The sequence below is a fragment of the Medicago truncatula genome, chromosome 7, assembly GCF_003473485.1.
Source record: "Medicago truncatula cultivar Jemalong A17 chromosome 7, MtrunA17r5.0-ANR, whole genome shotgun sequence".
NCBI classification, from domain to species: Eukaryota; Viridiplantae; Streptophyta; class Magnoliopsida; order Fabales; family Fabaceae; genus Medicago; species Medicago truncatula.
The window spans coordinates 47296818-47367629 of NC_053048.1; the positions used below are offsets into that span (position 1 = coordinate 47296818).

Below are 70812 nucleotides of genomic sequence, written 5' to 3' on the forward strand. Positions count from 1 at the left end.
AAATGAGTATCTGGTTATAAAAAGCCCACATTGCAGGTTGCAGACATTAAATCCATTAGTTCCCTCAGCAGATTATAGAAAGCAAAAAAGTTTATACCGATGCAAATTTTTGTTGGCACCCCTTCAAATTAAGGGAAGCCGACACGTTAAATTGAATCACTTCATGCATCCCACCACAGCAAAGACCAACCTTCTCAATAGACAATCGTCTGCGATAAGTCTTCTGGTTCAAGGAAAACCTTTATACAACTCCTAAACACATCAACTGTACTCAAAATCGATCATTGATCAATACTGCAGAAATTCAGACACAACACCTAACAAATATGCAGTAAAAGATTTTGTTTTGAATTTGGAGTTTTTGTTCCATCAACATTCATTGATCAATCAAAATCATACATCCAAAAACAAGTAGAAGAATTTATTCGCGAAGAATCTAGAATGACAATCTTCTCAGCATGAGCATAATTCCTTAACTGATGGATTCCTCTCAGTTCCCCCTTCCTATTCATGAACGTTATAATCTTTACAATTTTAGTGAACAGCCGTTGGAAACACGACTTGTTGTATTGCAAGCATATAACTTGCCATGAGCTACCTTAATATACACTTTAGCTTTTCAACTTGAGAAACTTATATATTTCCCTCACCAAAAGCATACTGATAGCAGACCTGGTGAATAGAGAACCGAAGGAACTACTAAATTTGAGCTCAAAGGTACACCTCGAATACAGAATCAGTAAAACCATAACTTGAGTTCCTAGGTAGTCCTCAAATACATAACCAATACAGAAAATGGTGTATATGCCTGAACCTTGTTTTGAATCATTTTGTATGACTAGGCAAGGAGAGCACAGCTAAGGGATTTGCTCCAAGACTGGTAATTGCTACCGATGAGAGGAGGGGAGACAAGAATAGCACCAGGATTTTCACCAGGGTGAAGGTAATACAGAGATGTGACAATGGGACAAGAATCACCATTGTTAGAGTACTGAGAAGTAGTAGAACTCGAAGGATCTTCCATGGAAAAAGGGAAGAAGAATTAGAAGAAGAGAAAAGAAAGAGAAAAAGGAAATTATGATGAATGCTGAAGAACAATGTTCACTGATACCATATAGAGGAAATTACAAGTATAGAGAGAAAATGAATCAACATTGTATTGAATGATTACAAAGGGAAGGATTACAAGTATATATACACAGTGTGTGTGAAGGGGAAGTCTCTAACTAACTGTAACAACCCTTAACCAATCATAACTAACTGCAACCAGAGTTAGTTTATCAGTTAAGTTTGGTTCGAATGTACAAAATACAGCTGGCTTGCATATCAAGTAACTATGTTAAGGCTTGGTATCTAATAACTTTACTACCTTCCAATACAAAAATGGTTCAATAAACTCATCCGGCAACTGGTTTACCGTTGCTAGCAATTGTTTATCACATGAGCCTTATCGAGAATCTTTAATTGTAAATTTTTTAACAATTCATTTTTATGTTTTTAAGTACCAATTTTATCTTCAATACTATACTCTCTCATATTCCCTCTCCCAATTTTGCACTTCCAAATGAATAAAAATAATATTTTATTGTTCTGTCACCAAAAAAAATATCACAACAAAAGATATAACACTTCAATTCATTTTTATTATCTTTAAAAAAAACATTTTTATTATATGTAATTATCTTTGAGTGGGGATACATTTGTCTTTGAAGATGATAATAGTGTCCAAACATTCAAATTTTCAAATCAGTGGGAATAGATGGTTAGTTAACATATAAAGAGGTGTTGAAAAAAATCTCTCTATATAAGTATATCATATCATCCCAATTATTCATTCACAGCATACAAACTCTTCTTTGACTTTCTTGATACCCTACCCTCACTCTTACCATCAACAAATTCCATGGAAAGAAAGAAGAAACAACTCATCAGTGATAACTCAAAGATGATGAACCATGCTGATCATGCTGCACTTTCATGTGATGAAGATGATGCTCCTCCTCATGACATTATCGACGCATCATCGTCTACACTCTCACGACCATCTTCATCACCACCACTCTCTGCTGATACACAAACATTCTTTAATTTAAAGATGATGAAGAAGCATGTGGATCCATCTTGGCTTACACTCTCACAGCCATCTTCATCACCACCACTCCATAAGCCTTTACCATCTGAATACACACCATCATCACCCCCTAGACCTCCACCATTTGAATACACGCCATTAACACCCTCCACACGCCCTATTGATCCTCAAACATTCTTCTATTCCGAACTCATCACTTCTCTTCCTCGTCCTCCTAATTTTGACTCTAACCCTAATAATCTTGCCCTAATTCCCAAATTACCATTCCACTATCATCAAGAACAAGAACAAGATCTTTCTCCTCCTACCAATAAGGTGCTGGGACGACGTCAACGTATTCTACCAAAGCACCAACCTGTGAAAAAGAGACGACTAACTAAGAGCATGGCAGTTCCACCACCATTCCCATGGGCCACTTCGAAACGTGCCATCTTGCACACACTTGACCACATGTTATCCGTAGTGAAACTCAATACTATCTCTGGAACTCTTGAATGCAAAGTCTGTAAGTTTCAACAAGACATTCAGTTTGATTTGGTTGAGAATTTTGAGAAAGTGACAAGGTTCATAGAGGAAAGAAGGAACGAGATGTGTGATCGTGCACCCGTTGAATGGATGAATCCAGTGATACCAAACTGCAAGAGTTGTGGACAAGAGAAAGCAATGCATCCATTGATGACAAAGAAGAGAAATATAAATTGGTTGTTCTTGCTGTTGGGTCAAATGATAGGATGTTGCAATCTTGATCAATTGAAGTATTTCTGCAAACATGCTGATATACACAGAACAGGTGCCAAAAATAGATTGATTTATTCAACTTATTTTGGTTTATGCAAACAGCTCCAACCAAACACGCCCTTCCTTCCATAGAGTACTACAAATTAAATATTTTGTTATTTTTTTGGTTTGATCTTGATAAGTACGGTATCTCTGATATATGTTAGGTTTTATTTGAACGGTTTTTCGTATTTTTTTCCTATGTTAATTAGGTTTTATTTTCGCCATTATGTTCTGACAGATTGTTTAATTTCCTGGTTGTGTTAGTGTGTATTTCAAATTTTAAGTGAACGTTATTACTCTATAATTTTGATGTTGGCATGCAGTACTCAATGTAATTTTGTTTGAAATATCCCAGATACTGAATAGTAGAGGTATGTAATTGCTTATTTCTTCATAATAATTCAATATTGTTCTTTTGTTGGATTGATCTTGATCAGTACAGTATTTCTGATATATGTTAGGTTTTATTTGAAGGGTTTTTCTTAAAAAATTTCAAGTTAATTAGGTTTTATTTTCTCTGTTATGTTTAGACAGATTGTTTAATTTGCTGATTGTGTTAGCGTGTATTTCAAATTCTCAATGAATGTTTTTACTCTATAATTTTGATGTTGACATGTAGTACTCAATATAATTTCTATTTGGAAATATCACAGTGTGAATTGTTGGTATGTACAGAGTTGAACTTGTGACTATCATTCCAACTCCATGTTCTTCCCCCAAACCACTCCAACTCTATCAATTGTTGAATCAATGTTTTACAATTTGAACTGAGCCATACATTTCAATCTGTCGAAATTTGGGGGAAGGAACCGGGCATTTCAATAAATTATTTTGGCAATTCAACAGTGATTTCCAATTGAACGGTTTAAGGCGGTTAAATCATGATTCAGAGGTCTTAATCATTTGATTTCCGATTCAAATATTAAAATATGGGAGCGGAGGGGAGGGAATAACTTAAACTTGATGTGTTTGGTTCAATTTGTAGAAGGGAAGAGAGGGAAGGGGAGCAAATCTCTTTAAAATTTTATTGCATTGTCATACTTATCCTTAAATTAATTTAAAATCTCAATATTAACTTTATAACAACTTTTATTATTATTATTATTAGGTTCTATTATCATTGAAACAACATTATTAAAAAAAATAGTATAAATGACAGCCATCAGATTAAAAAGAAATGGTTGAGATTAAATGCAGTTAATTCACACTCATTGTAGGCAATCAATTATGACCTCCCGCTAGGATCCGTTCACACCAGCTGTAAGTCTTTAATCTCAACCACTAAATTAAGGGGGGTGTATTGGATTAGAATTTTAAAAGACTATTTTAATAAAAAAAAGTCTTTAAGATTTTAAAAGACTGTGAGATTGTATTTGATTCTGTGAGATTTTAAAAGACTTTTTACGTAAAAGATATTATACACTCAAGATTTTAAAGGATTTATCACACTGACTTTTAAGGATTTCAAAGGATTTTATGTGATTTTAAAATTTCAAAAGATTCAATGATTTTTAGGGGAAAAGGAACAAACTTACAAGCGTGAATGATAAAAATAATGAAAAAATAAATTCTAGCGTTTGAATAAAGAAAAATAAAACCAATAAAAAATTCTTTTACTATTGATTTTCAAATTTTATGAATTTTATAAGATTTTAAGGAACTAAAAAACACTCTAATACATTATTCTCAATACACATTTTTTATTTGTTAAAAATGTTATTCCCACAAAATTCAATTGTACATGTTTAAAATTATGCCAGCACTTGCAAATCTTTCAAAAAAAAATATATTGTGTCAGCCATTACAAATCAGTCGAGTTACACGAGTATACTGAGTGTTAACTCAGTCAAACTCGTTAAACCTTCCAATTTTACCAGAAACCGATTTTACCTCAGAGTTAACACGATTTTTGTACCTAAAAGCGTAAACTCGGTAATCTCGAAGAGTTAACACTCGATTTGCGGAACGTTGATTACGACATACTCTCTATCATAATATTCTCAATACAATTTTTTATTTTTTTGAGATAGAGAGAGGGAGAGAGGGGGGATGAGAGATGAGAGAGAGAGAGAGAGAGAATGGAGAGATAGAGAAACGAAGAGAGAAAGGAGAGAGAGAGAGAGAGAGAGAGAGAGAGAGAGAAGAACAAAGAGATAGTAACTTTTAAAAGAAAAACAATCTCAAGAAATCTCATATTTTCATGAAAGATTTTTTCTTGTTAAAATTACACTACAAAATCCATCAAAATCCAATTTATTAAACAATCATTCGAAATTTGAATGATTTTGAATACCACAAGACTTTTTTTAAGTGATGAAAAGTCTTGATTGAATATCTCAAGACTTTTTTAAAATGACAAAGAGTCTTAATTGAATATCACAAGACATTTTTTAAATTGCAAAAAGTCTTGATTAAATACCACAAAACTTTTTCATAATTAAAAAGTCTTTTAAAATCTCATAGCTTAATCTAATGGCTCGCATTTATTAAATTAAAAAACATTTAAAGTGAGACACATACAATTCCCTCCATGTTCTCTACGGGCTAATTAAACAAATTCATAGCTGCTTCCCAAACTTGCTGTGACTCAGTTGGGCTTTCTTTTTTTTTTTCTACCGTAATCATAGCAAAAATTGTAATATTAGAGGGATAGAAAAGTAATTTAATTTTAAAATTCCTACCCTTCCTTTGTGAACCCAAACATATATTTGATTAAAATTCCTCATCTCCCCTTCCCTTCCTTTCCCTCCCATCATTTGAACCAAACATATATTTAATTGAAATATCTCCCCTTCCCTTTCCCCCTTTCCCTCCCCTCCCCTCCCCTTCGTTGAACCAAACCGACCCTCAGTTGAACTTTTTTTTTTTTCCTACCGTAATCATAGCAAAAATTATATAGGTGAACCTTTAATCGATGGGATGAAATTAGGCAATCAACTGGGAATTTGTGGACAAGTTCATCTATACTTTTTTTTTTAAGGGGATCATCCTTGAATCTGAGAAATCACTATTCAGAATCGCAACATATTTGTAAGGATGAAAATCTCAATCATGAACGATGTAGTAATAACCACAAATAGCAAATACGCATACATGCTTTTCGATTAAAAATTTGAATTCATAAAACTAGAATCAATATACCATGATTTCTCATCGATATATAAACAAATTATGAAATTGAGAATTTTATCAAAAACATTGATCATGTGCTATGTGCTGAACAACAGAAGAAGGAGATATGTGAAGCAGTGCATTTGATCTTCGGTGATAATGCAGAGCTACAGTGCAGTGCACGGAAAGGAATTTATTTTTTAATTCATAATATGGACCATAGGATTTATTAATTTTAATGGTTGAGATTTGGTGTATATATATGCACACGATCTGTTGACATCAGGTGTAACTCTTTTGACTTACACCAAATCTCAACCATTAAAATTAATAAATCCTATGAATCCTATAAGGATAATATATATATATATATATATATATATATATATATATATATATTATTCTTATAACAACTTTTATTATTATTAAATATATTATCCTTAATTAATTGATCCATCGGACTGCCTAAGATTTATATTAAGTTAGAGGTAATTTGGTCATCAATTAGGGTTAGTTTACAAAGAAATTTGAATTTAGGTGGGCTAGGGTTTAAGGGCATAGTTGTCATTAGCAAGTTGATGGAGGGAAAGAAAGATTAGGTTAAGTGATTAAGGTTACAAATTGCTCCATCGGACAGCCTAAGATTTATATTAAGTTAGACTAGACCATCGACCCGTGCTAACGCACGGGTCATATGAAAGGTAATATTTGATGGTAATTGGTAATAAAATAGTTTAGATGAATGTCATGATTATCATATAGTATTTCATAATATTAAGAAATATAGACGTTGGTACCCGCGATCATAATATGGAAGGTATTTCATAAAATTCAAGAAGAAATTTTTTGCAAAACCTTCTTGAGAAAAGTCACCCACGATCAACCAGCCTTCAATTGAGCCAAGACACTCATGAGTGCTCTGCCACAGTAGTGTGTTACGGTGATGTACACTTTCTGTACTCAAGTTGTAATAAAACCTTGAATTTTTGGACCGAAGGAAAACTAGTGGCAGTTCAGGTAAATGGCAGTAATGTTTGTTTTCAATGACATTAGAAACAGTTTTCCTGCAAGAACGACATATTGCTCTTAAACCAAGGCAATCTCTAAGGGGCAAACGCTTCAGAATCAACTCAAACACATCGACTGGTAGATTTGTCAATGTGTGTTTTTCCTTCCATCTCATAATTTTTTATTTCATTGAGCTACTGCAGAATCATTGCAACTTGCAAATATTAGTGCAATAAAAAGTATAGGTAGGTTTATTTTGATTGTGATATAAAAGCCTAATTGAAGTGTCTTGACATCACTATATAAGAGAAGGAATTCCAACTATGTCGATACCTCAAAACCTAGTAATCATACAAGTATAAAAAATAATGAATACTATAGTAGTACATGGTTTTGGACCATTCTTTTAACTTTCAACTATACTCTTAAATAAATTTGTCCATAAGAATGTTATATTGGTGGTGTCGTGTTATATAACCCAGAACACCAAGGTCTAGGGAGACGCATGTAAGTAACTTGTCATGTTATATTTTTTGACAAAGTTATATGTTATATAAACTGAATATTTTTGTCTTTTGGCCCAAATTTGACTCAAAACCCTAGCTTAACACTAAGAAGAAGTAAGTGTGAAAAATAACATCCACATCACTTTGCTCACAACAAGAAGTCCTCATCAATTATGAGAGCATCAATATTGTTCAGATTGGAAGTGGAAGGGGTTTTACAACTTAGAATATGTTGATTGATAATTACTTCATAGGGTTAAATCAAATTTGCATAAAGTAAAACCAGAGACGTGTACATAACCATATATAACACTCACACTAAATCAGCAGCGAATAGGCATATGCAAGCATATTTCAAAAATCGGAATGAAAAAACTATGAAAGAAAATAACATAAAATCGGAATGAAAAAACAGTAAACTATAACACATACAAGATTTACGATGTTCCGTCGTAGGTCCACTGTCAATGCAAAATTCTTGATATCGCTGATTATGAGAAACCCTTGTTCTTTCATATGCTTAAAACTTCACACTGTATTTTCTCTTTTATACGTTCATATATTTTTGTTTTTGGGTACAACCTTTTATACACTATAGAAAATAGACCCAATTGTTTTATGTGTGATTTGTGAGTCATACCCCACTTCTTTTATAAACACCCTCTTATAACCTTGGCGCAACCGGTAAAGTTGTTGTCATGTGACTGTAAGGTCACGGGTTCAAGTCATAGAAACAGTCTCTTGTGTAAAAACTGGGTAAGGCTGCGTATAATACACCAAATGGTGGGACCCCTTCTCGGACCCTGCGTATGCGGGAGCTTCAGTGCACCGAGTTGCCCTTTTAATCTTTTTTTTTATACTAAAATATAAAGACAACTTCAAAAATAAATAAATAAATATATCATTTTGGTGACCTGGATGACATGTTGAGATATCTCTTTCAACTTAATTAGATGTTTTGGATTCGAATCCACGGTTATAAAAATATAACGGTGTTTAATCTTTTAATAAAGAGTTGTGCGTAGAGATATCCAATTAAAAAAATATCAATTTTTGTAGAGGTCAACCACACATCTGCTGTAAAAAAAAAAAGCACACACATGTATCTTTTTAAAATTTTAAAATATATAACATTATTATTGAGATTAACATTTATAAAATTTCAAATAAAATTTAATAATATTTGAGAAAACCACAAAATTCCGCGTCGTCTAATTTCATGGGGTACAGTGAGTTGAACTTCATTTTCAAGGATTAGGGTTTGCTGCTGTAGTGAAACAACATAGTTTCACACAGTTTTCAGTTATAGTTATTGGATGGTGTTAGGAAATATCTATCTTATGCATAGTTGACTCTCTTTAATGTGTATATATTTACCTTCTCTAATAGTTAACTCTAGTTATTTTCCTTTCAATACACAGTAAATTAGATCCCACTGATTGAGGATCATGGATGTCATGACTTAGGATTAGCTTAACATACGTCTGTAAATATATTATATATATGGCCTAGAGGTACATACAGTATAAGACATATATACACAAAATTCTATTCCAAATTGTTCTTCTCATATTCTATATGCCATTTTCATACTGTTGTCTTAAGAGATGGTATTAGTGTAACTTTGTCAAACCCATTCAATGGTTGGGATATTAATTGTGTTATTTTTTACGGCACCGATTCCATTTCCCATTTTCAGCATTAGTCCTTATGAATGCGATAGGTTAAAGTCAAATATAGGATGAAGATTCTTGTGGGCCAAGTTGTTGCTATAATAAGTGAACCAAAGGGAACTTACTCAATTGAGGTTACATTGTCAAACAAGCAAGCATTGTCAAAGTCAAATATTGTTGGAACATAGAGTACTGTTCCAACTCTAATCAAATAGCCAAAGGTACAGGTACAGGTACTGCAGAAGAGGATGCTGCAAACCAGTACAAAACACTATGCTTAGGAGTTTCTCTGCCGTGTTGGAACGCCACTTGCAAGAAACACTTGCAAAATTCAATTGGATGGACCTGCCTAACCATGGAACCAACGTTTTGCAGTTTCTATTTTTTGCCATGAATCATCAATTATGAATCAAAAAAATTGCTCTTCAATAAATATTTATAGAAAAAGAGGAAATACCACCTTAGCTCTAAATAGAAATAGGAGCAGTTTTGAACACCAAAACGTAGAACAAAATTCTACAAGGTTTTTTTTTTCCGGAACTATCCATATCCTATGAGCTGAGATAAGATAACACCACAAAAGACCACCCGATATTAACATCTATATAAACCTATATTTTGAAGCATGTTATGACCCCATTAAACAACATATTCGAAATTTTCACCAGAATATTTTATACCCGCCAAACATTTAGCTCTGTGTCATCGCCCCCTCCTGGTTCTAGTAGGAGTACTAGGAGCGAGGCGAGAGTTTTGGACTGTATTGGGATCGTGTTTTTGCAATGCAAGGTAAGACAAAGCCGTGACAACATCAGCTATAACCGGACGCATGTTAGCTTGTTCCTGAACACACATTGCTGCAACAGCAAGGGCCTGGTATAGACCTCTTGAAGGATACTGACCTTGAAGCATAGGATCGGCCATTTGTGAAAATTTCCTTCGATCTTTGAACAACGGTCTAGCCTGCAATTACATCACAATAGTCCACATTCCAAAATTACTACTCAAATAAAGAGCAAAAATCAAACTATATATATCAAACTTCATTGTGAATGAAGTACTTCAATAATTAAAGGCCAATTAAAAATATGCCCCTTGAAAAGTTCACCCATCTTTGAATGCTATCTTTAACCATAATAGTAATTTCTTGAGAAATGAATAAAACATAGAACAGGATGATAAAAAATCCTAATAAAAGAACAGGATTTCTACCACAAATTCTCAAGTTAAAGACTTTCTTACCCATGCTACAAGATTTTGTTCTGCTGCGGATTTCGAATAGTCAATTGCTTTCCTTCCTGTAATTATTTCGAGAAGAACTACGCCAAAGCTATAAACATCTGATTTTAGAGTGAGTTGACCAGTCATCGCATACTCTGGAGCACAATATCCATAGGTTCCCATAACTCTTGTCGATACATGGGTGTTTTCTCCGACCGGGCCTAGTTTGGCCAAACCAAAATCAGATAACTTTGGGTGATACCCTTCACCAAGCAAAATGTTGGAGCACTTCAAATCTCGGTATATGACCGGAGGATTAGCTTTGTCGTGTAGATATTCCAACCCCTTTGCTGCCCCCGCAGCTATTTTCATTCGTGTGTTCCAGTCAAGCCGTTTCTTGGCAGGAGAAATATCTGCAAATCAAACATATATGATCCATAAATAACAACAAGAAGACAACACCGAATTCAAAAAGAGAAAGAGAAAAGGACATTTGCATAGTTGAAATGAAATACCATGCAAGTGATCTTCCAAGCATCCTAATGGCATATATTCATAAACTAAAAGCCTTTGATCTCCATCGGCGCAATAACCAATAAGGTTGACAAGGTTAGGGTGGTGAAGTAGACTTAACATCAATACTTCAACAAGGAATTCCCTATTCCCTTGGAGTCCGTTTCGGTCAAGTTGCTTGATGGCGACAACCTATATCCGATATTAGAAAGTATGAAATACATTACAAACTCAACCTTTCTGATGAGTTCAATGTTGGCAAAATTCAACCTATTATTTTAGCAGTTAAATGATAAAGTATACTCACCTGATTAATACTTTCCAGATGCCCTTTGTATACTCTACCAAAGCCTCCCTCCCCCAAAAGACATTCTGCTCGAAAATTTCTAGTTGCAGTTGCTAACTCACGGAATGAGAAAGTTTGTGCTGCAATGTGTTCAGTGCTCCCATTTTTAGATGTATCTTTGGAATTTGTTGAAGAATTCCTCTTCAACTTTCCTGCACACAAGTGAGACGAACAATGATTTAACGGGGGAGAAGCACACTAAAGCATGGTTATCTTTGACTTCTAAGACCAACACATGATATTGCAATCTTTAGGAACCACTGAAATACTACCATATATGTTTCTCCTTTGAAGCTCCAAAAACAAATAACTAAAGATTATTAGTATAATATGAATCACAAACTGATTTTACAAACATTATGAACCTTTTCAAAATCATCATCTACAGTACATAAATGAAAATTTAAAGGGTCTAATAGAAAGGACAAGAAATTTTTTCAAGAGTGTTACAGGTGATTTAAGAGGACACAACATTAAGAAGACACAACATGATGATTTAAGCCAAGAAAAGTCTCCAATATATTCAGCTTGTTACCTCTTTCATTCTTATATGCAAATTATGGATTGCCTATTCTCCATTCTTATATTATATCACTGAGTAATGTCACAGATTTAATGTATAAGTATAACAATTGTCTAACTTTGAGATTTTGTGACTTTGGTGACTTAAGTGTCCTCTCAACAATAATTCAATTAACCATTCAAGGTTATAAAAGGGTAAAGCTACATATATGTGGGCAGAACACAAGCCTAATACTTTGTAATCATAACATTTTTATGATCTGTATATGGCAAATGTACATGTTCCTCTTGCTGCTAGTTTTGTACAATTTCATACATAAATCGCATCAAATTCCATTTTTGGTCAATCACTAAAAAGATTGGAGCCATTAACCACATCAAATTTCAGCTAAAAAATTTAATCTTTTTGACTTTTTTCAATAAACCCAAATAAAGCAATAGATAAATTTGTACAAGACACATTTAAAAACATATTCATCACGTGAAAGCTCAATTATTTACAATAGGGTAACACAAATCAAAACCATAAACAAATAAAAGAAAAATAACAATACCTGGGGTAGCTTTAATCTGAGGAGCAACACTATCTTGAACTTCCATCTTCACTATCTTCTTCTTAGTTCCTGAATTTCCAGAACATGGAATCCAACCCATTTTTCTCTCTACCCTTTGAAGATTCAACCCGACCCGGAACAAGTTTCTCGGGTTGCAGCAGCTATGGAAACTTGGAAAAGAACCTCTTTTATGTTCTTTGTTATCTCTCTCTATGGCTATGTCATGTGTTCTAGTGTTTATGTTTTTTTGTCTTTAAAATTTGTGTGTATTTTTAGTTTGAGAGTGAGACCATTAATTTAGTCATTGGTTTCTTTTTTTGTCGGGGAAACACCATGATTGGTTCTAATGTGCCTCACTGGATCATCTCTAAAACCAACTTCATTTATAAAATAAGTGCTTTTAAATTAAGTTAATTTATCTAACATGTCATGCCACCCACTACTGTATGCTCCTTACTGTCTCAACCTTAGGAATCTAAAAAAATTAAAATACCTAATGCATTTATTAGAAGAATAAGTCCTAAACTACAAAGAAAAAATATGTTATGTTATGTCCATTTAATTTATATATTAGAGGCCGTGTATAACTCATTGATGTGATCACAATTTTGGCCGCCCTTAAAATTCAACTTTATGACAATAATAACTGAACAACCACAACACAACGTACTAAAACAGCTGTAAATTTTAAAGATGTTCCAATAATTATTACAAGACATGAGATGGGGCTCAATTTATTTTTCTTTCATTTTCACCTTTCTACCGACTAGTTCCGTTACCCAACTGCATTTAGAAAAGAAAAATTAGAGGGGAAAATCAAATTATTAGAACAAAGTTTGAATTAGTTTTTTTATACATAGTCACTTAGGTGAAGAATGTGCAATGTGATATAAGGTTGACTTTGTAGTCGGAAGTGACTACATGAGTCATTTCAGCTCTTGACTTAATTAAAAGTTGCATGTCTCAAAATTTTGTTTTGAATGCTAACCATTTCATAATTTTGTAATTATCCAAAATTATTTGACCTTATGAATTTAGGATTATGGATTACTATGCGACTATATAAAGTTCATATCAGATAAAGAGTAAAGTGATAAAGGTGATTTTAATGATTCTTACAAGTTTTAGTGACATATTAATACTGGTTAAAAAAGTTGAGAGAGGTGTTCAAGTACATTAATAGCATAGAATTCGTTCTATTTATCTATCATTCATTTATTGTCTATTTATCAGAAAGATATACATAAATGAAAGATTAACGAGATTCATTTACTTAACTTTTTTTCTTTCTTTCTTTGAAACATTGTTAAATTAGCTTTTATTGATCTTTTCTTGTCTCTATTTATAAAGACAATAAATAAAGGTTTGTAAATAGGACAAATTCGATCTCCAAAAGAAAAAGAAAGCGAGTTTTGCAATTGCAATCTCACCGTCAAAGTTTTAAATCATGAAAAGAAAAAATAATTAAGACCACATCTGATCCTTAAAAAAATAGTGAAAAAGGATAGAGACTTTTTTTAGGGAAAAAATGGTTAGAGACTTCGTATTTAAGAAAAACTAATTAACTTAAACACTTGCCATTCCATCAACTGATTTGTGCTCGAAAGATCGATCTTAGGAGAGGTTAATGTAATTTTCTCTAATGATCAATGATAATAGCATAAAAGTTATTGAAGGACAATAGTGGCAGTGTTATCAGAATAGTATACGAAGTTACAAACCAACACCAAATTCCAAGACAGACAGACTGCTGTCATCAAATGTTGCAACAGAAAGTAAATAACCCAGTCTCTGTAGTTACTACATTCCAAATTGTCACCATCTATAAGAGGATCCAAAGCATTTAGTCATAATAACTATACTGTTATTGTTAACTAATAAATGAAAATGTAGTGTCAATATGGTTTATCTTTACTTAAGAGAAGTCGTTGAATCTTTTTCAGATGTCATATTTGTTGTGTTCTTGAGTGGCATCTCATGGTTGTGCTTTCCTTCATATGTAGTCACAAATGATTTTGGATCATCTATTGATCTCTCCACATGCTTGCGAACGTTACAGTTGATACTAGTACATCTATAGTAACTTCTGCAAGATAAAAAAAAATACAATTGTCAGAATAAACAAAATTGAGATTAAAGAAAAAGATACTAGGATCACTAGTCATTTGAATAAAAACTCTAACTTATTGATGTGGCGTCCACATAAAATGTGTCGTATCATACTCTCTAACAATTGAACTTAACGGATAAATCTTTTGATTGTCATGTTATAATTTCAGGGACAAAATTGCTAATTTGTAAAAGTTACAGATGGTTACAATTTCAGGTACAAAATTTCCTACATACTCGATATTTTGGGCCGATGCATAGCAGAATTTAGAACCTTGCGTTATAAGTAATCTTGAAACAACTCATTTTAAAAGTTACTTTGAAGAAGAAAAGTATAAACCTGGGATATGGATTTCCCTTCACCACCTTCTGCCCATATTTCCTCCAGCGAAAGCCATCTCCAAGGACTTCAGAATCCACAGAACTTTGCATAACAATGTGTGGCTCTACTAAACCTTCCTCTGATACTGCCACTTCATTTGATTGATTCTCATTTTTCCTAAAGAATGAGAAACTTTTAACATAAGTTATCCTTTAATTAAAAATTTATCATGACAAATTAGTTAGTTACCTCAAAAATTATAATTACTAATATGTTACTGTATAGACAATGCACAAACTTAATTGACTTAATGTGGAAGAAATTATGTCACAAATAACCAATGATTTAAAATAAAAACTCAGACAAGAGATTGAATCAATGAAACATCCGAATCATGGTTGAACTGGATGACACAAATAAATAAAAAGTAAAAAAATAAATAAAATGAAAACTGGTTCAACTCTATTTTAATCTGCTTCAACCTGACTATAGTATAACCGGAATGAAACCAACCAACGAACTGGCTGGTTCACAGTTGAAGCTGTCTTTTTGATCCAGTTTTTAAAACATTGCAAATTATATGAAGTTATATATTGCAAACTCATGAAGCTATTATGTATAAACTTCAGGCTATAGATTTAGTAAAAAAAAAAGAAAGAAAAAAATCACCTTCTTTTACTTCTAGAGTCATCTTCCTCTGCCTCAAATCCTTTGCTTCCTTCCTCACATTCCCCACTTAGACCACAAGAAGTTTCTAGAGCAGAATCATCAGGCAGTGAAGCTTTGACTTGATTCTCTATTCTTCCTTCATTCCTTTCATTCTGATTACTATTATTACTCCATACTTTATCTTGAACCATTCCATCAGAAATCATTCCTGATGTTGCTCCCGAGTTTCGCTTTTGATGTTGTGGCTTTCCATGGTTGTGTTCACCTTTATAAACAATTTCTGCAATCTCACCATCTAATGATCTTTCAACTTTCTTTTTAACTGGACAATTAGGATATGTGCACTTGTAATAACTTCGAGGATACTCGCTTCCTTTTACTTGCTTCTGTCCATATTTTCTCCAGTTATATCCATCATACGAAGGTCTATCAGCATTATTTGTGGATGGTAATGCTTTTTGGTCCTCCTCAATGTTCTGTGGTGCCATCATACAAGATTCTGTGGCCTGATATGTTTCTGTAGGAAGGGTAATGTTCTGATGTAATTTCGAGCTCATGTTAGCTCTAAAGTTGTCATGGTTAAGATGCTGAGGATTGGTCTCCCTTGATTTCTGTGGTTGTTGCTGATTAGTACTGCAAATTCCCTTCTCCAGAAGAAGAGAAAGGGAGGTAAGTATTAGGGAAAATCCAAGTCTCGTTTGAAAAGAGATAAAATCTAAAATTAGTTTTATAAAAAGAGGCACCTCTCACTTTACAAGTTGATTTTGTAAGGTTGAGTAACCCAATAAAAAATTCCAATAGTCACTGACACAAATGTAGCGGATAATTTATTTTGGAAATTTCTGTTAGAATTTGGTTTTGGAGTTAACTCAACCTCCGAAGTTAGCTCACGGAATGAGGGGTTGTCCCCTCACTTATAATCATCGTTTATATCATTGCACTAACCAATGTGCTCACATCCAAAACACGACATCTGGAGCGTAAAGTTTACATGCCTAAACATCTGCAGGTGGTCCAACAAATCTAAGATAGGATTTGATAACATATTTGATTTTTTATTTAGACTTAGCATATAATAAGCGAGTTGCTGTCACTTACAATGTTATTCTTGCTTAATATGACTGTCAACCATCTCAAAACATCTATATTGCTTGATGAATGAAGAGTAAACTTTCTGAATAAACTCATATCATTGATCAATTGGTTGAACAAAAAAGATTACAAATGAAGGATTATATATAGGATGAATAATAAAGTAACAAAATATAACAGAAATAAAACTAACTAAGCTAACTCATATGCATGTGAGAAAGAAGTGTATGATATGTGTGTGTAGATACTGACCATGTTTGCCAACAGAGAGACGGTTGTTTGTGACACAAATTTTGCCATTGGTTTGTAAATGAGAGATTGATTGGTATCAGGTTTGGGATCCATGTCAGAAGAACTGCTAAGTGCACCTCCAGAAATATTAACCTGTAATTGGTAAAAACACAACATACATTAGAAACCAAGAAGCATTTCAAAACAGTATGGCAATGTTTTAAAAACCAAAACGGACATCAATCCGGCATGACCTCTAGGTCATGATTCAACCGTCTTAAACCGCTCGAATCGAGACGAAACCAAAATCGAACTGCCAAAATAACCACACCATAGTAGTGGTCCGTTCAAGGTTCACTCGGTTGGAACTTCCAGTTCAGTTTTTAAAACACTGCATTATGGTATGTTGCACTGAATGTTCACCTGAGAAGGGGGGATATTCATTGCTGGCTTGAACCTCACTGTCTTTGGCCTAATGGCGGATATTGTAGTTTGAGAAGATGCAATTGGAGGAGTGGAATCGATTGCACCTGCTAGAAGTTCTGAGAAAGATTTGTAAGAAGAACAAGTAGGCCTTGAAGCAACTGGTTTGGCAACAACTACTCTTTCTGCTTCTTCAATATCCATCATGAACTGCTATGTTTCGCAATGTATGATTCTGTTTGCAAGACTTTCACCTTCAAAAACTAACAAGGGATTTATACTTATCAATGGTAGGTAGGTATAATTAAATAACATTAAAATTTGCAAATTACATACACAAAGGTTTAATAATGGTTCCTAATGCAACTGTTTGTATTAAAAGTGTCAACAACTCAAAGTTTCAAAGGACAATAATAGTGCAAACATAATCGTAGACTAAAAAAGTTCTAGTGTAGTCCCAGATATAATAGCTTTAAACGATTTAACTAATCCTTCCCATTAAGACATGTGTTAGCATTTTCCTTTTATCATTATCTCACAAATCAATAAATGGTGTTCGTTCCAAAGACATGAAAGGATGAGCCTGAAAAAAGAAAATTCAAGTAAAATTTGAGGCAAAACCATTTTTTAATGGTGAGGTCTTACTATTATTTTAGAATTTTAATCTACTATTGTAGTCCCCACCAAAAAGGGAACTTTTTAGCAGAATGAACAACCTTGAAAGCCTAATAACCAAAGCATAAAAAAAGAGAAGTGGTTATTGATATGCATGTTTGGTATGATTAATTATCTGCTGAAATCATTGCGAGCCACCGTGATATCAAACATGCACGATAATTAGGATCAACAAACTAACCTGCAGAAAGTCAAGAAAAAGCTGTAACTTAACATGCCAAAGAGTGACAGCTTTGATTCTGTGACTTCTAATTTCCCAAATTGCATGGAACTGAGTTAAATTAACTCCTCCTGCATTACAAGAAGGGTCAAAATAAATAAATAAAAGTTCCTACAATATATATGACCATAAAAAATTCAAAAAATGATCCATGAAATCTATAATTGGGCTTGGGAGTTGAGAGAGTGAGAGGGAAACAACTTACGTAAATAAATACTAAATACTATGTACTAGTATTTATTTTATGTGTACATACTAACCATACAGAAAATGAATGTAAGAGGGAGGAGATAAGAGAGGAAGTGTTTTGATTCCAAAAGTGAATAAATAAAGTTGGAACTTGGAACACATGCTTGTTACAATCTACAACTACTAAAACTATATTGGAAATTAAAAAAAGATGAGAAGCATTGTGGATATTAAGGATTGGTTGTTCCAACCCCCCACATTTGTACGGACAACTAACTGTCAATATTTCTATCGTTTGACCAGTTGTTGGGGTTCACTGTCACCAACATAATATAGATAAAATACTAGAAAGAAATAAAAGTGAGATTTTGTTTTGTGTGGAAAAGATTGAGGATGGAAAAATGTAGGGGTGGGTATGGTTCGGTTAACCCAAAAAACCGAATCAAATCGAATCGAAATTTTGAAATGGTTCGGGAAAATCAAACCAAACTGTTTCAGGTTGTGAGCTAACCGAACTGAACCAAAGTTATGGTTTGGTTAACCATTTGCTTACTTATTAACCATACCGAACCGAACCAAAACAAATATTATTTATCCAATGAATAAAATCACTTTTATTATAAAAAATAACAAATTAAAATTAAAAGTTAGAATAGTTTATTTCTTCAAAAACAACTTATCTTATGCAAAACAGTTTATTTTAAAAAGCAGCTTATTCAAAAAAACTTATTTTATGAAAAACAATTTATTATGATCTCTTTTTAAAAATAGCTTATTCAAAACCGCTTATTTTGTGCAAAACATCTTATTTTAAAAAATAGCTTATTCAAAACAGCTTATTTTATGAAAATACCTTATTTAAAAAAAAACAGCTTATTTGATAAACAACTTATTTTCTGAAAAACAACTTATTTTAAAAACAACTTATTCAAAACAGCTTATTTTATGCAAAACACATTATTTTAAAAAACAGCTTATTTTATGAAAAACAACTTATTTTTGAAAACAGCTTATTCAAAACAACTTCTTTTATGAAAAACGGCTTATTCAAAAAAGCTTATTTTATTAAAAATAGCTTGTTACGACCTCTTTTTAAAAACAAATTAATCAAAACAACTTATTTTATGCAAAACAACTTATTCAAAACAACTTATTTTATGCAAAACAACTTATTTTAAAAAATAGCTTATTTAAAATTGCTTATTTTATGCAAAACACCTTATTTTAAAAAACAGCTTATTCAAACAGCTTATTTTATGAAAACAACTTATTTAAAAAAAAAAACAGCTTATTCAAAACAACTTATTTTATTCAAAACATGCTTCTAATAAGTTGTTTTTTGAAAATAAGCTGTTTTGAATAAGTTGTTTTTAAAATAAGGTGTTTTTCATAAAATAAGTTGTTTTTTGAAAATAAGCTGTTTTGAATAAGTTGTTTTTAAAATAAGGTGTTTTTCATAAAATAAGTTGTTTTTTTAAAATAAGTTGTTTTTCAAATAAGCTATTTTCCATAAAATTAGCAGTTTTGAATAAGCTGTTTTTTTTTTAATAAGTTGTTTTCATAAAATAAGATGTTTTTAAAATAAGGTGTTTTGCATAAAATAAGCTATTTTAGATAAGTTGTATTTTTTTGGAAAGATCCATCAAAGAGTTCAAGTGGTTTCCTTAAAAAAAAAAAACAGTTTAAGTGGTTTGGTTCGGTTCGGTTCAAGATGGTTCGGTTATGGTTCAAAAACTATTAATAAATTAACGGTTCGGTTATTTTTGGTTCGGTTCAATTAGGTTCGCGCGGTTCGGTTTGATTCATGGTTCTTTTTGCTCACCCTTAAATAAATGTGTTAGTCCATCCACTTATCCCACATTTTTCAAAGTTTTGAACCCGTCACTAGTAGTTGACTTGGTCCGCTAAGAAAACATATAGGTTGAGGGTGGTTTGGAGTTCAGATATGTTCCATTTAAATAATGTTTCATTTAATCCATTTAAGTTATGATGCACGACATGTGACAAAGAAACATCTAATGGTTCAAATTTAAACAATCCAGTGTGGTCTTGCAGCTGCCATCAAAAACCAGTTTTTAACATCGTTCACCGTCCATTATTATTCTGGTTCCAATTATCCCTTTCCATCTCAATTTGTTCCAACTCAACAAGCCAAACCCATTTGAATTCTCATACTAGAATCTGAAACAAATTTAGGGGAAATTAAGAATGGTGAACAATAATAATGATATAGTTGTAAAATTAAGCAATGAATGGGATTGAAGAATTGGGATTAATGCAAATTTTGTATATTTCTGTGTTGTTTGTTTTTTCTTCTCAAATCGATCAATGTTTCACTATAATTTCGACGGGTGTGGAAGATGAAAAGAGCGATGCTTGGTTGGTTTGTGTCGGCTACGACAAGACAAGGCTGTGATGAAGCGGCAGGTGGAGGTTGATGACAACAGACGGTAATGCAAGGAAGAGGATTCTGATTTATTACTATTATTATTATTTTATTAAACAAACAAATAATTGTTTTTAAGTTTATATCTCGACTCTTAAATATTATTTTGTCATATGTCGTGCATCCATGAACTAAATGGATGGAGCAGACCTAAACTCGGTTCAGCATAGGTCTAAAAAATTTCACTTCTTTTTCATTATAACTTGCAATCTAATTTATATATAATTTCTCCTATTTTGACAGAGAATGAACATTAACTTATTTAATTAAATCACTTTGTTTGATGATTTTAGCCTCTTGTTTACAAGAGTTAATCAGTTGATTAATAATTAACATCTTATTTTGATTGCCTTGTTATTTCCCTTTTAACTCGTTTTTCTATTTTCCTTTTATTGAAATAAGTTATTTCACATCTATTTCGTTTTTTATTTTGTGATTTCGTCGTCTTCGTACAACGTTGGTTGTTCGTCGTCTTTGTGCGACGTTGTTTGTTTTTCTTGTTTCTCTCAGGTATTTGATCACTTCAGATTGTCAGATCAGCTTCGATCAAGTGCAGATCCAATCAATGACTTTGACGTCATCCACGTTGTAGATCCGGAAATATGATTATTCCGGAGATTTAAATATAGTAATATGTGTAGACATTTGTACTTTGCCGTTTTATGTTATTAACATGGATGTTGTTAGTCTATTCACAGATTCATCCTTTTTGTTTTAAGTGAATTTGCATTATATTGATGTTCTCTTTCAATTTGAATGAATGAATATCTTTTATTTTGTCAAAAAAAAAAAATTGATTGCCTTGTTGGCTACAATTCAAATTGAAAAGAAGTCAACATATCTTCACCTCTAGTATAACATAAATTTTTCACCTTTTTCACTTGTCAATATTTTGTCTTGTTTGGAGGGGGTCGAGAAGACATTGTTATCATTTCTCCAAAGCACCGCCAAAAATGCACAACATTAAGATTTTTGACGCTTTCCTACTTTTAATTAATCAAATAACAAAAATATGCATCTCAACACTTCCAAAAGAAAATTAATATGCATCGTGACCCTATGAGATAAAAATAACTATCATGCAAAATTTATGACATTTGCATCATTTGATTTAGGAACATAAAATCCCTAAAGATTTCTCTTTTTTTTTTTTTTTTGTTTGGTTTCCCAAATGTTTTCTAAACGAAGTTAACCTTATTCAAGACACGGTCTATCACTAAAAGTGATATCTCTTCCAATATTGATTTGAACCTTGGTTTGGCAAATATGTTACCCTTCCGTTAGAATCAACTACGGTAGATGAAAATCCCTATAGATATAGCTGTGAACATCATATTAATTTTTAAAATTAAAAAAAAAAAAAAAAAAAAAAAAAAAAAAAAAAAAACACTGATATCTCGAGTTGAAACTGATATAGCTGATAAAATTCAACTTTTTACATACTACACTTCCAATGGAACCAATCACTGATGGCCGCCCCAAACTAATATTGAAAAAACAAATACAACAATAATACAAAAATCCAAATTATACTATTTTTTATACCCATAAAAGAAATTAACCTTTCTTTAATCAATTGCAACAGACTTCAAACTTAATATAAAACAAAAAACAATATCTGGACGACAACTTCAACCACAGAGACAGGACAATAGCTGATTAAGATATGAAGGTCAAGCAAAGAAAAATGTAGAAGGAAAAGGGGCTTAAAGGTGCACAAGGGTGACTAAAAATGAGCAATATAAAATGTAGGGCACAATCTATCTTGCACCAAGAAAACTTATGCAGTCAAGAGCTGGTACAGTGCTCAGTCTTAGTTTAGCAGCAGTTTAAACTTCCTGGTTGGCAAATACTAAAGCCAACCAGCTCGGCCAGCTGCATTGTAATAAAACTCCACCCTATCACAAATTGGATGTGGGAAGAGGATCATTTGAATATTTTTTAAAACCATTTATCAACTAATCTTGAAGACAAATAAAATATAAATTATCCAGACAAGAATCAGACATGTGGAATTCACATCACAGAAAAATAAAAAGAGAATTGCAATAATCTGTACTCACATTGATCCTACAAAAATATGACATTCAAAACAAAGTATAGTATCTTCCTTCAAAAAAAAAAAAAAAAAGTATAGTCAATGAAAAGGAGTCATTGGTGACTATTGTGAAATAAGGTTAGTTAAACAGCAGAGGACATCAATGGCAAAAGCCTTTTGTAAATACCTTGAACATAATATTAGTTCAATATAATTCAGTTACAACTTACAATAAAGTGATTGTGCCAATCCTGTTGGCATTATTGCTGAAACAGTAAACAAACATTTATGTAAAAACTATATCAGAAACTCTGATACCAACATTAAAAAACACTAGTATATAACTGAAATAAAAAAAAATTAAAGAAACAAAAAGAAAATCCAAATAGGATATAAGTTTGATCAGATTATGACACTTCCTTATAACATTATTTATCAAAATAATACCAATTCGAGAAGCCAACCTTCCCTGGTTCTATTTCCTGCAAAATTGTATAGCATGCAGTATACACATGCAAAGAATGAAATACATAATTATACGGTACACTTTTATATCTTATGCTGCAGCAGACTGCTTCTCTTCATCATCTAGATTAAGAGCATGCAACAACTTTGGCCAAGATTCCGGGATCCCTCCAGGAAGCTCAAACTCCATTAGTTTTCCTCTGCTACGGTAAAATCCCTCCACAGGTTGACTCTACAATCATGATGTTGATAAAATCATAAAACAATTAAGAATTGAAAGAGAGAAAAATTACTAATAGAGATTGCAAGAAACAGTAAATTAGACAAATATTTTATCAACTTCACTCTCAGAACTATCAATGCCCACATAATTAAGATGCCATAGGTTTACGTCCCCTTAACCAATAATAATAACAACAGTAACAGTAAGAGGAGGAAAGTACCAATTCATTGTATATACGAAGCCTTTCTTTGACTACTGGTTCAGTATCATCAGAACGAGTGATGAGCTTGGACATGCAATGCTCAGGAGGAAGCAGGGGATCCATACTAATTCCAGGGCACCCATTCTCACCCTTGATGTTAATGGAGGCAACATTAAAATTTCCTCCACACTGACTGCAAGTTCTCCTACCAAGGCATTTTGCAAGCAGTGCTTCTTCTCGGATCTTCAGATTGACCACCAAGTCAATGTCTGTCACCCCTTCCAATATTTCCTGATTCATGGAAAAGTAATACAAATTTCCTTGTGTCATTTTTCAATGGAAATTTTGTTTTGAAAGTAAGAACCTGCTATTAATATAAAAAGTCCTTAAAAACTAGGACAGGGGTAAACAACGATTAAGTACAAAGATACTCACTGCTTGCTTTATTGTTCGAGGAAAACCATCAAGAATGAAACCTGATTCACCTTTGGCTTGTCCTTCAGCCAGTCTCTTAGACAACAAGCTCATAATAATTTCATCTGACACTAATTGGCCTTGATTTACGATTTCTGATAGCTGCAAATGAGACAGAAAAAATGAAAATCACAAACCAAAGAGATGCATTTTTATGCAAATATAGTATTCTCTTATAATTGCTTCCAAAAACCATGTTATCTTCAATTCACACTCACAAGAATTCAGGCAAGCTATGTTATTATTTATCAACACTGAAATACCATTGCTATCTAGGGCTGGTAATGAACTGATACAACTCGAATAAAGTTCGGAACTCGAGTCGGTAATTAGTTCGTTGAACTTGGTTCATGAACCAAAACGAGCCGAACTTGAGCTAAAGATTAAGTTCGTTAACTAAATGAGTTGAACTTGAGTTATATATAGTTCGACTCGTTTGGTTCACGAACTGACTCGATTATATATAGACACACACAAAGCTAGGTAATAGTATTTAACTAATAGTAAAATATAATAGAAGCAATATAAAACAACAATGGTAACAGAGTGGACTTGGATAGTTTTTAGGAATGAAAAAATTAATAATATTAAAACTTTCAGTGGCTTGTACACTTTAAATTGCAATAATAAAATTGAGAAGCTATCACTATAATACAACAAAAATATGCTCCGTCACCATCAAACAGCAGAATGCAAGATCATCAACAATCATATTGTTTAAGGAACTTAAAATCAATAAAATCTGAAGTTAATATACATATTGTCAAGAAAAATATTAATAACCAACAACAAGTGACAAAAGACATGCCATAGAGTGTCAATCGTCATTTAACAATCAGAAATGTTAAAGGAACTCAGATCCATCAAATCAGTGGAACCACGAATCTAAAATCAGAGATTTAAACCAACACTGCTGATGCTGATGAGTGACAAGTAGCAATTTTTTATCCATAATTACTGCTTATTACATGCAACAGTTCTAAAATTTAAAACTACCATGATTTCTTACATAACCAGGTTTAACAAATGAGCCCAAAGTATTGAAGGCACATAAATCCAAAACATGGCCAGTCGAAAAAGCACAAATTTTTACGAGTATTTATTTCATAAGAATGACGCAAATCATACAGATGGGTTCATGATTTTGAAGGTTTGAATGCATTAAAAGACAAATCACAAGCCATAGAATAACCCCTTTTACGCTATCAATATAGTGAATCTACTACTACTTGATTTGAGTTCTATGCTTCATATCACATCAAAAAATAAAAAGGAAACATTAAAAGGTAACATTTTTTTCATTTTGAATAAAAAAAAGGAAAAAATGGAACCTGGGAAGAAAGGGGGCCATTGGAGGAAAGCTCATGGCGAACAAGATCTCCGGTAGCGATGTGAGGAACACCGAGGAGGTTACAGAGGCGGCTGGCGTAGGTGCCTTTACCAACGCCGGGACAGCCTAAGAAAACCCACTGAATATTCCTGTTTTCACGCGGTGACGCGTGAGAATATGAGGAGGAGGAGAATCCACGCGCTAAGGGATAAAAGGAAGTGGTGCGTTTAACGAGGCGGGTTATGGCCGCCATCGGAATCGCAGCTGTAATCTCAGAGGAGCGAAGGAATAGCAAAAGGGAGATGCTGATGGAGGCAGACAAGCAGTGTTGTGTTGCTATGTCTATACCTAATTTCTCGTTGTTGTTTTTTTAATTAATAAATCATAAATCACGTTTTTGTTTTCTTTCTTTCTGTCATGGTCATGGCTTTTCATTTTTAATAAGAGTTTAATTCATTTTTTTCTTGCGATTAATAAGAGTTAAATTTATCAATCCCTCAAAAAAAAAAAAAAAAGTTAAATTTATCAATGGAGACTATATTGGTGAACCAAAATTTGAATCTGAATTAGTAGAAATAATAAATGGATACAATACTTATAAAAATGATTATAACAAACGGATTCTCAATCTAATAATATCGTTGTGTTAGATGTACAACAAAAAAATAAGAATTTATAACTGATACATTGTTATGAGTATTTTTTTTTTTACAGAATTATATCACTTTTTACAACAAGAAACAATGTCATTTTTTTTAAGTGAAGTCTAAATTAATTTAGAGATTTAGAATTGTTGATAATTTATTCAATATTTTATGAAAACAAACCTGCTGAATAATTTTGTATATGGCTTCACAAGCTTATTTTTACTTAATTTATATGATTAATCAATTTAATTGATTGATTGTTTGATAAATTCGAAAGTAATTTAGAAGTATATACTTTTCATTTATGCTTAGTAATAGCTTGAAAGAATTTTTATGCCACAGAATATGCCACGACCTTTGTTGATTCTCGTGGTTCCAAACTCTTCTGCTGCGTAACACATCTGATTTGTCGTTTTCTCAAGCTATACCAGTGTGATGATAATCAGGTAAACAAAAGTTTCACAACAAAGTTTGTAGTTGAGCTTCCTAAGACCACTTTCCATGGCGTGCTCTACAACGCTTTTGTCGAATTCTTTTCACCTTAACCAACTTACAAATAAATGTAAGCTACATGTATATCCCACACTTTCACTTAATCAAAACTTTCCAATATATTCTAATAATCCACTCAAACTGCATCCTGTATCCACCACTATACCCTTTGCTTCTGGTTCTGCAGGCAAGTTTTTTCTCACTCTTTTGCTCTTTTCCCCTTGTATTCTCAACCACTTGTCTATTTTTATTGCACTAGAATTGTTTGTGAGTTCATTTTCAAAGTATTATAAATAGAGATGATAAGCATGGTACATGTCATCCAAGAGTCTTGCACAACTTACATACCACCTATGAAGCACTAACATAAACACATAATACCGATAATAATTTAAGAAAATACAAGTGATTAAATTTGTGGATATTGGTGTTGGACACTAATACGTATGAGACACGTCTTCACTCTAAAGTCTCGGTGCTATCAATAATATTAGTTAGATGATTAGATGGGAAGTTATCTTTTGTAACTTAGTTGCACAAGAATTATCCTATTTTACTTTCTTTTTCTTTACATGTTCACTCTCTGCTTCTCTACATTTCTGTATAATAATGAAAATGAAACCTGATCTGTTTAACACTTGCCTTTTTGAGAGCCAACAATTGTTTCATTTCAATGTGAATATGACCAGGAGTTAAGTCTCCAGTGCTGGGTGATGATACCTCAAGTTCACTCGAATTGGTGAAAGTCTTTGATTTGGAAGGAAATGGGATTCCAATATCTGACTTGTGGAAAGATAGGAAAGCAGTTGTTGCATTTGCTCGTCACTTTGGGTGATTTTCTCTTATTAGATTCAAAGATCAAGCTACCCTTTTGTTAGATGTGTGCATGTTTAGATTAACAGTGAATAGGGAATAATCACGGTGAGCCACAACACTTTCGGCAAAAATTATACTTTGAAGCTTCAATGAAATCATGGTGTCACCGTGATTTGACAAAATTCACTATCAATCCAAACATGCACTTAGCTCCTGAAATTGAGTTGTGTAACAAACTAACAATTGCATATGTTGCAGGTGTGTGCTTTGCCGCAAAAGAGCTGATTATCTTGCATCCAAGAAGGTATTGTTTTCTGCTCTTCTTATACTGTCTTCTGAAATTTCATTTGATTCTTGCTAGCTTCTAACTCATATTAAGATTGCTGTTTTTCTTGGAAAAACATTTGAACGTTGCTTTCAGTACTTAAAGTCTTCTTAGGAGACGATTTTGATTCTGGAATTCTGCTTGTTAAGAGTTTATAGTATCAACAAGATATGCATCTCTATTCAAAATGTGGGACCAAACATGACTCATGGTTTTTGTCCCTTTTTGTTTAGTATTTGTTTTGCTTCCTTATGTTGTAAGCTGCACTTTACGTTCTCTTGTTTTGATTTTGCTCTACCAACAGGATATAATGGACGCATCTGGTGTAGCACTTGTATTGATTGGACCTGGCAACATTGATCAGGTACGCGGAATTTTCTGCATTCTCCTAACATCTTAGAATGCTGGAATTTTCGTAGCTAATACCTATATTTAATACAGGCCAAAGCCTTTGCTGAGCAAACAAAATTTAAAGGAGGTACTCTACAGCTGACCTAATACCTGTGCTAGTTTCTGTAATGTATTCATCTTATATCAGCACTTTAACAGAACCTGGTTACCTGTTCTAGAAATCTATGCAGACCCTGCTCAATCGTCATATGAGGCCTTAAAATTTGTTTCTGGAGTTTTAACCACATTTACCCCCAAAGTAAGAGAAACAGCTTAATTTTTTATTCATATAAAACACATGTGGCTGAGTAATGTGTTCATTTATAAGTTGAAGTTTTTGTTAAATATACGTAATATATAAAACACATGTGGCTGAGTAATGTGTTCGTTTATAAGTTGAAGTTTTTGTTAAATATACAAAGGATCCCGTGTTAATTTTAGCTGTTGCACTACAGGCAGGTCTTAAAATAATAGAATTGTATATGGAAGGTTATCGACAAGATTGGAAGCTTTCATTTGAAAAGGATACTGTTAGCAGAGGAGGCTGGTATGTAAATTTGTCCTACAAGAAGTCTTACACTATCACATTATATGATTATCCATACCACTCTTAAAGGATCTTCTGTGATGTCTTCTTTATCATTTTTGGTTTGCGAAAAAAATCTCAAAGATATGTGTCTACATTGACACTTGAATGTATCATGCTCTTCATTCTGTGCTTGGCAGAACTTCTAATAATTTTTTTAATATTATAAAATTGGCACTGTGGCAGGCAACAAGGAGGAATTATAGTTGCAGGTCCTGGTAAAGGTAACATCTCCTACATTCACAAGGTATGTATGTCAAACCCTATACTCAAATTTTTATAGAATATATCTTGGAATATTCATGGTATACATGTTTAACATTTTTATGTTATCATTATGTCAAATGTGCTCACATGAGTAGGACAAAGAAGCAGGAGATGACCCAGAAATTGAAGATATCTTAAAAGCATGTTGCTCGTGAAGAAAGAAGAGATGGAGCCTCTCATCGTAAAGCATGTACATCATCATATTTAGCTGAACAGTAGCTTTTTCTTGAGGTTTAGTTATGAAGAGATTAATTTATAAATTATAACCAGCCATTTGCCAAATGGCAAGCTCACATCACAATATAGAAGTTATTCTATAGTTTGTTATAAAATCTTGTATATAATAATATTTTTCAATCTGCAGTGGAATGTGTTGGACTTCTAAAGAAAAATTGGTTCAAAAAGTTATGCTCTGCGTCTATATCTGTTTAGACCTTCTTTTTTAAATTGGTGTTGTCTTCGTCTTTATATTGTTTATTCTTGTTTCGGGGGAAAGAGTGCTTTTAATTTGCTTGAGTTAAACTTGTAATTAAGAATAAGCACAACCGAGACAAAAAAATATTGAAAAGTAAATACGGAAGAAAACAAATGATTTTATCCCATTCTGTGAAAGTTATATTTTGGATACAAAATGCATTTGCAGCTATACCATATGATTATATACACATCGAAGCAGCTGCTTTTTTTTTACTCATCGACGCAACTGCTTTTTTTTAGTCATTAAAGCAGCTGGTGGCAGGGAAAAAATTAGCTTATCTAACATTTTTACATAACTCCTATGAGTTCTTATCATATATAAACAATGAAGAGATCAACTCTGTAAAAAAATATGAAGAACAATGAAGAGATCATCAACTCTGTAAAAAAAATATGAAGAGGTCATCAAATACTATTTTACGTTTGACTTCCTCTGCAACCAACGGTGTAATGATTTTTTGGTGACCTTCAATCTTTGTAGAACTGCAGGTCTCCTTGTGTGAAACCCCATTGATGTGGGTAATGCATTCTCTCCTGGGAGTGCTTCTATGGTGAGATTAGAAAATTCGGGGTTTTGTAACTTTGGTGTGTGACTAGGTGCGAATCTGGTTGTGGCTGGAAGAGCCTCGAGCCCCAGTTCATTCGTAAGAAGTTTTACCATAGCCTCTTGCACAACTAATATCTCTTTGGATGGATTTTCATCTGCTTTGGTAGCTCCTATGATGATCAAGATGTCATCCTTCACTGAATGCCCTGTATTCAGAACGGTCAACAGCATATTTAGTTGCACGTTTTTCTGTGGTCTCAACTTGCTTACTTTGTTGGTTCATGAGTTATGACTATGAATGCTTATGTAAACAAAAGGCTATGTAAAATTGAGCATGCAATGAAGTCGTTGTAGTCCAGCATTACATACCAATAGCGTAGTTCTCTTTGATCATTCGAAGAACAGCGAGAATCACCAGGCGGGCTTCAACCTATTGACACAGAATGGTTGATGACAAAAATTAAGAATAAAGACTTCATAAAGATTAAATATTGCATACAAGCTATTGTTTTATTTTCTAAATTAAGAGTTGCGACTGAAACCCAGAGAAGATATGGAAACAAATGAAGTGCTTTTTAAGAAACGTTATCAACAAAAATTGTACTTTTGAGTCATGCCTGTGACAGATTTATGCAAAATAATAGCCGAGAAATTTATTCACACCTTTGTGAGCCCTTGAACATCAATTGCCAGGATGTCAGCTACCCTCTTTAACAGGTGTGACGCAATTTTTTCAAGAAGTAAACTTTGAGGTCTCTCTATTTCAGATTTCTTGCTGGAAGAAAATTCTTCTCCTTCGTACTCTTCGTTGTCTTGTATTACTCCTTCACACCACTCCTCAATCAGCTCCTCAAGATAGTAGTCATTTGATTTGTACCTATAAGATATATGTTATTTAGTTTAAAACCGAAGCAGTGTCCGTGTCAAAGGATATTCTGGCCATTTTTTTAAAGATTCATTGCAGACAGCTGCACTTGTATGCATATATAGGTTGAAACCGTTAATCGGCTATACCTTTTCATGAAACCATTAAACATGGACCAAACATGGTACACGTGACATTTTTCAGGTATGCACCGAAAAGATAATTAGTACAGGTCAGTTGTAGAGAAAATAAGCCAACATACCCCGCCTTTCGCATATCTTGATATATAGCTAGGCCCTGTTGCACTTCACGTAAGGATCCGTATTTACTGCGTGCCCTTAGAAGTGTATTATATGTCACCTGAGAAGATAATTAACAAATTTACAAAACTAAAAGAGATTAACTTGATTAAGCATATTCTCTGTTTTTTCTCCGATCCAAGAAATTTGTGATTTCCATTTACTATATGCATTGTCTGATTTCTTTTCTAACCTTGAAAACTGTGAGCAACCTAGAGAAAATGGAATGAAGGTATGATAGAAAGAATACGAAAAAATAGAAATGCATTAGTATTGAAAACTTAAACAGAAAATGGGGAACAAAATTCTCCCTAAAGGTGTCCCCTTCACAACGGATCTCTCATTTCACTTAAAAACTTTCAAATGCACTGATTGCATCTCCCTAGTATTTATCTAATCAATTATATTGTATCCCTCCATTGTAATCCGTTCTAACTACTTAATCTAACGATACATCCTAACAGAAACGCTGAGTAGATATATCAACCATGATTTTAATGGAGGAGGAATCTTAGAGCAGAAGCATCCATATTGCATTGAGTTAGTAGATAGATCTAAGTTTATGATTTTGGGAAAAATAGAACCATAACATGATAACAACTCACTCACCAAATTTGGATGCGTCCCATAGCTTTTCATTTCTCTATATAAGGTTAATGCCTGCGTAAAATTCTTACTTTCGACACAAACCTGTAAAGCAAAAGGAAATATTCCTATATGTCAAAATCCAAGTAATTTTGAGATTATGAAGAAATGCACCCTTCAAGTGTGCAAATAATTTTATAAAATGAAATGACTCATTTAACAGGACTTTGGACCTTAATGGCTGTTGTATATGAAATAACATCCGGTTTAATTCCAGCATCAACCATGGTTCTCAAAATCTGCAAGCGGGCATGGTCATCCCATCAGAGAGCTGATTTCATATTATCATGACATGATAAAATTAAGCAAAGGATAATAGTTTGTACTCTATGCATACAAGTATTCAGAGACATTATTTCTTAGTTATTATTAGGGAATATGGTTTTCTTTCAAATATGACTTCATGTTAAGGTTTTCGAATTGAAGAATGGTAAGATGCCTTTAATTTTTTTTGACAGCTGCAATGTAAACATGACAGGTCACAATGACTTTTTCATGCAGCTACAGTTTTGCACATAGTAAATCATTTACTTTTCACCATCTTGGAAGGATTTTCCTATTCATCTATTCCATCCCTCCACGGTCTAAACCAATAGTCATTTTTCTAATTATTGATCAAGGTATCAAATTATACATTCAATCAATAACAAACAAAAGTTGAACATATTGCACAATTTATGAGTAACAAATACTTTTAATTGCTCTCACTTTTTGTGGTGTTACTAAATAGTTCAAGGGACGGCCCCAGACATGTATTGCTATTTGGGCCTTGGCCTTCACTACTTTCGGAAGCAAAATAAAAAATATATATGATATTTTTTTTATTTTGCTTCCAAAAGTAGTGAAGTATGACTAAGTCATTAAGGCCCACACTATAAATTATAAAATAGATATATTCAATTAATAATTGCTAGGTTGGATGCGTGATCTAGGTTCGAACTTGGGATCTTCTACTTATGTGTGTGACTTTTCAAATGGTTATTGTCACTTCGTCTATCTACCAAAAAAAAATGAATAATACTTAATCACCAAATCAACAAATTGCAGAACTAGAACCCCAATTCCAGACAAAAAAATAGAAATGAGAAACCCTAATTCAAGAGAGAAGCAATAACCACACCGTCTTACAGGAACTTGGAGCTTTGATTTCCTTCTCAATTCATTAATTTTCATTGACATTGTAAATGAGAAAATCATCGCCTGTGTGTGTGTGTGTGTTGCCTACACTGTTTAAAATTCCTGGGTCTGTCCCCGAGTTCAATTGGTACATAAAAAATGTCAAATATGATTAGAAACCAATAATTTCCCTGTAGAAAAGTTATCATAACACCAATTCAAACACAACTTCACCAACAATATTTCCAAAATATCATGCAAAATCGAAGAAAATACATTGTATTCTAATTATTTAATTTTTTTTTACCTCAATGACACCATCCACATTTTCTGATGCGCCGCATATATTTATCAAAATTGACCAGCTTATTTGATTCGGGGAAAGACCCACTGTTCTCATCTCGTTGATTAACGCTTTTGCATGATAGTAATTAGTACCACAGGCCTTCAGTAAAATATTGTATGTTGTTGTAGTGGGTGTGAAAGGGAACCTCTCAGTAAAGCTCAAGATATGTGAACTAGAAATGCCGGTTGGCACTGTGGTAACATTATGCATGCCTCCCTGCTCTGAATTGCTATTGCAGCTTTCATCTAAGGGCACTAACATCTTACTTCCCTTCCATGAGTGGAAAAGGCGAAAAGCCCTGTCATACTGGCAACCTTCAACACATGCATGTAAAATTATGTTGAAACACTGTGTATTTGGTTCACAGCCAGCCAAAAGCATTTCTTCAAATAACTGAATTGCCTGCTCAACAAGCCCTGCATGTGCACAGGCATTGATTAATGATGACCACGCAATAGTATTAAGAGAAACGCCAGCAGACAGCATGTCGCGCTTGATTTTTAGAGCCATTTGCCACAATTTTGCATCTGCAAAGACCTGATATCGGCACCAGTCAGGACATGCCAAATAGCTTGTACAATAATGTATTACATATTCCATCAAGAAGAAGGTTCTAGTAGGTAGCACGTAAAATCAATGAAACTATGGCAATTCTACTGATCTACCGTAATATACCTTTATAATTGTGCTGTAGGTGAAAACATCTAATTTCAGCTGTCCCACTGATTCCAAATGCTTAAGATCCCTATACATGTCTTGAGCCACGTCAACTCTTCCAGCAACACAGCAAGCTTTCAGTAGGATGTTATAGGATGCCATATCGGGTTTCAGGCCTAGCTTCTGGGTTTGTAGAAAGAATTCAACAAATATTCAGCATTTGCTCAGGCAAGAACGGTAAAAAAACAAGTGATGCTTGAAGCAAGTTTTCAGAATCACAATTAAACCATATCTGTTCTAGAATTCTTTTCTTTTCATGATTCGAATTTGTATGTATATATGTAATATGTATATATGCCACAATAATATTTTCAAGTTTTCAGAGTCACCTGCATATTCTGATATAGATTTAACGAGTAGCTGAGATCATGGGCATTCACATTCATGAGACTGTTGAACACATATATATTTGGAGTGATTTTCTGATTAAGCAAATCCTGCAACAGCAAATGTGCAAAATCAAATGCATACACAACTGAGAAGTGAATAAACAGTACAAGACTTTAACAGAACAATAAAGTTTAAAGTTTAAACTTCATATTTTGAAAATCTAACACAACACTTTAGGAAACATGCAAATGCCAGGCCAAATCACAGAATAAGTTAAAAAATTGTTAAAATTTAATTACTACTTCTATGCCCCTATCTATGCTGAGGAATAATCTCTTTCTTGTAGTTGCCTTTTACTGCTTTAAATTCAACTAAACCACGGTGATCAAAATGATTACATATTTATTATGAGTAAGTAGCAATAAAACAATCCTGGTAGTGTAAAGCAGTATTGCTAAAATTTTACTATTTTATCTTTCTTGTAATTTAACAATCAATTGGCTGCATACATAATTATTTTTTTTTATTGAAAATGCCATTTGATCCATATCAATATTTCTCTTAATTAAAAATAACTCCATGTCTCATCTATGAATGTTCAGTAAAGTGATAAGGGGCAAGAGCAAAAAAATGAATTAACATGTGGGGTAACTGGTAAGTAAAGGGTGTTTGCATCATCATAGCTACATCTTGGAATGTAAAGTACTAAAATAAAACCCAGAATTCTTTAATAGGCCCTCTGATGTAAGTCTTTGTATACAAGTTTAAGTAAGAAAATATAAACTGATTGAAAAATACCTCATATATGTACCTAGATTTCATGAAATCGCCACAGAGACCACAAGCGTCAATTATTGCCCGGTATATGTACATATTGGGACCTTTCAAGTTCTTTTTCAATGCATCGTAAGCTTTTAGAGCAGAAACCAAATCCCTCCTTTTGCTAAATTCAGATATGATGCTACAAAATAATACAGGTGCTTGTGGAAGAAGTGACGCATACCTGAAAAATGTGACATTCCGTATAAAACAAAATGATTATATATAGGATACTATATGAACTATTTAGAACTCCCCAGGAAGCAGCAGTTTAGAAAATATAAATTAACTAATGACACAAAAGAAAAACATAACCAGCAGAAGTGTAGAACTACTTATAAGAAATCGAAGACTACAGATTTCAATGGCATCAACATCAATGTGCTTAAGAAATCGAAACAATATAAAATCATACATACCTCACAGCTAAAGTTGGCTTACGACTAAGAATACATCTTTTTATAATGTCAGATGGCTGAACAAGTTTTGCAATTGATAACTGGAAACCTGAAGGAAGAAATCCAAGTATTTTAATTTATCACATCAAAAAAAGTCAATCGCAAAGAAACTAATCCGTTCATAAACATTATAGCTTTGTATGTATGGCAAGGCCAACCAAATAGGTGTATAGCTTCTATCGTGTAATGATTAAAGTAAATTTGTCTTCTCTCACCATGTTGGTATGTTTGGTTCCACTTCTAGAGGTGTCATAATTGAATATGGGGTTGTAGAATTGATTCTAACATGGTTGGTTGCTTTCGAAGATAATTGATTTTGCCTTCAGAATTGACTCTACTTGAAGTTAAGTTTTGTAGCTTTTGATTCTAGAATTGACTTTTACACACAAATTTAAAGTTTAACTCACTTTTACATGAATGTATCCAAAAATAAATCACTTTACCTTCAACTCACTTTTAGTCAAAATCAATTTTACAGAATCAATTCACTCAAAATCAATTCTTGTCACCGCAGAACCAAACATAAGTGCAGCATTTGAACTTATAGTATATCATTTTCTTTCTACTTTTTACCCTCATTATCAAAATTGAAAATATGTCATTTATATTTATTAGTCCGTTCAGCCACTAATTGTACCAAACACTTTGAATTCAATATACATGTTTAACCGATAATATGAACTAACTTATCCGTTATCTATTATCAGCTAATTAATCTTCCATATGTTCTTTTTACTGAATAACACATTCTAGAACTATAATTGATTGCTACTAAAAACAAATAGAATGGAACAAGAAATTGAACAAATAGAGAAATTACGTGAGAGAACCTCCATCAATTCAACAGCTTCTTCAATATGACCACAAGTAACCATATGACAACACTCATTAGCAATGGCAGAGGCATCAAGATGAGTAGAAAGTGAAATCTCAGAAAGTCCCTCAACTTTATTCAAACTGTCAATCACAGTCCGAACATTTCTGTCTTGGATGCCAATGAGAACCGCATTGGCCAAGAGCTCAACATCCACATCGGAATCAAGCTCGCCGTGTAGGACAGTTTCAAATTCTTTGAGAATGAGAGGGGTTTGAAGAAGGGAAGTAGAATTGTTCCGTGGAGAGAGGTTTGGAAGAGAGGATTTGTGGGATTTGATTATGGTGTGGCGGTGTTGTGGAGTGGAAGATGAGGATGAGGATGAACGTGGAGTGATGATGGATGAACCGAGGATCACAAAATCTCTCATTCTTTGCGAACCGTTTGTTTATTTTGGTTGAAATTGTGTTGAAGGATGTGATATGGGTTTATATCGGCTTTGGATTAGATTTCTTAGGAATATTTAGTTTTTTTGTATGGATGGAAATGATGGTGTCCTTAGGAATATTATCATACCAACAATATGTGAGATTAATTGGAAAGATATTTTCTTGTAACAAAAAATTGTGAAAAATATCTTACTTTTTAGTGGGTGAAAAAATTAGGGGTTTTCCTTTGGTGAATAAAATTAGGGCTTTCACAAAACTATATGCACCACTACCATCACCTTAAAATCATACAGAAATTAACACTAAATTCTTACTTTCAGTTACAGCAGATTTACAAATAGTAATTTTATTTTATTTATTCAACTCGATTCCCCAACACAAGATGAGTGTGGATTTTGTTTCTGTGCGGTTCCAAGATACCATTACACCACCTAGGATATGCACAATATTCTCGGTACATCACTTGATATGCACAACACAAGATATTTATTTTTTTCAACAACTTTTTTTTTAAACATTACTCTTTTACACTTTAAATGATTCATTTACTTTAAGCCACACACTTTAATTGATTAATTGGCAAATTGCATTCACCTCCCTTGAGGTTTCATTGAATATCACATACACCCCCTCTAGTTTTAAACTCAACCTTACATCCCTTGAGGTTACCACCATTATCAACATCGTTAACAAAAATCCAAATCAACCAAAGAAGCTTCACAAGTCATAGGCCAGGACGCTTCATCAAAAGAATCAAAGAAAAGCAGTTTTGCAATAGATTTCTATCGTTGTGGTTCCGATCGATTCATTATCTTTGATGGAGAAAATGAAGCATGTCACTTTATTTTGTATTCAGTGCGCTTCAAAAAGAATGTTAAAGATACAATTTGAATAATAATTGCACAAGAAATTGGAAATTGGAACCAAATGTTTACAATGCTAGTGACAGAGGAAGTAAGAAAATGAATAATCCAAGTGGAATGTCAATATATCGAATTTAAAGCAAAGATAGGAAAATGTAACAATCGAAAATTCAATTACAAAAGGCATTGAAATCAGAGAAATGTAACATGAAGATGATAAACATCAACTATTTCAATCTCAAAACATTTATAAGCTTGAACCAACTGCCAAGGAAATATTTAATTGGGAGGTATTATAATGTGAGTGATATTGTTTTTTAACAGAGTGCAAGCGCCGTTAGAAAAGAGGGGGTATGTGTCAATTGAAAAATTAATTAAGGGAGGTAAGTGTTGAGTTTAAAATCAGAGGGGGTGTATGTGATATTCAATGAAACTTTAAAGGAGGTGAGTGCAATTTTCTCTTACTTTAAACCACACACTCGTTTCCAAATATGGCTAAGTCTTATTATAGTTCTTTTAAAAATGTTTTGCTATTTACATACTATTGTTATTCCTTCACCAGTTCTCTTTTCTTTCCCCATGTATTCCATTCACCGAATTAAATTTCGTAAGTTTCATAAACATTTTACACCACCACCACCCTAAAATCAGATGGAAACTAATACTAAATTTTTACTTTCAATTGCAGCAGCTTTACAAGCTACAGTCTTCTTTTATTTATTCAATTAAATCTCCAATGGTACGGAAATGATGAGTCATGGATCATTTTGCAAGTTCGATTTTAATTTTAATTATATTATTTGTTATTTGAACCTTAAATTCTTTTTACCTTTAGATTCATATTAATCTAATTCGATGTCGGTTGTTCTAAATATATTAAGATAAATAGTGTGTAATTAAAGTTTGTAAAAGTAAAAAATTAATTTATATTTGAATCATTTCAATATTATTTTGTTATTTTAAGATCCGTAATAATTGATAAATAAACTTGTCAAAAAAAATTAAAAAATAATTTATATATTAAATATTATTTTCAACACGCACGCGCACACATGCACACATATAACACACACACACACACACACATATATATATATATATATATATATATATATATTTCAATTTAGTTATTTTAAGATCTATAATAATTGGTAAATGAGGGCATGATCTGTTGACATCAGGTGTAAGTATTTACACCAAATATCAACCGCTAATTCTAATTAATGAAGTGGCTAATAATACGGCTGATATTCAATTAAAAAAAAACCCAAAATCGGTGGCACGTGTGATCCTTCATCTCTTTCAGGGTGACAATCATTGATCAATGTCGCCATTCCCTTCTTCAATTTTCTGTTATCATTTGATAGTTTTTCTTTCCATGCTATTTTTCCAAAGATCCTCTACCCAAATTCATTAATTTTAACAATCAAAGGTATTTTTCCAAAAGTACCTCTGCTGGGATAATCGATACATTTCATTTTATTTACAATCAAATTAAAATACCTTTGATTGTAAATCAATTTTTATTCTTCTGGAATTTAATCGCAAAAAGACCTTTGATTGTTCAACTGGGTTGATGAATTCAATCAACTGGATTTGTGATGAAAAATAGAACGCAGTAATGACCTATACTATCATGATCATGGAAAGAAAACACAAAAAGGGCATCTAAAAGAGAAATCTAAAATTATTTATAAAATTGATTCAATCTCATGAGAATATATTTAAATCGATGAGCTAAACTCAGTTGGTATATCAAAGGTATGATTCATCATGGGAGATTGAACAAATGGACAAAGCAAGATTAGAGAATATGGCTCGTATATTGCACAAATACCAAATTAATTAACAAAGAAAACGAGAAAAAGGCTAAGAGTGTGTTTGGATGGGGAAATGTCGAGGGAATTCAAATACTTTGATGTGAATTCTATTGTTTGGATAATAATTTGAAGAATTTTCAAAATGATGGAAATTTATGAAGTATTTTGTTCAAGTTAAATTTAAAGAATTTCAAATGACACCTAAAAGTTAAGAATTTCAAAATTCTTCATTGTTATAAATTTTCAAATTTTGCAATTTGGTCCTCAAACTTTCCAAAATTTTCAATTTGACCCCTATAAATTTATAAAAATTGCAAATTGACCCCTCAAATTTTCCAAAAAATATATGTTGACCCCTAATTTCATTTTTCAAATTTGACCCAAAAAAATTAAAATTTATAAAAGTTGCCCAAAAATATGACAATAATTTTTTTTTATTACTTCATCCAAACAATAACATTTAAGAATGAAAACAATTGAATTGAATCATTTGAATTCCCTATAATTCTAAATTCTTCAAAATTTCTCAATTACCTCATCCAAACACACTCTAGGAAAATGTTTTGAGGGAATTCAAATATTTTGGGGTGAATTCCATTGTTTGGATAATAATTTGAAGCATTTTTAAAATGATGGAAATTTATGAAGTATTTTGTTCAAGTTAAATTTAGAGAATTTCAAATGACACCTAAAAGCTAAGAATTTTAAATTTCTTCATTGTTGTTATTTTTCATATTTTTCATTTTGGTCCTCATATTTTCCAAAAATTTCAAATTGACCCCAAAAAATTTCCAAAAAATTGCAAATTGGTCCCTCAATTTTTTTCAAAAATTATAATTTGACCCCTCAAAATTTTAAAATTTACATTTTGACCCCTAATTTCAATTTTCAAATTTGACCCAAAAAAATTAAAATTTATAAAAGTTCTCCAAAAATGATGACAATGAATTTTTTTATTACTTCATCCAAACAAAAGAATTGAGAAATGAAAGTAATTTAATTGAATCATTTAAATTGCCTAGAATTATAAATTCTTTAAAATTTCTTAATTACCTCATCCAAACATACTCTAAGGGCGGTGGTGTAAGTAATGTGCATTTTCTACCGACGAGGGTGGGGGGTGGAACAAAGAGCTCGGGTACATTGAGCTAGTATGTGGATTAATTTAGTATAATATTAATCGTATGATTAATTTAATTTAACGGTTCTGATTTGGTGTAAGTCTTTTGACTTACACCTGATGTCAACGGATCCTGCCTTTTGGTAAATTATGTCTATATTAAATATTATTTTCAACACGCACGCTCCCACTTACGTGCGAGCGCGCACGCGCGCGCGCGCACTTGCAATTTTGTTATTTTAAGATCTATAATAATTGGTAAATAATGTCCATATTAAATATTATTTTCGAAACGGGCATACTCACGTGGACATTTGCGCGCGCATATATATATATTGCAATTTTGTTATTTTAAGATCTATAACAATTTCTTTCAAAAAAAAAAAAAGATCTATAATAATTGATAAATAATGTCTATAATGAGTATTATTTTTAACACGCTCCCACGCACATGCTGTTGTGGTAGTAGCCATTTTGTTGTTCTTATGTTTAAGAGCAAGAAATATAAGCGAAGATTCTGAAAGTAAGTTGAAGTATTCATATATCATTATTTAATTTAGAGTAATTCCTTCTATTAATTAAATATTACCTTGCCATGTAAAAACTCCAATTTACAAGTAGAATAAAAATTATTTTTTCATTCTGCAACTGAAAGTATGATTACTTGTAATTATAGAAATTTATAATTTAACTTTTTCCTATTTGTAGATGGGGCATAAAGAATTTACAGAAGAAACTGAAATGCACGAAATTGAATCGGTTCAGCACTTTAAACTAGACTTTAAAATGGTTGAAGAAGTAACCAACAACTTTTCGAATATACTTGGAGAGGGTGGATTTGGCAAAGTTTTTAAAGTAAGATTCTTTACACGTTTTTGCTAATTTTTCTTTTTGTTGTATATGTGGACCGATGGTGCGATCTACAACGTTTCTGCATAAGACATACATACATTACATACTTACCAATAGAATTCTGTATGTGACTTGTATCCAAAAACAAAAAAAAAAGAATTATGTATGTGACTTTCATCATGCATTTATACAATTGAGTTGTGCTTAAATAGTTTTTTTGCCCTAAATAGTCTCTACTAGTATAGAATATACTAATGATTTATATAATGAATATGTTATATTCTAACACATAAATACCATAGGCTGACTACTTACTCGAGATCTTACATTTCAAGTCACCGTTCCTGTAAAATATTCAATGAGTTCAAAATTGATAAGCCTTTTATTCTTCAAATGTAGTTACATAATTTTAGTTATTACCATTTCCATTTTAATCAACTGTATAAATATTTCATAAATTTCTCTCATTTCATTGGCTTTCCAGATTTTACCAACTGATCTTGGTAACTTTTTACAAGTTAAAAACCACGAATATCTCAGAGTATGTGGACCGGCTAACACCATCACAATCTGTAAATTGCTATTCAAAAAATGATCCACAAACATATGACACAACTGTTATAATTGAAAGTGGATGGAGAACATTCTACTCATGCAATCACATTGTTCATAGGACTCATCTAGAATTAAAGTGTGACCCTGTCATCGCAAAAAACATCGTTATTGTATTTAGATTATCTAGACGATACTAAAAAATCCACAATTCTTATTACTATATTTCTTCTACATCTACGTCTATGAAATATTTTTCTATGTATTCCTTAAAATTAATTAATATTGCCTTTTCTTTTAAAGTTTCACTTACTATCAAATCTATACAACTAATTACACTTACATCAAATAATTACTGCTGATCAATAAATATTAATAGTATGATTTAAATACATTTTATTTTTTTACTGCGAACAAAATTAAATTCACTTTTCCAACGCACGTGTGCCAATACGCGCGGCGAAGCCACGCTACCCGTGTTGTAGCACGAGTATCTCAACTAGTGTACAAGATAACATTTCCAGTACACAATAATAGATGCTAATGCCATTTATCTTTCAATTTGAATTGGAAAAATAGTGAGTGAAAAAAAATAAGTTGAGGGTATTTTTATAATTTCCATATAGAAAAAGAAAAAGGAAATTGGGGGTGGGTCGTGGCCCACCCTGAGAAAAACATTTTTTTTAGCAATAAAGCCTTCTCTTGTGTTGTTCTCTGCTACTTTAACTAAGAGTAACTTTTATTTGTTCACACTGCAATTCTATATTTACTAGTCTTCTTTACCTTATTAGTTCACAACACACATTTAGCAATGGCTATCTTTGTTGGGTTCCAACAGAGGCAGACACAATGATACACGCATTATCTTTGGATTCAAACATAGGCCTTAACCTGTATATTTCTATTATAAATATACCCTATAGGCAAGGGTGTGAATTTTGTTTTTGTGCGGTTTCAGGATACCATTACACTACCTGGTTAGCCACATGTACCCTATAGACAATATTATGGGTACATCCCACTTGATATGCACAACACCAGATATTTGTTTTTCTATTTTATGGAGGATGAGTCAGACTCAGCTTCCAAACCTGTGGTTCTGTGGTTGAATGGAATACTTGGTTGCTCCTCTCTTCTAGAAGCTTTTAGGTCGAATGGACCCTTCACACTAACAAAGAAGGGTCTTCTGAAAATTCTCACAGTTGGAACCAAGTGGCAAATATGATATACTTGGAACCAAGTGGCTTCATATATTCACTTAAGTCCTCCGACCAGTTGGTGAATGATGAGAGGACAACAAGGGATAATCTTGCTTTCCTTAAAAATTGGTTAAAGAAATTTTTAACGCTAAGGAAATAATTCCTTTTTTATTGTCTGGGAGGGTTATGTGGAACATTTTGCACCCGAGCCTGCAAATTTGATGCTTCAAACAAAAAAAACATATAAATTTGTAGAGGATTGCTATTGCCAATTCTCTTCTTGATTTTAACACAACCTATAATTCCGTAGCAGGGTTTTATTGGTCCCATGGTGTTATATCCGAGCAGACCTTTGACCTTTTAACGAAGGTTTGCAATTATTCCCAAATTAAAATAGAACAGATTTATGGTGGAGTTTGTGGCATTTGCAAGCAAGTGTATCCAACTTGTACACGAGATTGGTGATTTTAGGGGTTACACTGATGTCCTTGATAATATCTGCTACTCTTTGAGGTTGGATTTCGTGATCCTTGATTGTGTTAATGATCCAACTTTCACATATCTGAACTTAAGAGATGTGTAGGATGCTCTGCTTGTCGGGCTCTTGTGGAAAAAGTATTGGTCATCTTGCACATTTCATGATGATTATGACCTTCGTGATTATAAGATTCTGATGATCTCAAAGCTAGGAACCCTTGTTAAAGCAGGTTTATGGGTCCTAACTTATAGGTAATATTCTTTTATTTTTCTTCCAACTCCAAACACATCGAAATGACAAAATATCTCCTAATTTTTCTTTTCTCTTTTGCCATGCAGTGGGGAGTTGTACTTTGATCTCTCATATATAAGGACACATTCCATGGTAAAAAAAAACTAGCTGAAGATATTGGGTTGAACTTAACCCTGCCCCATAGAGCTTGGGGGAAATGATATTAGGTATTTTGATTTTTCTAGATTTATTATTTTTGCCTAAGAACATCTTATCTGCTTCTTTTAAAACTAAACTGTTTTATAATTGATTTTGTAGACTGTTGAATGGATATATAGAAGGATATGGGGACGGCATATTATCTTTTGCCATGATCAAAGGAACAGGGCATGCTGCACATTCTCATCCTGATCGAGAGGAGTCTTATACACCTCAAAGCCTTGAAGGAAAGCAGGCTCCAACACTTTCATATTTTTGAATAGTGGTTATGCTCCTTTTTGATATGTAGTTATTTTTGCTTGGCTTCTAGTTTTCTCTCATTAGTGCGGGTTTTAGGGATCGTTATGAGTTAGCTTCATTTTGGTGTGTTGTTTTGGGTGTGAAGTATTACTTGATTGTGAATCTATCGTTTATTCATTTTGCCTTGGTTATATATATATATATATATATATATATATATATATTGCTTTTGTTTCTAAAAAAAACGTTATACCGACCAAGAAACCAAGGCCAGCCCAAGGGAGCTGCCACCAAAGCAAGGGCTTTAGGCCCCCAAGTTTTTTAGGCTTCGTATTCGGCCTCATATTTTTGACTTTGAAAATATTTTACGTTAAATTTTGTAAACACGTTCATTCGAAGTTCAAGTGGTATGTAAACGAGGAGTCATACTTCATGTTGCAAGTTCGATTTCAATTCTAGCTATATTATTGATTATTTGAACCTTTAATTTTTTGTTTTGCATTCAGATTCCTATCAATCTAATTCGATGTCGGTTGTTTGAAATATATTAAGACAAGTAACATGTAATCAAAGTTTGTAAAAGTAAAAAATTAATTTATATTTATATCATTTCAATATTATTTTGTTATTTTAAGATCTATAACAATTGGTAAATAATGTCTATGTTAAATATTATTTTCAACATGCACGCACGCGCACACTTACACACACGCGCGCGCGCGCATATATATATATATATATATATATATATATATATATATATATATTAAAAAGGTCACGTACTAACGGAGTTGATAATAGCGAAAGATGATATACTCTTACAATGTGACAAACTAAAGTTTGATTTCTAGTTGACAAAATACTCATGTTTAATTAGTGTATGACATACATCATATAAAATTATTTTCGATTAAGGAAACTTATGAATTTTTTCTTTTTTAATTTTGTCTTATTCTCTCTAAACACACTTAAATATTGACCTCTATTTAAATTATGCTTTATGCCTGAAAATAAATTGGGTCGGTCCTGCAAGAAACAAATAGTGCAGGCGGTACCTAAATATTGCATTGTGTGTGTATATTACTATCAATCAAATCCAATATATGATTACAATTTATTTTCTATTGTTAATAGTAAGGCTTAATACATGCTTTGGTCCCTTAACTTATTTTTGAATTTCATTTTGGTCCCTTAATTTTAAACCGTCTCAATTTGGTCCCATAACTTTACCTCCGTTTACCTAAGTGGTCCCTATTAGGGACCACTTAGGTAAACGGAGGTAAAGTTATGGGACCAAATTGAGACGGTTTAAAATTAAGGGACCAAAATGAAATTCAAAAATAAGTTAGGGACCACTTAGGTAAACGGAGGTAAAGTTATGGGACCAAATTGAGACGGTTTAAAATTAAGGGACCAAAATGAAATTCAAAAATAAGTTAAGGGACTAAAGCATGTATTAAGCCTGATAGTAACTAGTGTAGTACCTGTTGTCTTATTAATTAAAAGTATAAAAATACGATTGTACCAAATTTAGGACAAACACCGAGCTGATCAAGGAGCATTGTATTCCAGACAAATTTTCATGGCATATATTAAAAATGATTATGAATTTGTGCTTTCAACCTGTGTCACGAGACCAAGTGTGTGTAGTACAAACTTAAATTCAGGATAACAATGTACGAATAGCTATTCACACACAATCATATTGGCTTTCTCAACACTTCACTCAACATTGATTTGTAGTCCAACATATGCCAAAAATAAAAATGCTTCAATTATTTAGTTCAACCTCACTTCAATCTATGTCAAACTTACCTAAGAAGTGGTAAGGAAGAGATATTATAGATAGACATACTTCAAGGCATCTTTTTGACCAAAACACCTAGTATTTGCTATCAACTCCTACTCCTGCTATTTTTTATCTTCAAGTGTTCAACCTACACATAAGGTTGTATCACTTCAAATCACCGATTCAGTCATGCTACTGCCGCATTTTTAAACTTGATTGATTCCTTTTAACCCCAATCAAAGTGAAGGAAATAGAAATGAAAAATGATTTAATTGAGCCCACTCGAAATATGATCATAGAAAGACATCAAATAGAAGAAAACCTTTTTTTTTTTTTTTTTGACAAAGCAGAAAAACATTAGTGGAGATTGAACCTGCAAAATAAAACTGAAACCATGTATAAATTAGGAACAACTTATAATCAACATCTTAAACAGAGAGAGCTTTTGGAAAAGAAAAAAGTAGATTCATCAAGAAATGTTGCTTTCAATTAAAAATATAATCAATTAAACAATCAAATCATCACATAAAGTAAAACAATTTATCACTATTTAGAGAGGTATGTCTTGTAGATTGTTAGGAACATATCATGGAAATTATAAGCAAATCACGATCTATATTAAAGATGCAGCCTGGCATATCACTATTTAATTGAAGCAATTGTTGCAAATTTTCCATGGCCAGCAGAAGTCTGAGATGAGAAGAAACTGAGCTTTAACAAAGGGTCAAAGACTATATTTATGATCAATTTTTTTTGCCAATATGTTCTTTTTTGTCGCAGAAAATTTGGAAGGTAGTAGTAATCTGGAAAAACTTTAATGATCATTCACTATAAAAGTGCAAGGAGTAGATAACTTCACCATAAAAGTGCTTCACCTTAAAAGTATCTTTGATGCAGCAGCTTCCATTATCCCCTTCGGATGCAGGTTTTTAAGCCTACGAAAAGATAGAAAACAATGAAGTTATCTCATGCACATATTAAAATTAATGATCATTCACTGTTTCAAAGAGAAAACTATACATTGATGCAATATAATTCTACTAATGCACAAAAGAAGATGAACTAACTTGTTGCCTTGAAGTTTATTTTTCTGATAGAGATGGTTGTAATAAACCAAAGTGTTCTTTTTTGATATAAGGATTTTTCACACAAAGATAAGTTGCTATTGCAGGGTTAATTATCAACTAAATTGTATATATAAATAAACATAAAGAGAAAGCAAAAGAAAATGGAAGTGAATATTTTACTTGCAGTTATGCTTACTTCTGTATCAGTGATGGAAGTGATCTGAAAGAGAAAAAAAAAGGAAAACAAAGAGAGAAATTAGATGAGAAGAGAGAAAAAAAATGCTTTAAAAAAAGAGAGAAAAGGATTGAGAAAAGATGAAAAATTAGTACCTGTAATGTTTGGAATGAAAAAATGGAATTAACAACACAAATATATGATGCATTGATACGGGTAAGATAACCGGTACAGATACGGGTACGAGTATGTAATATGACAAACATTAAAAAATGAATTACTACCATTACCATTGTTGTCGTAAAAATATGCTTAGAAAAGAAATCAATTTTCATAAAAAAAAATAGTATAATACTAGACGTATTTTAATCATATAAATTAACCACCAACTCTATTATTAAGTTGCTTCAATATTTACTTTTTTGGACCACTATTTTCATCAAAAACAAGAAAGAGAATTGAAATACAATAAAAAAGTAAAATAATTTTGGTTATTTTTCCGAAGCCCGTATGTTTTTGCCAACTACGACAAATCAACTAAATAAAAATGGGTACGATTTGGCACATACAATTTTTTTTTTAGTACAAAAAAAATGGTTCGGTACATACATTACTAGTAACGTGTGCGTACCCGGTACCACAAATACAGATCCTTCAAAAAAAAATAAAAATGAAAGACAAACAATAACCGGACATTAAAAACATAAGACACAGACAATCACATAAACATTAATCGTCTAATCAGTTAAAGTGTACATACAACGTTATCCCCTTTTCGTTCATGGTGTTGACCTTATCTGTCTTATACAAAAACAGTTTCTATCAACGACAATTATTAAAAGAGTGTCGCAAAAGAGTGCAATACTTACAACAACAATTTCAAAGACATTAAATTCCGCACCCACCCGTTACATGAACAATATGAAAAATTCCATCTTATAAATAAAATAACTTGTTACATGCACTTAACCATATTGTAACAAAGACGTAGCCACACCTTTTTTTTTTCTTCCAAAATTCCGGCACTTGACCATTTTTTAACATAAGTATGACCACAAATCTTCTCATTAAGAATTGATCGTTTAATCAGAAAGTCATCGGATGAACAACCAAAGAGAGACTAAATGATTGGAGGAATGCTTGTGATTTTTTACTAAAAATATAACAATGAGAGGTGAATGTTATGCTGACACAAACCAACTAAAGAATGGCTTAACTTAACTAGAGTTTCCCAAATTAGTATGAATACTTTTTAAGGTGAAAAGACTAAGTACAAGTATACAATGTTTAAGTTATAATATAAAAAGATATCGATCCCACATGGTCTGTGGAGCTATAGCTTCGCATAGCTTTTCAGCAGAAAACTTGTTTGTAAGAAAATAAAATAAAACATTTGTCACAACAATAAAAGTAAAAGGTTAAGTTTTGGGAAAACAGCTGCAGTCTTTAGAAAATCTCAAGATGAAAAGTGTGGTTTAATTAGATCTAGGTTCAGTTATGATAAAACATTACTGCGATTTACAGAGCTATAATTAAGGTATAACTTCCCGTGTCGCTCAGAGTTATAGCTGGTCAAAGCATGTTTAGTCTCTGAGATACACATGGTTGTATTCTTATATAGCTTCTATGCTCACAGAGCTGCAGCCGTTTATTAGCTTCTCGTAACTTTGTGGTTCATAGAGTTGTATCTATTAGTAACCGACTTTCTGGCGAACCAATTGGTCTTAGGAAGTGTTACCTCATCCATCGTGTTAAGGTCGGGACGACACTCATTTTTGGGCTCGATCGCAATGGTCTGTAATTTTTGACACATTCCACAATGAGTATGCTTATTTTTAGCCACTCACGTACAAGAAAGAAATATGTCTTAGCTTCCATTTGAATATCTCATCACTCTGGTCAATGAGAGTGGAGAGTGCTATTCAATCATGTACAATCCTATAATATCATGCAGTTGTAGAAAGTTTGAGACAAACTGAGAAATTCCTCTCAGCTTGTAAACTAAGCTAAAATGTTGGGCCCCAGAAAAGAAAATTGATTAACCTTCAACAAGTTACATGATAGCAATCACCAAGGCCTTTTTATAGCAAGTTGAGAACCACCAAGTACATGTTTGGATTGACGGTGAGATTGACAGAACCATGGTGAGTCAACGTAATTTTAGCAAAAGTTGCACATTGGAGTGGTGAACTACCGTGATTTTATCGATCTAATGGTCTATGTAAACAAACACTAATTATTAGCATAATGTATGAAAAGAGAATAACAAGTCCGAGGACAGAAATTGTGTCAAGGACTCAAGTGGAAGAAGCAATAGAACAGGAATAGAAACAGGAGAAGCCATCAATTACAATAATATGCATTTTGTATGAGACAAATACTTTGACACTTCCAAATTCTATAGTTAAATTACTTGTTGATTGGTGCTTGAAGGGTGTACAACAAAAGAACTATGAGAATAATAAGTGCCCCACCTAAAGTAAAAGTAGGACTAGTCCAGAACTTAAGGTTTGATCTTTCTGTTCTCTTGATAGGATCAACCTCTTCAGAAAGTGGAAAATCTGAACGCCTAGGATTCCAGCTCACATATTTATTTGGAGAAAAATTTGAGAAGAGAGTTTTTTTTCCCTGCTTCTTGAAGTTTGACCATGCCTTGTCCCAATCCGTTGATGATTTATCACCTGAGACATTGAACGAAGAGTTATAGTCAATCGAATGTAATACAAGAATGAAACTCAAACTAATTAACAGGAAGATTACATGTCTGTAGTGCAGATGAGTTGACAACAGTGACTATGCGAATTTTGCAAAATTACAGAGTGTGTCGCTTTGATTTTTGCAAAAGCTACAATTTAGAACTTTGACAAAATCATTGCATCCTCGTCATTATAAACATACTTAATTTAACTAACTACCTCTGTATGAAACATTTGATCGAAATTGGACACAACAAGAAGATTCTTGAAACCGGATTGAAATAGAAACTGAAATTCGCGGAATAAAAGATTGCACAAAGTAGACAGACGAACGTGCATTGATTTATCGAGATTCATAACAATTTGAATCCTACAACCTCTGCACGATGATCATGCAGATTACTTTCTAGGAAGGAAATCACTGTATTTTGTCTCTTGATCAATGATTCTATGAAATGTATCTCACATTATCCTTTTACAAAGTAAGTTATAACTGAATCAACAACTAACTTATGCAACAAGCTAAATAGGCTCATCTAATTAAGTAGGCAGAAGATCCACTGGAACTAACACCCTTCCTATAAATACACTGATATAACTATGACTAACGAACGAAAAACACGTCGCATTTTAGAGGATCTTTGAAAAATAGAGAACTTTAATTACTATAATAATGTTGAACGTATAATTCATATATTTTTGAATAGACTCGTAAAAAATAAAAAGGGATCATATAAAAATGAAGAAATGCTTTTCATATATCATAAATGAAAAAAATGCATGTATCAAGTTCTCTTGTAGTATGCTGGCTGAAGTGAAGAATAAAAACAGTAATTGTAGAAAAATACCATTGTTATCGGCGTTTGTTTGAGATTGATCGTCCCTTTTGGAACATACTACAAATTTGAAGGGGAAATAGGAATGGAAAGAAGAGGATGATAAAGTTTGGGTTGGTGAAGAGAAACGATGGGATATAAAAGTTGTGGGTATTGAAATGTGTGTGTGAATATCCATTTCAAAGCTAATCAAGAAGATTGAAATTTCGTTCTTCCTTCGGCTCAACTGGAACTTCTTCCTTATCCTTTGCGAATCTCAGATTTTCACATACCACATATTATTACACGTGTATCTAGTTCTCTGCCTCAAGGTCAACAATACGATCCCGCGAATGTTTTAATTTAACAATTTGTAGAATTTTAAACCCTTCAAACAATTTTGAAAATTTTAGTATAGTTAAGGTGTGTTTGGTCAAATTAAGTTATTGGCCAGCTGAAAAACTCTTTTATAACTGTTCAAGCTTATAGAAATGATATTTTCAACAATTTTTTGACAATTTTCTCTCTTATACTCATATTATGTTTTTATTCTCTCTCTTCCTTTTCTGTCTTTATTATTTTTTACCAATAGAAATAGAGAAAATTAAAGTTGTCATGGAAGTTGTTATTAATGGTTGTTCATATATCATTGCTCTATATGTTATACACTACATTGGTATACATTTTTAACTAATATATTTATTTTAATAATTTAAATTTATTTTAAAGTATTTTTTATCTTTAAACTGATGAATGTGATGTATGAATTTTAATTGAGATTATCTTTACCAATTTTGTTTAACTTCTTTATATGTATTTTTGTTTTTGATTGTTTTATAAAAAATTATTTCTTTTTATTTAAATTGGAAAATATGTATAGAGAAAAAAATATAAATATGTACATATGAATTTAATACATATCTTTATAAAGAAGACCTTGTAAGTAAATCGCAACCGTAAAAAAAAATTAGCAGGATGTGGGAAGTTTTTATTTTTGAGGGGGTTGTTTTTTTAAAAAATAAATGGAAGAAAATGTGAGAAGTTATAAGCTTAAAATAGCATCTCAAAGGAAACTATAAGCCGGTGAAAGAAACTTGTTACCAAACACATTATATACTTTTAAACAAGCTTATAAACTAGTTTAATATGTTATGAACTAGTTTATTGGCTTTACCAAACATAATCTTATTATCTAAGTAGGGGTGAGAATAGGTCAGGTTAGATCAAACTTTAATAGGTGGGAAAAATTTGTAAGTTTGAGTATAACGTATGGCTTTACATAGGCCTTTTTTTTTGTGAGTGCATGATATGATATTTTTAAAGGTCTGACCTAGCCTAAAAGGCTATTTACAAGCATATTTCACGTTAATGTTTTTTTACCTACTTCTATATATGTTAAATGACTCTTACAAACTATTTAAAAGCTTATTTCAAGCCTGCTGTTTTATGAGTAACCTACAAAAATTTATTTTATTAACAATAAGTGATCGTTTGCTATTATTTGAGAATGAGAAGAAAATATTGAAGAAACGGTTGGAAAGTGTGATTAAGATTAGATTAATCACATATATCTGAAAATCTAGTCATCAAGTAGTTGAATATATGGTTATCATCAAACATTTCATTGATGCATGATGGAATCTTCAAAAAAAGAGTTCGAAGCTTTGTGAAAGTGCGTGCACCAAGGCGTGGTATTGATGTGGCTGATGCTATTTATAAAAGCTTATTTGATCCAATGGTCCCCTAAATAATTTCAAGTTTTCATTTTTGTCCCACAATTAATAAAACGTACGTTTAAGTCCCTCACTTTTTCCTCCGTTAGCCAAATAAATCCTTCGGTGTTAAGTTTAATCCCAAATGTCTATGGTGGATCAATCTTAAGAGTTGTCCACCATAGATTTCATTAATTTTTTAAATTTTAACCGTTTGATATGTTTTTTTAAAAGAATGATCATTGGATTATACACGGTGAGTAAACAACACTTAATTATTTCTCCCTTTTCTTCATCTTCTTCTTCACTCTTCTTCATCATATTCATATCTGTTTAACCAACATTCATAAACAGCAACAAGATGTTGTCTCTACTATAATTTTTATCATTCATCAATAACAATAACAACAAGAACCAACAAAATTACAATTACAACTTTCAGGTTCATTCATTCTTCACCTTCTTCATTTCACAATCACCATAAACAAATTTCTAGAAACAACATCACATGATTTCCAGAAACAAATTTCCAGAAGTGCAACATCAAAAATCAAAACACGAATTCTTTATCCATGAATTTCCAGAATTGTAACATCACATGAATTTCTAGAAATCAAAATCAAAATAAAAAATCAACATCACATGAATTTCCAGAATTGCAACATTCCTCATTCCTTCATCTCAATATTCTTCATCTTCGTTTCTATATTCCTCATTTTGTTTTTTCCATTGAATCCATAGCTTTGAAAAGAACCCACGAAGAGAAGAGCGAGATCTGAAATCCGAAGAGAGGAGGTTGTGGTACTGGGTGGCTTTGCACTGGTTAAGAGAGAAAGAAGTGGAATTCGTAAAACCCATTAACAGGAAGAAGAAATACAAAGTATGGTGGCCGGAAAAGCCCCTTCCCGTGGCGGAGGAAGAAAAAGGTCGGCTAAAAAGTTGTTCCTTTCGTGAAATTAGTTGGACCAATGGAAAACCCTAGTCGAGAGGATAAAGAAAATGGTCTTATTTTTTCCGATCGGTGCACGTGGTCGGCAGAGCGACGTCGTGATGGGGCGGCGACGGTGGAGAGCAGAAGAAGGAAATCTTTTTTTTTTCTTTTGACAAAAGAAGAAGGAAATCTGTGAACCTTTGTTTTTTATTATTTTTTTATATATATAACATGATCCATTTAATCCAATTGTGGCCTCTTTTTAATCCAATGGTTGTTGTTGGAGGATGATTGTTGGATAAAGTAGTCCTTCATAATCTAATGCTAGCTTGTTTTTTAAAAGATCAAACAGTCAAAATTTAAAAAATTAATGAAGTCTATGGTGGACCACTCTTAAGGTTGGTCCACTATAGACATTTGGGGTTAAACTTAACACCGAATGATTTATTTGGTAAACGGAGGAAAAAGTGAGGAACTTAAACGTACGTTTTATTAATTGTGGGACCAAAATGAAAACTTGAAATTATTTAGGGGACCATTGAAACAAATAAGCCATTTATAAATATTTGAAAACTTAAGGGATTTGAATAAAGTGTTTTCCATGTATGTTGACAATGCTTCTTACAATGATTCATGTTTGAAATGTCTTAAAGAGAATGTTTGTCCTAGTTAGAAATTGTTAAGCCTTGATGGCTTTTTAGATCATGTTATGTGTTGTGCTCGTATATTGAATTTGTTAGTGCAAGACGGGCATAGTAAAAGTAAGGGTATCATTTTCAATATTCGTGAAAGTGACAAATATCCTAACCACAATGAATCAATGCTAACAACATATTTGTGATGTGGTTGAATGAGAAAAAGAAGGAGAAGAATTAACAAGTAGTCGAATATCCGTTTATCTTATCCAAATATATCTATTGAGCTATTTGCTCCATGCCTATGCCGAATTTCATCCGTGGATAAGAAGTCTTTTACATCTTTAATCCTCAACAAAATCATATCATAAGCAAAAAATTAAATGGGAATATTAGAAGAGAAGTTTGATGGGATTCCACCAATTCTCTTCTACGTTTTTTATTTGATAGTATGTAATTAAGCACTTCTATCAATAAAAATCATACAATAAATAATACCGTAGCAACAAATACCCTAAACACTTTATTAAACACATATATTTTAAGTTTATGGGAGTTTAACTCAATTGATAAAGATACTTATAAATAATATATATATACGAATCAGAGTTTAAATCTGATATTTTTTTTAAGGAAGAAATCCGATATTTTTAGTCACTGACTGTTTAAAAAAATGTATACCGACTAATACATGGCTATATTTATCTTATTTTTCTGTCATGAACGGTCAAGAAAGAATCCATGGACAAAAGAGGTGTGCCGAGGAACAAAAGGAGGCCAGTATACTGACAAAGTGATATTGTCACCCACAAAGCATAATGTCCAAACAAAATATCAGTTGTAGAGCCCAATTTATCATTCAAAAAACAAAGTTTCGTCTCATCTCAATCCCACTTCACAAGCAAGATTAAATTAATACTCCCACCACATTAACATTAACATTAACAATTACAACAATTTATTACTTTAGTATATACTGTTGCACATTCCCCTTTTGTTACAAAAAAACAAAGTACATCACATTCATGCAAGTTAATTATAACAATGTATATAAATCATTAAATACGTGTATATCACTCTTAAGCCAAGTATTTTTGTTCTTTGTAGGCCCTGAAGCTGACCCTCCCAATAATAAATAGAACCTCAAAAGTGTGAAAAATAAAAAAGGAAACAAAATAAATAATGACATTATATTACTTACTATAAGGTAAGAAGAGGAATAGAAAAGGAATTAAGCTGAGTTCATTCACGAGAACAATGAAGTGAAGCATTTTCATTTTGGATCCTTCTCTCTCTTTCATTCTAACTAACTAAAACTCGCTTTATATATATTTTTCCCTCCAAATCTTCATAACTGAATCGTAACAAACTCAAACCTCACAATGTTGGATCTCAATCTCAACGCTGATTCCTCTCTTCCACTCTCCTCCGTCGTTCAGATGGAAGATTCATCCGGTAGCTTTGATTCCTCCGTCGTCAACGCTGCCGACACTGAAGATTCATGCTCTTACGGCGATGCATACGGTTACAACTTCGCCATACTCAACAACAACGCTTCCGTCGACAACAGTACTATCTCCGGTGAACTTCAACATTCCGGCGCCGGAGAAGCAGGTGTACGGACAATTCAGCTTTTTCCTGCTAACGAATCGGGAATGATCTCGCCATCTGAGAGTAGTGGATGGATGAATTTCTCGTCCGATCATCACGGTGGAGTACCGGAGCAGACTGCTGTTGTTGCTTCACGACCTCAGCAGGTGAAGAAGAGTCGTCGTGGACCGAGGTCACGAAGCTCGCAGTATCGTGGTGTTACTTTCTACCGGAGAACTGGACGTTGGGAATCTCATATTTGGTTCGCATTTCGCAATCGATTATTCTGTTTCTTCGTAGTTCAGTTTACTTTCTGCATTTCATGATAGTGTTGTTTCTGAATCCACTCTGTTTTCGTTTTTCTGCAGGGATTGTGGAAAACAAGTATACTTAGGTGAGAAATCATTACTGATTAAGTGATTATTTGAGACGATTTCGTTTTACTTTACGTTCTTGATCGTTCTTCCTTTTTTAGATTTTGATTTTTGAATTTTGATATTTCAGGTGGATTTGATACCGCGCATGCTGCGGCAAGGTAATTTTCATATTTGATTATTTTTTATATATTAATTATTTTTTAAAATGTTGAATGTTTTTCATGGATTTATTTCTGTTTTCGCTGTATGATTTATTTTCAGAGCATATGATCGAGCTGCGATAAAGTTTCGTGGCGTGGATGCGGATATTAATTTCAATGTCAGTGATTATGATGAAGATATAAAGCAGGTTTGTGAGAATTTGTTATTACTAATGTTGTGTTGATCTTGTTTAAAATCTAATTGTAAGTTAGTATAATTGTAGCTTTAACTTTGATTTTATTGATGTGTAGATGAGTAATTTTTGAGATGATCTATTTTAAAATTTGAATGTTAAGTTTTAATTGTAGCATAAACTTTGATTTTATTGTTGTGTAGATGAATAACTTTACAAAGGAAGAGTTTGTGCATATTCTGCGTAGACAGAGTACTGGTTTCTCAAGGGGAAGTTCTAAATACAGAGGAGTTACTCTGCATAAATGTGGACGATGGGAAGCTCGTATGGGACAGTTTCTTGGGAAGAAGTAAGAAAATCCTTTAGTTTAATTTGATTTATTAGTTGAGCCTAAAATGCTTGATTTGTGATTTATTTAACCATAAACCAGTATTTAGTTCTTAATTATATTGGTCTGGGTTTTTAATTATATTGGTCTGGGTTTATGTAGGTATATATATCTTGGGCTTTTTGATAGCGAGCTAGATGCTGCAAGGTTTTAATTTATCGATCATATATATCAGGATATCTCAAATGAAATGCCTAATTAAATATTTTGGATTATTTACTTTTATATTTTCTTTTCTACATGTTGTGTTATTGACTTAATTGCTGTATTGATGATTCCAGAGCGTATGATAAGGCTGCTATAAAATGCAATGGAAGGGAAGCAGTTACAAATTTTGAGGCTAGTTCTTATGAAGGAGAGTTAACTTCCCAGGCTGATAACGATGGTACTACTTATTTACCATTGAGTTGAGGCTCACCTTTTTTTTTTGGTTTTATAATCAAATTGAATAAACCATCAATTTAGTCCTTATAAACTATCACTCACTCTATAATTTAGTTAGTCCTTAAAATATGTAAATTTAACCTCTACTATTAAGACTGGTGTTAAAGACTAAATTGAAGAATTTTCATATACTTTAGAGACTAAATTGACGGGTTTTATATGCTTTACAAACTGCTTATCATATTTCTTTAGTTTTGACTTTAGCAGAGACTACTTATCATATTTGTATAGTTTAGAGGCTAAATTGAAGAGATAGTAGTTAGGGTCCTACATTTACCGTTTATTCTAATCTAATTGGTGATTTAACTATGAAGTGAAATGTAATAATGTATTTTGTGCTTTATCCAGATATCAAGCAGAATCTGGATCTGAACTTGGGTATAGCTCCTCCTTCTAACTCTGATGTTCAAATGATGAACATGCACCACAATGGAAGTGGTTTGCAAGTTCAGCGTAACTGGGATGATATGCCTGTTGATAAGAGTGTAATGGTAAGGTTAAAAAATTAATCTTTTCTATATTAATTCTGCAATTCCTCATGCCCCTCCGCTCTTTCACATGAATTCAAAGTTTGCATACTTAACTTGCATGGTATATTTTTAATCTGTGTTGATAGTTTGAGGACTCTGGGTCAAGATCACTCAATGTTCAGTCATCTTATGGCTTTCCCATAGCATCTGAGCATCAACCTCCAGTCTGGAGTGGTACTAATTACTTTCCCGTGTGTAAGGTGAATACTAATTTTGCTTCAGTATCTTCTGCTAGCTAGTTATGAATTATGACTATTCAATTTGATTTTGCTTCAATATCTTATGCTGTTTTCTTTTTCTTTTTTAAGAATCTTCTGCTGGTTATGAAATATGAATTATGATTATTTGTGTTCTATTTACAGGAAAGAGCAATAGAGAATAGGATGGAATCTGCTCCCGTTCCAAATTGGGCATGGCAGCTCCAAAGTCCATATAATAATGGGTCAACTTTGATTCTACCTAATTTCTCTGCTGCAGCATCATCAGGATTCCCTTCAACAACAGCTGCGGATAGTCAAATTCATTTTCCAAACATAACATACCTCCACCCTCATTTTCCTACACCAGTGACTAACTCCAGCCCCATACCCTCTTTCTACTGCAGGAGCTGATGAAGCATGGCTCCTAGGGTATAAAGCTACAATTATAAATCTTGAAAGACGTCTAGTCTTTGTATCCAAGGTTTAGGAATATGATCATCAAACTTGTAGGGTATAAAAGTAGGAATTTAATTGCTTGGTTCAAATACTAGCTTTCACCATTTGTCCTTTAAATATTCCTATTTTCTTCCTTGTAAAAAAAAAATCCCTGCCGCAAGGCATGGTAAACTCTAGATGCTTTTGCTTTTATGAGATGATTCTAATGAGGAAACCATTTCCTTCCTTTGTTATCATTTTCACTCTCCATGCATTTCTTACTGAAAATATTTGAGATGATGGTAAGTAAATGTGATCATTTGAAAAATGGATTTCGTACAGTGATACGCATGCTAATTAAATCAAATTCCAATATTATTTGTGGGTTATATGATCATTTTAAGTGCTGTTTGGTTAGAATCCACTCTATGTAAGTTATTGCCGACATATCACTTCACAATATTTGGCATTGACACTCACGGCACATGGTTATTGTTATATTTAAGGCAAACACCAAAGCTGTCTTAGGTCTTTCGTGATGATACCACCCTATGCCAAAAGTTTATACAAACATTTGTGTGTTGTGCGCATGGTAGGATGTCCAAATCACTTTACGTCTTATTCCTACGTTGTTTCTCCCTCGTATAATTCCTTACTTCTTTCACATTTTTCTTTAATTATTTTTACCTCTCACTATCTAAAAGTCAGAAGTTAGTAATGTGCACAAGCATCATTGTCAGAGTTTGGAAACACTGTCCAAGAAGATAATGAAAGAAAGCTTACTTTGCCCACTCTAACTCTAACCGTGTTTAACGATTTCCAATTTTTATATCATAATCACAGCTTCATTTTGTTCATCAGTACTTGGGTCAAACTGCCTGTTGGAGGTGTACTTCCTCAGTTTTAATTTAACATTTTTAAACATTGATTAAGAACGCGGTAAAGTTGTTACAAATAAATACATCACTTTTAGTAAACTGATTTTATGAATTATATTTGATGTATTTTCTTCTATTATTATAAATGTTAGAATATAGTAGTAATGTTTTAGAATTAGTGTATATAACATTAATTAATTAGATGGTAGCTAGAATTTAAAAAATAAATAAGAAATCTACATTGAAAAATAAAAATAAAATTATTTTAAACAAGAATTAAATACGTTAAAGTGACATTCATCGTAACAAAGGAGTATATGATAGATGTAAAAATGTGTATAGAAAACTTAATTGAGCTCATTTTAAGTTGACTTGATGCATCATGTATACGTTGGTAATAGGTATTAAGAGAGAAAGCGAAATATGCATGCATGATGCGTATAAATTGTGCATTTGTGTGCCACATTGCATCTATCAAAATTTAGGATTGGTTGTGCATTTTTACAAATAAAAAGAAGAAAATTGTTAGGAATAGTCTTCATTACTCAAGCCAATTTTATTAAATTTGATTAGGCTCAATTCAAATACGAAGATGGTGTAAAGATGAAAAATAAAAAGCATATAATGAAACACAAAACTAAGGTTTGAAATGGAGTAGTCAGTAGTGTAATGTTTTTGTCCTATTGTATGATGATTAAAGGCCACGTGTAGAACCAGGGGTTCTCTACATTCTGTCCCTTTCCTTGTAGTAAAGCAATTCCGCATTCCTCGGCTTTTATCAGTGGCTTAGGATTTCGTACACCTGCAATATAGCCAAATGTATAAATGACCTTAATAAATAGCAAGACAATGGAATGGGGCCAAAAGGAAAAGAAAAAAAGAAGGGGAAAATGCATCTCTCTCTGTACTCACTTTAATAATATAAACAATAATAATTAATCTGTATCATAAGCAGCAACAAAAGCCTGAACACTGTTATTTTTTAGTTTCTTATATGTGAATAGTAAAAAGTTGATTATTCTAGCAGCCCCAGCCCCACATATAACCCTTTCTCTATAAAATAGCTGACCTATCAAATCCGTACTAAGTTACTGTCTTATCCTATCTCTGTTCTGTTCTGTTCTCTTGTGTAAGTCCAAACTTCAATGTTGCGAATGAATGGGCTAATCTGAGACTGTAACTTTGGTTTAGTATACGTTGTTTGTTTTTCCCATTGTTGGGCTCTATGCTGTATCTATATCCTAATCCTATCCTATGGTGTGCTACATCACTGCAATGCAATGACTATTCAACCACCTCAAAGCCTCATCAAATTGTTCACTCACATCACGATTGGATTTGGAACTGTCCCATATAATATATAGTAACATCATTGTATCCAGAACCATGATTACAACAAATCCTGTTCCGTTGTTTTTTGTTTCCTTATTTTTACTTTACCTAAGCTAAACAACATGACAAAAAGTCAAAAACAAAATTTGGAAGATTCGCTGTGTATAGTTCCTTAATAAGATTTTGGTTGGAACTTGGAACTGAAAGTTAATTGTAGTGTATATATTTAGATTAACTCTGCTTAATTGTTTCTGTTCATTTTAAGAGCCTTAATCGCATCATGTCATAATCAAAGATTCAAAGTGTTTATCATTATTTTTATCAAATTTTACAGCAGCCATTATTTTTTATATAAAGCACTTAACCCCCACTAGAGAGGCATTGTAACCCATCAAACATTCGAACTTGTACACCAATTTGAATAACTTAACACTTTTACATGTAACATTCCATCCCCGCAATGATATAATAAGAATAATGATATTTGTACAATATTTACTGATAACTTTTAGAATAGTTTTCTTTTTATTGGACAAAAATAATATAGAAGAGGGAGAAAGAAAATAAAAACACAAATATCAATTATCTTAAAAGTTGTTTTAAAATAATTGCATAAATATCAGTTCTCATATAATAATATGTGATACAATGCCGTTTAATTACCCCGCTTACGTCAATCAAACTCCCTCTAAAAATAATTTGATTTCTTAGCCAAAGAGTGGATTTTGACGTTGGATGAAACAAACTCTTGGCTGAGATGTATATTTGATTCCACACACCATCACATAAGTGTATACCCTAGTGTGGTACATACTCAGGGACGGATCTATGTAGCCCACGGTGTGGGTGTGTGCCTGCACTGTTTTGAGAAAATTCTTTTGTGCGTGGTATAACATGTTATCCGTTAATATAAATTATTTATCCAACATAATTATGATGTATTTTTATACTTTTAAATATAAAATGGTGTGTGTATATACATTGTTCCTCCACTATTCAAAATTCCTAGATCCGTTCATTTACGTACTTCCTCTTATCCCAGCCAAGGCGTACAAGGAGTACTCGAAATCGAGTAGCACAACAACTTTTTGAGTGTTTGGTGTTAAATTTAGGATTGAATCAATTAACAACTTAGGAGGAGGTTGTGTAACTCGATCGATTTAAGTTAAAAGTTCAAACTTATACGAAAGAATAAATATTATTTTTAACAACTAATTATTAAAATTTGTTATAAAACACTTAACCATATCAACTAATTATAAACCTAAACTCTTTTAAGCTTATTCTTTGAGGGTACAACTACAGTGACTAATCATTCAAATCAAGTAGGATCTCGATAGTCGGTGAAAAAAATCTTCATCAATATATTAAACATTTTCAAGCTCTGGTTTGTTTAATCAGCAAAAACAAATAATAAGTACTAGTTTTAAAGATTCCATAGGAGCCTATAAATATAATACTACCTTCAAGACTTGTTGTGTCTGATCTCGTCACCTGCCTGCTAATACTAAATATCACATTTACTAACGTCTGATCAAATCTCGTGTTTAACCAAGCTAGCTCTGCTGGAAGGAAATTCACCAAAAAGAGTAGTAAAGTTTTTTTTGTTCTCTACTTTTCACTAAATTATCATTAAATTGGTATACCATATAATATATCATTGGAATCCCTATATTATTGGCCTGCGTTCACTGTGGCATACATTGAATGCATCAAAGCGACATGTCTGAGAAATAACACCATACATATTACAATGAGAATGAGTTGCACCAACCTTTATAACAAAAATTGAATTTGGTTGTATTTACTATTTGATCAGAAAATAATTACAAATTGAACTATACACTTCACGAGCACATAATAGCAAAGATCATAGGTTACTTACACGTATAACTTCATCTTGGATCAAATTTTGACATTTTGCAAGGAAGTTCTACAACTAAGGTACAACCTCGGTGGTTTAACTTTGTAAGCCTATATATGTTTGGATTGAGTTTTGGAAAGGAGGGAGAGTTGAGTTTTCTTATTTAAATTACGAATACTATAAGATATATTTTAAAATCAAAGTGTGTTTGCTCGTAAAAAAAATCCTAGCGTGAAATTTGAAATATTTTATGATAATTTACTTTGTTGTTCATTGAATTAATTTAAAATATAAATTTACCCTTCTAAAGTTCTCTCATAGAGAAGGGGAAAAGGAAAGAAAGAAAAAAAAAAACTAAATGACCCTTCATGTACATAGGATTTAGCTAAGTGGTCATGAAGATTTCTTAAACGTTAGTTGTATGTTTTCGAGATATTAAATGTTAGTAGTAGTGGAAAAAATAAGTTTGAATGGTACTACATATTGTATATAAGGCTAAATTACTGTCCCTTAATTAATTTTTCGGTTTTTTTTTAGTAGTCTAATGGTTGGAGCTCACACAATTAAATGTGGAGAAGTGGGGTGTCCGGAGTTCGAATCCCAACCCCTACATATATTATGCAATGTCCCTACCAACTGAGCTAAGTTCACGGGGACGCTAATTTTTTTGTTTTATTTGCGTCTCGCAACTATTAACTCTTATATTTCTCTTTTATCTTCTTCCGTCATAAAAATGGTCCTTATTGTAATATTTTTAAAAATAAATAAATAAAACGTTATGTTGTATGCAAGTGGAGGTGTGCCATTTCCATCCAATTTCAATTTGTAGGCACAATCAAAGAGAGAAGACGAAAGAGAACAAAGGGAGAAAAGAAAAGCATATATCGTGAATTAAATATCAAATTGTGTGGGATCCTGATGGTAAATGCATGAAATTCGATCAAAAAGTATAATTTAGATTGGTTTGTTTGTATTTAAAGACAAAATTTGTCACTAAATGTTATTTTTAGTCTGTAGGCGAAAATCCGAAGACAAACAACTTTGTTGTAGGCAAAACCGCAAAAGTAATGTTTGAACCATTGTTGATATATTTAATTACAACTACTTGTTTTGTTTATCACTATGAGTGATGTTAGATTTTTTTTTATTATTTTAAATGAAAATTGTCAAGATTATAATAGGGTTTATGATTGTCGGGGATGGCCCTGCTTCTTCTTCGCGTTGCTTTATGGTTTTGTACAGTGTTTAGGGTTTTCTATGTAGATTAAGTTTACGGAAAAAAAAATGTTCATATTTAGTGTTGACGCGTTTAGAATATGATGATTAACCTGGGTGAAAATAACCTATGGAAAAACAAAAGCTTCAAATAGTACACTCCATGCGGCTCTAATTCTATTGATCTTTACTATTCATGTAAGAATCTTGTCTACAAACTATTCTCTACTCCTCAAAACAACATGCTAAACACACAAATATACATCCAACCATGCAAACGTAAATGGTAAACCCTTTTGTACCATTAGTAAAATGAAAGTTTCACAATTTAAATTTAACAAATGGAAGAAAAAACATAGGATTAGAAGTGAATTGAAAATTATGTTTGGGGGAAAGGGGGTTGTCCCCTATATTTCCATTGAGGTTGTTATTGGATCTTAGGTATAACCGTGCATGTGTATGTCATATCATGCAAAAATACCTCCTTTTTACTTTACTTAACTTCCGCTTTCTATTTCTCAGTTAGCATCTTGAAGCATTCTATCTTTAATCTCTTTTCTTGTTTTCTCTTCTCTATCCATTTCTGGCCAAACATGGTCGTTGAATTGTCAACACACAATCACCAATATTAGCGCAGCAATAGCAGCATGTATGCATGCATGCAACCTCGCTGCTTCAACTTATCTTTTACGTTTCAACTTTCAGCAGTTGGAGACTTGGTAACACACATTTCACCTTGATTCATTTGTTTAACCATTGGGTTTTTACTCTCTTTGGTTTAAATCATAACGAGTAATTGTAAACACTTGAAGCAATGAATAAAATATAAATAGAGTGTGGTAATATCAGATGTAGTTAAGAAGATAAATAAAACTTGACAAAAAAAAGAAGAAGATAAATAAAAAAGAATATGTTGTAGTAAAATATATAAAACTCTAGGCTATATTTTGGATTGACGAGATGCGACGTCGTGCCAAGTAATTAAGTTCAATTGTTTTGATTCGTAAAAAAAATTAATGGAGTCAAATGAAATATAATTGAACCCATTTCATGAAATCCTTCGATTTTTCTTTCACCCAGATTTAAGGATTATCCAATAGAATAATGAGACTTTATTATTAATAAAGTATTATTATTTTAGTCCTATCTTTATACATTTCCTCCTCTCTATTTTGTTCATCCTCGAAGATAAAGATGTATCTTATTTTTTAAAGGTCAAATACATCTAAAGATCTTTTAAATTTTTCGTTTTTTCCAAAGTGGTCCTTTAAGTTTCGAAAGTCTCAAACAAGTCCTTTTAGTTTTTGAATTGTTTCAAACAAGTCCTTTTAGCTTTTGAATTGTTTCAAACAAGTCCTTTTAGAGGATGATGATGATGATTCAGATGATAGCAACAAAGAGCATTATCCACCATTTGCCATGGCTAAAAAGATGACTGATTTTAAGTGGGTGTTAGGAGCCATATTTGGTACCAAAGATGAGTTCAAGGAAACAAGAGAAATTCTTGTGTAGGAACGAACCTAACTATCATTCTTACAAACAACAAATTAAAATATGACACGTCATAATTTTTTTCTTTTAACCATGATTGGTAGTGGTGAATACTAACCGCAAATAATGGTTGAGAGAGAGGAGGAGCAGTTATTTTCATTTATTAAATTATTTCCTAATTATTTTAAAATAAAACAATGATGTGTCATGTTTTAATTTGTTGTTTGTAAGAATGATATGTTAGGTTCGTTCCTACACAAGAATTTCTCAGGAAACAATTACCAACTATGCTATCTACAAGACTAAAATGACTTGTTTGGAGCTTTTGAAATTTAAAGGACCACTTTAAAAAAATAAAAAACTTAAAAGAATCTTTAAATGTATTTAACCTTTTTTAAACTATCAAGTTTATGATGATTTTCACGGAGTGAAACTGCAGTTTTATTAAGGGAAAAAGATATATAAACACACCAATGTCATACACCCTCTCATACCACTCTTGATGTGGCATCATTTGAGTTGCTGGAAATTGATTTTATTTTAATTTAAAAATAAAAGAAAACAAAAGTAAATTAAAATGAAAAATTAATAAGTCCTTCCCTGCATTCTCTCTTTTCCGTTCTAATTCCAGCCCCCCCTCCCATCATTTCTTTCTCTTTCTCTCTCTCTTCTTTCTTCCACTCACACTTCCGCCACCTCTACTGTCCTCCGACCTTATTCCAACCACCCTCTCTCCACCGTCTCTGTTTTTTTTTGTCATTGTTGTCACCTCTAAAACACCACCATCAAAACCATTGTGGTAGATCTAAGTGTTTTTGAAGGACGACGAGTGACGACGGTGGGCCGTGTTTTGACGTCGAAGTTGGTGTGGTGGAGCATATATGAGTGTTTGATGTCGACGATGGGATGGTGACGCAAATCTGATTGTTTTGACGCCATAAATAGTGAAAAAACGTTGTAACGGGAGAAAGAGAGAGTGGTTGTTATTTGGTTCCGTCCTCGTTGCATCTTCAGCTTCTCCATCATCGAAATCGTCGTCACCGGAAAGTGTCGGTGGAGATGGATGGTGGCGGAGGAGAAGTCAGCAGAGAAGAAAAGGGAGCAGAAGGGAGAAGTGACATGTTTGTGTCTATTACAAAATTACCCCTATTTTCTGTTGTTGACAAAATTGTAACGCCCACTTTCGTTTAATCGTTTATTTAATCGAGTTTAGGTCATTATATTATAATTATATAATATATGCATGATTTTGGTATGTTTGATGATTTGATTGATGACGTGATAAGTTATGAGTTTTGGAGGATTTGATTATGATATGAGATTTATTTTATTGTTAAATAGAATAAAGATTTGAAAATAATATAAAATATTTAGTTGAGGGCTGTTTTGATATTTTAGATAGTATTGGGGGAGGAAGTGAGATAAGATAAGTATTTTTAAGAGGAGATATAAAAGGTTAGACCTAGTTTAGAAAAACAAAAAGTACGTACGACTGTTTTTGGAGAAAAGGAAGAAAAAGCCAAGAGAAGAGGAACCTAGAGTGAGGGCTGCGATTTCTTCATACAAGGTAAGGGTGAGACTAATAATTCAATAATGTTATTTACTGTAATTCTGATGATTAGTTGACAAAGTTAGGATTGATTTAGAGAAGTTTTGGAATTAGGTCAAAACCCTAAAAATTGATGATCAAACGGTAAAACTTGTTAGATTGATGAAAGAACCGTCCTTTAACCTTAGAATATGTTTAGGATGAATTCTGGAATCAAAACCACGCTTTGAACCATGTTGTGTGATGGATTTTTGAGAAAAACCCTAGTCTGCCCGTGCTTCTGTTCATCGCTCGCCACGGCGAGGGATGATCCTCGCCTCGCGAGTGATGAACTTCATCGCTCGCCACGCGAGCCCCTTCCCTTCGCCTCGCGAGTTGTTTGGTACAACTCGCCATGGCGAGCAACCCTTCCTCGCCTCGCGAGCTTAGGCAGAGTGCATGTCATATTTCGTGTTTCGACCTTTTTAGTTGAATCTTGTATGCCTTTGAGTACCTGAACATACCTAGTATTGATTAGGAATGAATGTAGGATCAGAGGGAACCCAGAACAACCTTAGTTTGGGAGTTGAGTGGTACTCGCCATGGCGAGTAAGTACTCTCGCCTCGCGAGTACAACCAGGATGAACTTGTTTATGTGTTTATGCGATCTGTGTCGCACTTGTTGATCAAGAGTGAACCCCTAACTGGTAATGAGACCTAGTGATGTCGTTTAATGCAGACTGTAGAGTTGTTTAAGTTATATTAATATTAATTGAATATGAACTATTGTATTGTATACTCATGCAAGATAAGAAGATGTGATAATGATACAAATTATGTGCTTTGATATAATGATATCATCTTGTTATGTGACCTGTTTATGCTGCTTCCGTTACTTAACTAAGTGCATAATTATATGATGAAGTTTAGCTCCAAATTATTGGATGCATGTTGATAAGTTGATTACGATGTTTTGTTCATATGTGTCCATGCAGAGCATATCATTGAGCTTAGTCCTCACCACGAATATTAGGAGCTTTGTCCTCCGCACGTTTTATAGGAGCTTTGTCCTCCGCACGATTAAAGTATATTAATACTTATGATGACGATTGGTACCACATGCATATAAGGAGTCTAGGAGCATTGTCACATTGTCATGATTAAGATGCCCTGTTGATAATGAACGAATATGTGATTACGTGATAAGTGCTTATTGATTATGTTACGTTGTTCATAATGGATTGGATATATGATTACGTGATAACTGTTTAGCATTTATGCAAAGTTAATAATGGAATGATTATGATGTTAATTTATGATTCGCAATTACATTGATTAATGTTATTTTATTATGAAATCTCACCCCTTCTGCTTGAAAATGTTGCCCTTCGTATGGGTAACTTGCAGGTGATCGTGCTTAGTGTGCAGTTGCCGTCGTGAGTGGCCTTGCCTTCACTGTGTCGTCTAGGTCGCTCTGATACGTAACGGGATGGGGTTTTATGCTATAACATGCTTCATTCTCTTACGTGAACTGCCATGAATATTTACTGTTTTGACTAACTCTTTTGAGATACTTGTTGAGCCTGCGTGCCAAAACGTTTTACGATTATGATTTTCCGCTGCAATGTTTAAGATATTGGTTAAATTATTATTTGACTGTTGGATTATGTTATATGTGATATCCCGTTGTTTTGATGCTTACTCTGATAAATGTTATGTTTTTAATGAAATTTTGATATTGGGAAAACGGGGTGTTACAAAAATTACCCCCAATTTAATTAATAAAAAATGCTACATAAAGGGTGTATAGAAGAGGTGTGCCACATATGTTGGTACGTGTATCATAATTCTTTATTAAGAGAGAAAGAGAGTTGGAATTCAAAGTTAAAAAAATAATAATAAAATAAAATAAAATTGCCATCTGAAAAAGAAAAATCAAATAACCTTGAACACTTGCGCAGTTGTCTAAAGTGGCCTACATGCGTAATATTTGAACTCGATTCTTTATCAAGTTTTCCGGAAAGTCCAACACCATCGTATACAGAGTAAATAGGTAATTACCTTTTAAAATTGTAAGTTTCGTCAATTACCCCTTTGAAATTAACAAAACTTCAATTACCCCTGAAATTGCACAACGTTAATCAATTTATCCTCTCCGTCAAATTTTTCTGTTAGTGAACATGACATTTTGCAAATACCCCCTGAAGTTTTGCACTTGTGTGCAAAATGTCCCCCAAACTTGATTTTTTTTTTATGTGTAATGAGAACTATTGCCCCCTGAACTTTAATCTTCTACAGAGATTGATTGAACATCCATGATTGTTTGTGGGTGAAAAATGGTGAAATTTTAGAGCGATAATGAAATAAATAAAGTGTCTCTATTCGTGTCTTTGCTTCTAAGTTCATGCCTATAACATTAGTTCCAAGAACACAGCTTGCCCAGCAATATACCCTTGGTAAAGATTTCATTGCCAAATCAATTACATTCCAAAACACCGTTGGTCATGAAACTAGCCTATCGGTGGCACTTCACGTGGAATTCATGGTTACCAAGACACATTGTATGTACAAAAACACCGCCAAGAGTTAGGGGCACAAGCAGTGGCACTAAGAGTTGACCAATCTTTTGGCATTATATGGAATATATCATGAATACTATAGCAATTCCAAAGTTACTCAGGAAAGTGTCGCTTGGAAGACCTTGGAGACAATTCATGAATGTATTGATAGTATAATTGGCTAAACAATCATGGATGTTCAATCAATCTCTATAGAAGATTAAAGTTTGGGGGACAATAGTTCTCATTATACATAAAAAAATATAAATTTTCAAGTTCGGGGGGCATTTTGCACATAAGTGTAAAACTTCAGGGGGGGTATTTGCAAAATGTCGTGTTCACTAACAGAAAAATGTGACAGAGGGGGTAAATTGAGTAATTTTGTGCAATTTCAGGGGGTAATTGAAATTTTGTTAATTTCAAAGTGGTAATTGACGAAACTTACAATTTCATGGGGTAATTGCCTATTTACTCTATACAGATATCTTCATAATTATCGGATAAAACGATGTTTCCCAGTCTTTTGCATTGTTGTACTATATATAATTTATCTTAATTGAGTATTTTTTTTGTTCTGTTTTTTAAAGAAATTAGATTTTTAGTAGTATTTTTTATTTTTGCAAAAAAAATAATAGTATAATCTAAATAAGGGTACAAACTGAATTCCAAACAATGGAATGATTTCTTTTTCTTCATAAAATGCTCAAACAATAGAATTAAATCTTTGTTCATGACCTTGTGGCTGAATTTCAATAGCCCTAACTTTTAGAGAAATAAACAATGCACATCTGAAGCGTAGTTGGGTTCATCCTCCTCATGGGTGCCTGAAACTAAATGTCGATGGATCACACTTTTTCAGCAACAGAAGCTCAGCTTGTGGTGGATTGATTTGTTATGGTTGAATTTCAACAACCAAAACCTCCAGAGAACTAAACAATACACATCAAAAGCATAGTTGAGTTCATCCTCCTCCTGGGTGCCTGAAACTCAATGTAGTTGGATCACACTTTTCCAGCAACGAAAGCGCAGCTTTTGGTTTATGCGTAAAATTACCTCTTCAAATACACTTGTAACTGAACAATGGACGATTCCTTATGGCGTTCAGCTTGATCAATCGTAACATTTGCACGTGTGTTAATTCATTGAGGTTTACCAATACTTCTTATTCTCATGTGCTTGCAGACATCCTTAATTACATTCTCTAGAGTCCTAATATAAACCTTGATTTACAACATTAGTCACAAAGTGAATAAAAGTGCAGACATTCTTCCACATCAAGTTCATTCTACTTCTTTTAGTTGTAATGAAATTTAAAATGGACCATGATACCCACACCCACCGGTGAAACCACTCTTGGGCTCGGGTGGGCCACGACTCATCCTTCAAAAAAATTAAATTTTTTATAGAGGAAATTA

The 70812-nt window shown here is 32.8% G+C and overlaps 8 protein-coding genes across 12 annotated transcripts; 3 read left to right on the forward strand and 5 right to left on the reverse strand.

Moving 5' to 3' along the window:
- Positions 1-1903: 1903 nt before the first annotated feature.
- On the forward strand, positions 1904-2962 carry LOC11429887 (uncharacterized). The gene has a single exon (XM_003625509.1). It carries the CDS (start codon positions 1904-1906, stop codon positions 2960-2962), a length of 1059 nt encoding a protein of 352 aa, XP_003625557.1.
- Positions 2963-9272: 6310 nt separating this feature from the next.
- On the reverse strand, positions 9273-12696 carry LOC11433417 (probable serine/threonine-protein kinase PBL7). The gene is made up of 5 exons (XM_003625512.4): positions 12327-12696; positions 11212-11402; positions 10907-11096; positions 10413-10804; positions 9273-10133 (listed from the first exon to the last, which is right to left on the reverse strand). The coding sequence occupies exons 1-5, from the start codon at positions 12424-12426 to the stop codon at positions 9873-9875; spliced, it is 1134 nt and encodes a 377-aa protein (XP_003625560.1). The 5' UTR covers positions 12427-12696; the 3' UTR covers positions 9273-9872.
- A 1260-nt stretch (positions 12697-13956) lies between these two features.
- On the reverse strand, positions 13957-18462 carry LOC11434745 (WRKY transcription factor 44). Of its 4 annotated transcripts, none has more exons than XM_024770116.2 (7): positions 18328-18462; positions 18029-18138; positions 17173-17426; positions 16771-16902; positions 15427-16070; positions 14776-14934; positions 13957-14412 (listed from the first exon to the last, which is right to left on the reverse strand). In XM_024770116.2, exons 3-7 carry the CDS (start codon positions 17377-17379, stop codon positions 14238-14240), a joined length of 1317 nt encoding a protein of 438 aa, XP_024625884.1. In that variant the 5' UTR covers positions 17380-17426; positions 18029-18138; positions 18328-18462; the 3' UTR covers positions 13957-14237. The 4 variants fall into 4 exon arrangements, with proteins under 4 accessions (XP_024625884.1, XP_024625883.1, XP_003625561.1 ...); XM_024770115.2 differs by having other exon boundaries at positions 17173-17435; XM_003625513.4 differs by having other exon boundaries at positions 18273-18455.
- Positions 18463-22915: 4453 nt separating this feature from the next.
- LOC11432926 (adenylate kinase 1, chloroplastic) lies at positions 22916-25794 on the reverse strand. The gene is made up of 4 exons (XM_003625515.4): positions 25436-25794; positions 24066-24206; positions 23649-23921; positions 22916-23437 (listed from the first exon to the last, which is right to left on the reverse strand). Exons 1-4 carry the CDS (start codon positions 25685-25687, stop codon positions 23297-23299), a joined length of 807 nt encoding a protein of 268 aa, XP_003625563.1. The 5' UTR covers positions 25688-25794; the 3' UTR covers positions 22916-23296.
- A 621-nt stretch (positions 25795-26415) lies between these two features.
- LOC11427133 (thioredoxin-like protein AAED1, chloroplastic) lies at positions 26416-29378 on the forward strand. The gene is made up of 9 exons (XM_003625516.4): positions 26416-26760; positions 27263-27404; positions 27648-27693; positions 28019-28078; positions 28156-28192; positions 28284-28363; positions 28560-28651; positions 28877-28937; positions 29053-29378. The coding sequence occupies exons 1-9, from the start codon at positions 26583-26585 to the stop codon at positions 29110-29112; spliced, it is 756 nt and encodes a 251-aa protein (XP_003625564.1). The 5' UTR covers positions 26416-26582; the 3' UTR covers positions 29113-29378.
- A 197-nt stretch (positions 29379-29575) lies between these two features.
- LOC11430650 (pentatricopeptide repeat-containing protein At5g02830, chloroplastic) lies at positions 29576-36914 on the reverse strand. The gene is made up of 12 exons (XM_003625518.4): positions 36397-36914; positions 35538-35625; positions 35098-35302; positions 34299-34406; positions 33928-34092; positions 33214-33789; positions 31964-32029; positions 31755-31835; positions 31109-31206; positions 30645-30858; positions 30351-30411; positions 29576-30187 (listed from the first exon to the last, which is right to left on the reverse strand). The coding sequence occupies exons 1-12, from the start codon at positions 36818-36820 to the stop codon at positions 29847-29849; spliced, it is 2427 nt and encodes an 808-aa protein (XP_003625566.2). The 5' UTR covers positions 36821-36914; the 3' UTR covers positions 29576-29846.
- A 12748-nt stretch (positions 36915-49662) lies between these two features.
- Positions 49663-51287, reverse strand: LOC11441964 (uncharacterized). Its single transcript, XM_003625520.3, has 2 exons — positions 50989-51287; positions 49663-50125 (listed from the first exon to the last, which is right to left on the reverse strand). The coding sequence occupies exons 1-2, from the start codon at positions 51152-51154 to the stop codon at positions 49854-49856; spliced, it is 438 nt and encodes a 145-aa protein (XP_003625568.1). The 5' UTR covers positions 51155-51287; the 3' UTR covers positions 49663-49853.
- A 4140-nt stretch (positions 51288-55427) lies between these two features.
- On the forward strand, positions 55428-58788 carry LOC11425769 (APETALA2-like protein 2). Of its 2 annotated transcripts, XM_003625522.4 has the most exons (10): positions 55429-56085; positions 56192-56217; positions 56328-56358; positions 56462-56549; positions 56738-56883; positions 57025-57069; positions 57204-57307; positions 57715-57857; positions 57983-58096; positions 58259-58788. In XM_003625522.4, exons 1-10 carry the CDS (start codon positions 55616-55618, stop codon positions 58505-58507), a joined length of 1416 nt encoding a protein of 471 aa, XP_003625570.1. In that variant the 5' UTR covers positions 55429-55615; the 3' UTR covers positions 58508-58788. The 2 variants fall into 2 exon arrangements, with proteins under 2 accessions (XP_024625596.1, XP_003625570.1); XM_024769828.2 differs by lacking the exon at positions 57025-57069 and having other exon boundaries at positions 55428-56085.
- The last annotated feature ends 12024 nt before the right edge of the window (positions 58789-70812 follow it).

What these genes read in the sequence shown, in the direction of transcription:
- LOC11429887 (XM_003625509.1), top strand. Translation starts at nt 1,904, where the DNA reads ATGGAAAGAAAGAAGAAACAACTCATCAGTGATAACTCAAAGATGATG.
- LOC11433417 (XM_003625512.4), bottom strand. Translation starts at nt 12,426, where the DNA reads ATGGGTTGGATTCCATGTTCTGGAAATTCAGGAACTAAGAAGAAGATA. An exon ending in TCAGATTAAAGCTACCCCAG is followed by an intron (nt 11,403 to 12,326) that starts GTATTGTTATTT and finishes ACTTGTGTGCAG; the next exon opens with GAAAGTTGAAGAGGAATTCT. An exon ending in AACAAAATCTTGTAGCATGG is followed by an intron (nt 10,134 to 10,412) that starts GTAAGAAAGTCT and finishes ATGTAATTGCAG; the next exon opens with GCTAGACCGTTGTTCAAAGA.
- LOC11434745 (XM_024770116.2), bottom strand. Translation starts at nt 17,379, where the DNA reads ATGATGGATATTGAAGAAGCAGAAAGAGTAGTTGTTGCCAAACCAGTT. An exon ending in TGAATATCCCCCCTTCTCAG is followed by an intron (nt 16,903 to 17,172) that starts GTGAACATTCAG and finishes TACCAATTACAG; the next exon opens with GTTAATATTTCTGGAGGTGC. An exon ending in AAGGGAAATCCATATCCCAG is followed by an intron (nt 14,413 to 14,775) that starts GTTTATACTTTT and finishes TTTATCTTGCAG; the next exon opens with AAGTTACTATAGATGTACTA.
- LOC11432926 (XM_003625515.4), bottom strand. Translation starts at nt 25,687, where the DNA reads ATGGCGGCCATAACCCGCCTCGTTAAACGCACCACTTCCTTTTATCCC. An exon ending in CTCGAACAATAAAGCAAGCA is followed by an intron (nt 23,922 to 24,065) that starts GTGAGTATCTTT and finishes TCCATGAATCAG; the next exon opens with GAAATATTGGAAGGGGTGAC. An exon ending in TTCGTATATACAATGAATTG is followed by an intron (nt 23,438 to 23,648) that starts GTACTTTCCTCC and finishes TCATGATTGTAG; the next exon opens with AGTCAACCTGTGGAGGGATT.
- LOC11427133 (XM_003625516.4), top strand. Translation starts at nt 26,583, where the DNA reads ATGGCGTGCTCTACAACGCTTTTGTCGAATTCTTTTCACCTTAACCAA. An exon ending in GACCTGGCAACATTGATCAG is followed by an intron (nt 28,079 to 28,155) that starts GTACGCGGAATT and finishes TATTTAATACAG; the next exon opens with GCCAAAGCCTTTGCTGAGCA. An exon ending in GCAAACAAAATTTAAAGGAG is followed by an intron (nt 28,193 to 28,283) that starts GTACTCTACAGC and finishes TACCTGTTCTAG; the next exon opens with AAATCTATGCAGACCCTGCT.
- LOC11430650 (XM_003625518.4), bottom strand. Translation starts at nt 36,820, where the DNA reads ATGAGAGATTTTGTGATCCTCGGTTCATCCATCATCACTCCACGTTCA. An exon ending in ATTGATGGAGGTTCTCTCAC is followed by an intron (nt 35,626 to 36,396) that starts GTAATTTCTCTA and finishes TTCTTCCTTCAG; the next exon opens with GTTTCCAGTTATCAATTGCA. An exon ending in ATGTGGATGGTGTCATTGAG is followed by an intron (nt 32,030 to 33,213) that starts GTAAAAAAAAAT and finishes GCCCGCTTGCAG; the next exon opens with ATTTTGAGAACCATGGTTGA.
- LOC11441964 (XM_003625520.3), bottom strand. Translation starts at nt 51,154, where the DNA reads ATGGATATTCACACACACATTTCAATACCCACAACTTTTATATCCCAT. An exon ending in AACAAACGCCGATAACAATG is followed by an intron (nt 50,126 to 50,988) that starts GTATTTTTCTAC and finishes TCAATGTCTCAG; the next exon opens with GTGATAAATCATCAACGGAT.
- LOC11425769 (XM_003625522.4), top strand. Translation starts at nt 55,616, where the DNA reads ATGTTGGATCTCAATCTCAACGCTGATTCCTCTCTTCCACTCTCCTCC. An exon ending in ATGATGAAGATATAAAGCAG is followed by an intron (nt 56,550 to 56,737) that starts GTTTGTGAGAAT and finishes ATTGTTGTGTAG; the next exon opens with ATGAATAACTTTACAAAGGA. An exon ending in ATTACTTTCCCGTGTGTAAG is followed by an intron (nt 58,097 to 58,258) that starts GTGAATACTAAT and finishes TTCTATTTACAG; the next exon opens with GAAAGAGCAATAGAGAATAG.